At 43.6% G+C, this 71,280-nt stretch overlaps 2 protein-coding genes across 2 annotated transcripts; one reads left to right on the top strand and one right to left on the bottom strand.

The window, feature by feature from the left end:
- Nucleotides 1–1,002: 1,002 nt before the first annotated feature.
- On the top strand, nt 1,003–15,783 carry igfbp5b (insulin like growth factor binding protein 5b; the record flags this gene model as incomplete). Its single annotated transcript, NM_001124652.1, is given in 4 exon segments — nt 1,003–1,678; nt 13,521–13,744; nt 13,926–14,045; nt 14,224–15,783. Coding segments are annotated over 4 exon segments (813 nt in total).
- An 18,966-nt stretch (nt 15,784–34,749) lies between these two features.
- Nucleotides 34,750–62,363, bottom strand: LOC110502108 (insulin-like growth factor-binding protein 2-B). The gene is made up of 4 exons (XM_021579985.3): nt 61,889–62,363; nt 48,535–48,710; nt 41,212–41,352; nt 34,750–36,227 (listed from the first exon to the last, which is right to left on the bottom strand). The coding sequence occupies exons 1-4, from the start codon at nt 62,250–62,252 to the stop codon at nt 36,048–36,050; spliced, it is 861 nt and encodes a 286-aa protein (XP_021435660.3). The 5' UTR covers nt 62,253–62,363; the 3' UTR covers nt 34,750–36,047.
- Nucleotides 62,364–71,280: the final 8,917 nt, after the last annotated feature.

Raw genomic sequence — 71,280 nt, 5'->3', positions numbered from 1 at the left:
TACTGGGTCTAAGCATACATCTTTTTTTTTTTTACAACAGCATGATTTGACTGTGATTTAACACATTTATACAACCTATTTGGGAAATGTAATGTTGATTAACTATGACAATAAACACTGATTTCATTACCCCTCCACTCTCTAAAAAAGTACAGTGCATGTACTTTCATTGTAGTAAAGGCCTATTCACGTGCTTCGTTTATGCAGAATGTAGCATTCTTTTTTTAATATATGTTGTATTTAACCCTTATTTAACCCGGAAAATGACCCATTATGACACTTCATCTCTTTTGCAAGGGAGACCTGGCCACGAAAGAAGCTGCGGTCAATACACCATTACAAAATGTAAAACATACAGTACAAACAGCACAACATGTCACCAAGAGCTGATCCGGCCTATAAGCATCAACCACCGAGCAGAGTTTGGAGCCAGACTGACATTGATGGGTATGTGTCAGCTCATACTGGTTCTCACCCCAGACAAAATGTAGCCAAAGTACTGTAGTTGATGCAGCACAGTGTGCTATTCTGTCATGATCATGCATTTTACTAATTCCGTCTGTAATGCAACTATGATTGAAGAGAACTGGTTTTCCTTTCGTTTTGCTCGTAGCTTCGTGCGTAAGCTTATTTTCTTTAAGTCAATCGATGTGCACCGCTTGAGACTGGGTGGAAAACATTTAGGGGTAAGAAAGAAGTGTGTGCTCGATTAGCAAAAGCACGTATTCAGTAACCGTGGATTCCAATTATGCTTCCAGATGAAGTGTTTAAAAATATATATGTTTTGATTAAGGTTGCGTTTGTTTCTTGTGTTGCTCCTCGCACTTGGCATCACTTCAGCCTTCAGCGTGAAAGACTGATCCTATTGCTGTAAAAAGGTTGGCCACTTGCCAAGACCTGGAACAAGTGCGCCTCCCTTCCCTGCTGTTAGGCGTATTCATAGTTAGGGGTTTGGCTGATTTTAAAAAGGCAAGCCTGGCCTGAAGTTGATCAGTCTGCTCAAGAAACTTCTCTGGAGGGGAAAGTATTGGAATCGGTTTCAAAGGGGGAAAGGTCCAGGTTTTGTACAAAGAATTGCATTGCACGGCGAGAGGACATCAGTTCTGTCAATTAAGATAAACATTGCAACCAAGTGTAGTCTTTTCATGATATTTGACTTGTTCTGTGAATACTTTTTATTTGTAAATTCAAAGTCTTTTTTTCAGTTTATTTAAACTGGAGTGCTGAAAACACTATACATTTGGATGCGGACAATTTTTTTGCTTTATAAATCGGATAATTTAACCCACGGGCATTGTCGGTCAATTTGTTCCACATTTGAGGTTTAACAATCGCGAGACGAATATGTTTCTCAGTTTTTGTCTACTGGTGACATTTGTCCTGGGGCTATCTGGGTGCTTGGGCTCATATGTGCCCTGCGAGCCGTGCGACCAGAAGGCGCTCTCTATGTGCCCCCCAGTCCCCGTCGGTTGTCAACTCGTGAAGGAGCCGGGCTGCGGTTGCTGCCTAACCTGCGCCTTATCGGAAGGTCAGGCGTGTGGCGTTTACACCGGAACATGCACCCATGGCTTGCGCTGCTTGCCGCGAAATGGAGAAGAGAAGCCACTTCACGCGCTTCTCCATGGCAGAGGAGTGTGCACAAACGAGAAAGGATACAAACCCCTCCATCTACCCATAGGTAAGACGGCGCAATGAATGCGTGTGCTTAGGGGATCCAAGGGAGCTGTGTAAAATACAACATCATGATTATTGTGGCAGAGTTTAAATTCAGTTCCAGCTATACCGCATCATAGACGTTTTGGTTCGTTTTTAGCAGCACTTTTCATTTAGTGCTTCCATGACCCCGCACTAAAAACCTCGCAAACGAGCGTGCATGATGTTTCAGTTTTGTAAAGTAATGCTATTGTAAGCAATTCCATTAGCACACTGACGTTTTGGAATCCAAATTTGAAATAACTGCATAGCATGCATGAGTAGCTCCTATGAGCAAACGGTCCGATTTGTCAGAGATTGCGCCAGGTTTAATTGTGAATCTGGGTCGTTATTAAATTGCACACAGTCGGATTCATCACATGCCACAATAACAGCACATGCACAGAATACATGTGCTATAGCATACAGATGTAGGATCTTACTTTGATCACCCTGTTGCAGGAGAACTGTCCAGGAAATGTAAAGCTTGTAGTGTTTTTGAGGTTTAAAACGGCTTCTGAAGTTTGTAATTTCGTCTTTGAAATTTCAGAATTGATTTTCCCTTACGAAAAATGTATCAACCCCTACAAAAATGTCCATTCATTTGAATCCACATAATAATTCACATGTCCTGTTTCTGCAGGATTATTTACTTTGGGAAACCCTGAGTTAGAGAGCAGCACAGCCTTGACAGAGTTTGGGAATCCCTGCTCTAATTTGCAGTCGCTGTATGGAGTTTGTTATGAATACAGTATGGTAGACTGACTTAAAGCATTCCTCTGCATGCTTATCTACAGGGCTGTGTCCCTCCCTTGTCGCAATGCCTGCCTGGACATCCATTCTTGTGCTCTCTTTCTCACATGAGAACATATTGTATGTGGTAATACTAATTGCTGCTGTTCTTTTTTTCCACTGGAAATTAGTTATATCCCTTTTCACTGTGTCAGACACTTGCATTTCTCACAAACACAATTGCCACCCATGAAGAAAATATATATTTTCCAACATATAATATCCGGTTCTTCTTATTGTAGCCTAATTGACTGAAGAGGGCTTTGCTCTTGAGGCTACAGATCTTTTGAAAGCTGAATTTAGGTTTAGTCCCTGTGGGTGGTGTTGAGAGTCGGATTACTGCTCAAATATTACATCTGATGATGTGTGTGTGTGTGTATTTTTTTGTTCACGCCTGTGTGTGTGTGTGCGTAGTCTGTGCTCACTTCTAATTCTTAAATGTGTGTGTGCACGGGCAAGAGAAGTTAGGTATAAATGAACCACACATCAACATTTAGAGGTCAGAGATAGACACATGTTATTAGATGATTCAAGATTTAGGCTACATACAAGTTTTGGTGACAAGCTAAATTTGATGAATGCTATTGGTTTATTCTTCGGTTGACCAGGTGGAAAGACTCAGGCTATTTGGGCTTTTGATACACCCTGCATGTAACTCCCTAGGAGGACATACATCAAACAACATTAGAATGGAATTCAGCCCATTCAAGAGGTCACCATTGTCTGTAGTAATGGCAGCAAGGCTATACATAACATCCAACGAATACTTGCAGCTCTAACTGAAATAAACCCTAGTACTTTTGTATAGCTATAAGTGTCACTCTGATCTAGGAGATTGAATTCCAACACGCACTCTGTGTCAAGCCTGTGGGTGGGTGGGTGTGTGTGTGTGTGTGAACACTGACTTCTCCTTTGGCACTGGGTGGTAACCGGAGTGCGTCCGTTTTCCTGCCCCTGGTTAGGCAGTGTGGGTGCTCAAGCACAGCACAGTGATTCAGCAGAATGCCTCCGGCTGCTCTTCTCTGAAGGGCTGTCTGTCAAGGGCTACGATTGGAATTAGACACAAGCCTTTGGTTTCCTGCTGGGTAGGGTTTCAACCTGCTCTGACCAGCTGAGCAAGGCAGACAGAAAGAGGGCAGGTCAAGTGTCCAAAGACAGATCCTCAGGGGACCCAATAGCTTCTATCTCTCGGCTGCATTCATGCAATTCTACAGCATTCTAGCAAGAAAAGTGGACCCACTTTTAACAATCCACATATTACAAAGGCTATATATAGCACATGTAAGGTCTTCATACGTTGTAGTTTGTTTAAAGCGGCACTGCCAGATCAGGATATGTTTCTTGAAGAGAGAGAATGACATTGAATCATCTATGTATTTCTCTCTAACAAATGTATTGACATGATATGGGTATAACATTGTAATACAATGTTGCCAAACTACACACGACTCTGTTGTCGCTTTCTCATCTCTGCATAAGTCTGGTGTCACCCTCTTTTGTTGACTGTTGAGTTGTGTTCCAAGGAAATGGTGCTTAGCTCTGATGGCTAGGCATAGGAGGCTGGTTTGTGTTGCTGGCCTCTCAGTGCACTGTGCTAGCCCAGAAGAATAGGATCCTGGAACTCCTGCCAACAGATATGACTCCATGGCAGAAGGCCCCTTGCTCTCTGAGCTTGTGAAAGAGCCTTATGTTTGAACAGATTGCTCTTTGCCAAGAAACAAGAAGATGATTAAAGAGAGCGTACAAATCTAGAAAGCTTGACTTGCACATGAACAAGCACGTTGTGCTTTATAAGCACAGCATCAACACAAATGCAGCTTCTGCCAAAGCCCAAAAGAACAGAAAATGTTGAGTTTGGGGTTTGTGTTTGTGCTCCAAGATTTTTTGGTTGGCTTGGTGGTACATTTACACGTTTTAGTGCAATCACAAGCCCATGCGAAGAAGCCAGTTGTTGGTCACCTGTCCTTGTTAAGACAATTTACAATGACTATCGCACTAAACAAATGCTCGTACCCCAACTGTGGTGTTAGGGTAGGATTGAAATTCACACAACGGTTACCTGGAGGAAAATGGGGGAGGGTCATGGTTTTAACATTTCTGTCATGGGGAGGTTTTAGCTTTTTTTCAATCTAGTCCAAGGGAGGGTCATGTCATTTGTAATGGATGAAATGTAAATATTTCTCAGTGTTTTAGAAGTAGTTGTTTATTAGGCTATATATCGTTGTGTGTCCGAATTCCGGACCTCATCTCTGATTCTCCGCTGGGCGCGCAATATCAAGTGTGCCTATAGGATATTTAGTGTAGTCTCAATCAAATGATCCATAGCCTATAGGCTATAAGCTACGAAGTGCATGCTCGGAGAAGCACATAGCAAAGTTATATGTCGAAGATAGCGGGACGGTGTAAATTAAACTAGGGTACGTGACACACTGCAGTGGATAGTCCAACCCTGAGCCCCAGCCTGCTCTGCTCTGGCTGATCAAATACGTTTTTGTGTGCTACCGAACACATGGCTGTGCTGTGTAGGCCTATGTGGCAGTTCAGGAGGAGAGTCAAGCTTCCTCAGATTATACTTGTTTTTTTTTATTAGGCCTACTCTAAAAAATGCACTATCTTGTACACAGACTAGCCTATAGACTATGTTCGGTTCAGTTTGAGAAGGAGAGCACGAAGGTGAGGAGGACCGGAGTGCAACTTTGATAGCTTGCTACTACTATAATAGATTTTAATAACAACAACATGTTTGTTGCCATGATGTCTTTATCAGAGTTATTGACCTCACAATAAGCCAGATTCTAGTAATACATATTGTGGTGCTGAAACTCGAAACATCAGCTGTGACACAAGCAATCGGAAATGGACAGCTCATGGTACTGAAAGTAGGCACATTAGAGTAGGCATAATTCAGTTAAACGGTCTTCATTTTAATTAGACTACTAACAACAAGAGGGCTTTGTGTTGGAGCCTATTTCTTCCTATTTTAGAAAATGTTGCTATAGGCTGCTATATCCATAGATTTGTTGGTCAATTCCTCTGACCACCATGCACTCTTTAAATAGCCTACGTCCGTGTCAGTGAAGGACTGTCAAGTTAAAACCAAAAATTGAATTAAGGGGGTATGATAGTGTATGCCATAGTTCTACCTTTAATTAAAGAAAATGGCAAAAAGCAAAGGCCTACCCCTTGTTAGCTTACGATTCTGAAGAAAATAAAACAGATTTGATTATATAACGTGATCTATAACAGCGCTTTGGTCCTTGATCCTTTAGGCTAGAAACAAGCTGTAAAATCTGTGGGAAAGAGGTGACTCTCATTGTCCAATTCTGTCACTATCTATTGAAGTACCATGCTCAGATTCCTAATAATGTCTAAGATTTATTTATTTGCAAACAGGGACAGTTTCATTGCAAACAAGACACACTGATGGCATTGGAGTAATATGATTAGATGGGCCCATCTCTCTGTATGTTCTTAGCCTGTCATTTCTGTCATTTGTGTGGTATTCTGCTAATATGTAAAATTATGTAGAATTGCATGACATTTTGATGAAATGCTATTTTTTCTCGGACCTGCAAATAAGATCATAGATTCATGCATTGCTTTGTTATAAAGGAGATCTTTCCACCCCTACTCTTGTCCAGGGTAAACAGTAGACATGTTCCCTGCTATTTTAATTATTATTTTGGGTATAGGGGAGGGTTACCTGATTTTTTTGTTCAAGCGTTAAGGGAGGGTTTAGGTCAAATATATTTTGCTCAAGGGAGGGTAATCCATTTTCATTTCAGAGAAGTCCCATTTTCTCCATGTAACCTTTATTATAAATAAAATGTACTCCCTTAGCTTGACAACTTAATCCATGTGTCAAGTGATTTGTGGCTCTGTTGTTTAAAGGCTACAACTAGGGGGACGATTCAATTTTCTTTATCCCTGGTCTTTTACAGATAAAATACAGCCCCAGCCATGTAAAGAAAATATTTTACGGGAGCAGGGTCAACTTCATGTATTTCCACACCAATTCTCCTCGTCTGAACTGATCAGACAGACCAGCAGAATGCCAGTATGGGCTAGTTGACGTTGCACATCCCTACTGCCTTGTTATATTCCCTAATCGAGAAAACATCCTTTCATTTTTTATTTTACATCAGACAAGCCAGTCTCCTTCAACAGAGTCCACTGACAATACACATTTGTGTTAGGCATCTTGGTTGGCCTATCTACTATAAATGGTCTACTTGAACACGTACTGTAGTGTAGACATTGCACACAAATGGCTCTATCCGTTGTGGACAGTTCAGTTGACTCAGAGATGGCCCTAACTGTTTCATTGTTACATTGCTAGGTCATAGGGAGAAGACCATTGCTGACAGGGATTTTACAACTCACTCACCATGAACCCCCCCCCCTCACAGAACTGGATGTTGTTGAATGCTAAATATAACCAACCTCATCAGATGTGAAACAGTTTATCAATGACATGCCGCCCTCGGCGTACAATATGTAGTCTTCTTTGGTGTAGGTTCTGGTTTTCTAGAATGCTGTGCCATCGCAAGTGTTAATCGTGGGAAACCAATTGCTAATGTAAGGTCTCCAAAAGAACACTGCAAACATGCTCTACGGTCAAGCTATGGCATTGTTTCCATGCACAGTATTGAAGCTAGAGAACCTACTTTGGATTTGGCACGCTTGAATGAGTTCTTCCAATAAAGTTTTATAGCAATCAGTCTAGCATTTGTCACTTACACCTGGAAGGCTAGTGGGTAACAGCTGTAGAGAGAATCAGCTCACGCAGTAGTCTCCTCTATCAGAAACATGTGACTCCAAAGGTAGTGACATCCACATGCTGGCTTTAAAACCTGCGTGATCTGACCTAAACTGCGTAGGCACCAACGCTGCCACCATTTACCGCTCCAACCCCAGGGTCGTGCTCAGTAGAGAACACCAAAAGATTTGCAACAAACAACGAAAATTATTGTTTAGTACTTTTCTTTTCACTCTGTTTCAAAAATTTTCTCCCTACTGGACACAATACCAGGACAGCATAAGGATGTTATTGGGCTCAAAATCAACTAATCAATTCCCACAGAAGAACCTAACTTGTTGAAAGTCACTGTAATGAGCTCAACAAAGAAGCCTGCCTCAAGTTTCTTTGCAGAACGGGAACAATAGAGGTCCTTATCTTTTGTCTGCAACTTTGGTGCCAGTTTCAGCTCCAAAATGTGGATCTTGTCATTTTCATCTTCGTCTCTGGCCTCAGTGTCTGAAGTTGAGCTTTGGACAGTGGACAGAGAACGTTCATGGCGAGCCAAAATAGTGGCCTCTGCCCCCAGGGATTATGTCACACCCAGCAATTGTGTGGTGGTGAAGGTTGACCCAGAAAAAGGCAGCGTCTGTCCATGTGGCTTGTCAAAAAAACAAAACTCAGATGTGTAATGAGACCTCAGACCAAAATTAGGCTTGCACAGGAGAGCAGCTGCATGTAGCATCGCGATAGTGTGCTTTCAACTGCTGTCAAACATTTATTTTACCTCAAAGGAGAAATGTCTTTGGTGCAGCAGTTGCGAGAGGGGGAGTGGGGTCAGTATACCTATGCCCTACTTGGAAGGGACTCTCATCCCTACTGAACAAGTGTTCCTTTAATTTTCAATCCCTGAATTGTTCCTGCTGCTATTTGCTTCTATTTTAAACTCTTGTTTTTTTTGTTGCACTATACATATTTGTTGCACATTGTACCTTAGAAAAAGTTATTTCCTGTAAGTTGCTGATTGAGTTTGAATTCAGTGCCAGATGGAGACCGCAATTGTACGGCCCAGATACAAGGTTCAAAACAGGAACCAACAATACATACTGAACAAAGCAGTAGCATGGTCTCCTTGTCCAACCAAAGTTGTAATTTATCAGTACAAAAGAGTGTGTTAAAAATGATACCACCTGAATATGATTACACTATTTATAATGAGGTCCAGCATTTTCATTTAAGCAGAAAGAAAAGCACCCTGCTAAATTTCCCCTCTGAATCCTTTGTTTTGAAGATGTAATGAAGACATCTCCTATTAATGGTGGAATCAAAATCTGCTTTGACTGGTAGTAGCCATCTAAAAGTGTCAATAAAGTGTATGGAAATAATGTCATTCTAGATACATTGTACATGACTATGATTTGACTATCCACCAGCACTTACAGTGCATTCGGAAAGTATTCAGACCCCTTGACTTTTTCCGCATTTTGTTACGTTACAGCCTTATTAAAAAATGGATTAAAATCAATCTTCACACAATACCCGATAATGACAAAGCAAAAACAGATTTTTAGAAATGTTTGCAAATGTAAAAAAATATATATAAAATAAGTATTCAGACCCTTTACTCAGTACTTGGTTGAAGCAGCATTGGCTGCGATTACAGCATCAAGTCTTCTTGGATATGACGCTACAAGTTCGGCACACCTGTATTTGGGGAGTTTCTCCCATTCTTCTCTGCAGATCCTCTCAAGCTCTGTCATGTTGGGTGGGGAGCGTCACTGCACAGCTATTTTCAGGCCTCTCCAGAGATGTTCGATCGGGTTCAAGTCCGGGCTCTGGCTGGGCCATTCCAGGACTTTCAGAAACTTGTCCCGAAGCCACTCCTGTGTTGTCTTGACTGTGTGCTTCGGGTCGTTGTCCTGTTGGAAGGTAACTTTCACCCCAGTCTGAGCGCTCTGGGGCAGGTTTTCATCAAGGATCTCTCTGTACTTTGCTCCGTTCATCTTTTCCTCGATCCTGAATAGTCTTCCAGTCCCTGCTGCTGAAAAACATACCCACAGCATGATGCTGCCTCCAACATGCTTCACTGTAGGGATGGTGCCAGCATTCCTCCAGACGTGATGCTTGGCATTCAGGCCAAAGAGTTCTATCTTGGTTTCATCAGACCAGAGAATCTTGTCTCTCATGGTCTAAAAGTCCTTTAGGTGCCTTTTGGTAAACTCCAAGCGGGCTATCGTGTGCCTTTTACTGAGAAGAGGCTTGCGTCTGGCCACTCTACCATAATGTCCTGATTGGTGGAGTGCTGCAGAGATGGTTGTCCTTCTGGAAGGTTCTCACATCTCCACAGAGGAACTCTGGAGCTCTGTCAGAGTGACCTTTGGGTTCTTGGTCACCTCCCTGATCAAGGCTTTTCTCCCCCGATTGCTCAGTTTGTCCGGGTGGCCAGCTCTAGGAAGAGTCTTGGTGGTTCCAAACTTCTTCCATTTAAGAATGATGGAGGCCACTGTGTTCTTGGGGACCTTCAATTCTGCAGAAATGTTTTGGTACTGTACCCCGACACAGTCCTGTCTCGGAGCTCTACGGACAATTCCTTCGACCTCATGACTTGGTTTTTGCTCTAACATGCACTGTGGGACCTTATATAGACAGATGTGTGCCTTTCCAAATCATGTCCAATCAATTGAATTTATCACAGGTGTACTCCAGTTAAGTTGTAGAAACATCTCAAGGATGATCAATGGAGACAGGATGCAGCTGATCTCAATATCAAGTCTCACAGCAAAGGGTCTAAAAACCTGTTTTCGCTTTGTCATTATGGGGTATTGTGTGTAGATTGATGAGGATTAACATTTATTTGATACATTTTAGGATAAGGCTGTAACGTAACAAAATGTGGAAAATGGGAAGGGGTCTGAATACTTTCTGAATGCGCTGTATAGTGGCACTATCTCCACATACATTTTAGTTGAGGTTGTTACAGGACTACTGATAACAAATCAACATGTTCTTCTTACACTGCATTGCCCTCCAGCTGTGTTGGAGGGCAATTCAGTGTTTGAGTTGTGCCCCAATGTGCAAGCATTTTGTAAGGCCAGTCGATGTGGAATTCAATGTGCTCCAATGACTGTACATTTTGTTTAGATCTCTACAGGCTCTTGGTCTGGATCATGTATTCCTACCTGTAATATAATTACTCAAGTGCAATGTTCCATTTATTTTATTTGTATTTTATTTACCCTATATTTTACCAGCATCAGACCCATGGTTGGCCAGTATCATGGCTAAAAGATGACAGAGGACTTCCTGCTCCGTTATCACTATGCTATCGCATACCCCCTGACCCCCGGATTAGCAGCACCTTTACTCAACACCTAGGATCTTGTAAAGGTGTAATTTCAGAGGGTGTTCTGTGCTAGTTCATGGACTGTGAGTCAATGAGAATTTGAGCAGCTCATTGTTCTGGTGCATTTTCCACCCCAAGTTGCATGACTGTAAACTCAAAAAGACCAGCCGAGAGAGAGAAAAAGAACTGAAAGAAGAGTGGCTTATCGTTCACGCTTAGGCTTCCTGGCTGAAAGAAACTTCCCACTGGGCACAGACGTCAATTCAATGTCAATTCAACATCTATTCCACGTTCTTTCAATGTAATTTCATTGAAATTATGTGGAAACAATGTTGATTCAACCCGTGTGTGCCCAGTGGGTTGGGATATCCATGAAGCATAATTGCCCCGCACACATGTACATTTTTAAACAGAGGCGTATCGGTTGCACCTCCTTTGCCTGTTCCGTTCCTCTTGTCTTAATGAAAACTTTAGTGAGAACAAGGGGAGAGATACCAATACCTTGTCAGCCTGGGCTTAATGGAGGGGGCTGCATGTGACCGTGCAGTCTTGGCTGGAGGCCAGCGTCCTGGCAGTGTTTCAGTACTTAAACACAGGCCTACTAAGCCTCCTTTACAAGCTGGGGACCCTAAGCATGGAAAAACTGAGTTTTTGCCGCTGCAGTGAAGAGCCCACTTCAGAAAGTACAAATTTGGTGGTTTAGAAACAGAGAGGGCGAGAGAGAAAAAGAGAGCGGGAGAGAGAGAGACTCCATTGTCTGCAAACAGGCTACACTCTGGGTATTGTTGGCTAAAGATGGGTACATTCTGTCTCCATGTCTTTGAATTGCAGGGACAGATTGTGAATTGGAAGCACAACAGCACTTCATTTACTCTGGGCAAGGAGTATGATGTACTAAAATAAACACTACATTTTGTTATAATAATAATATACATTTAAACGGTTGATGGATTTTCATTTTCGCCATCGAATATGAAGCAAACGTCTGCCATCCCATATTTCAATAGAACATCCAAAGTAACGTCCAATATTTCCTCACAAGCTTATACACACAAGTAACACCAAACTCTCATCCCTCACTTGAGCTAATGAGCCTGTTCACAAATCCTACTGCTAATGTAATTGGAGTGCAATGATGTCAGTGTGCTGACATTTCTCAATCTAATATTTCTCCACCCAAATCATATTAGGCTGAATGTGAATACATGTCATGGATCATGTCTTTCTGGAAGATACTCAAATGTTTTGGATCTCACATGTAAAGTAGGTCATTGATGTAGTGTGTGTTGCATTTGTAAAATGGAAGGGGGATTACATTCTCCGGTTTGTTTGTAACCCTGAAAATGGCTTGCAAAATCACAGAATCATTCATGAAGGCTTGAAACACACATGCAGCATTGTCATCAGTGGTACTTTGAATAGTGATCAAATGAAGGATTCTTCCCACAGCATCCAGGCATCGAGCACGTAGGAAAGCTCATTTGACATACTTATTTATAGCGTTTTATAGCCCTGGCGGTCTGAGCAGGGAGAGTCGAGGACGTATCCAAACACAGAGACGCCTGCCAAGTCATGAGTTGTGAGATTACTTTCAAAGCGAGGACGGCAGTTCAGAAGCCAGGGTCCCAATTCCGGTAATCACCCTCCTCCCTTCATCCCCCAACTCACCTCCTCCCAGACACCCCTGCTGTGTCCCGACTCTTCAGACATCAATTCTCTGGAATATACCGCTCAGTGGTCACATACCTCTATTTTTTTCCCCAAGGTGGCCATGTACAAAGTCCAGACCACTAGTCTATACTTAATTAAGATAACACGAAAACATGGTTATGTTTCAATTCTTTTTTTATGGTCCCACTCTTCAAATGTCTGTCGATATATTGCGGTTGTCTCTCCCCAACAATACTATGCACATTCAACCACTACTCCGGTTGGGCCAGCCCTCCTCATTGCCACCAATGACCTGTGGGTTTCTTTGCTAGATAAATATATCCCCGGTCATCTACTGGCACTGCGGCCGCCTACCAGTTGGGGCCTGGCAAAGTCCCATAACAGTGCCTTGTGTGCTTATGATAGACTAAGCAAAGACAGGAGAGGAGCACTCATCTCTTTGGCCTCAGAGAGCCTCATGCAGGCTAGGGCTCTTGGCTTATGGGGGCTGAGCCCATAGGAGGGACTGGAGGAGAGGGGATAAGGGATCAGGACCCCAAATCGCTAGCCTGGTGGGAACTTCAAATGTACCTCTAGGACTGTAGTGCCCCCTGGGGAGTGGGATGGGGTAGGGTAGGGGGAGAGCACTGGTCTTTCTGCCTGGCTTCAGGCTATTTTACATTATTATGTTATGTTTCTTAATATGAAGTTATACTTTACATTCAGCCTACGATGTGTCCACCTCTGCCATAGGCTTCAGTTGCCATGGATCCTCAGTTACCATGACATCAACATCTGATCTGTGAGAGATGTGAAAGTCTGCAAGAATTGCCAGAGAAGTATTTTATTGCCAAAATGGCTTATGATCAACCAAATAAGCCATTGTTTCGCTCAAAATGCCACACACTTTGTTGTAGAGATGTCTTAGAGACAAGGTCAAGAATGTAGCCAGCATGATACAGAAGTTTTAAGCTTTTGTCATTTTTGGTCAGTGTTCAGACATGTTTACTTTCTTTCCTTTGACCTCCATTAGTTGATGATGGCTGTTTGTATGGTGGAGAAGGGGTTAGGTGGTGGAGGAGGTACAGTAGTTTATCAGCTGTTGATCCTTGATCCTGACCCCCTCCTTTGTAAACCATGCAAAAGCAACATTTCTGGGAACAAACTCTGGGAAAAAGCATCTGGGAGTACATATCTTCCTTTGTGCAGGAAAAGCTTTTAGGTGGGGGTAATGTGACAAGTATGCACTGTTTTAGTTCATGTTGATGACACACCCATTGATACAAATATTTTTTCTGTGTGTAGATCATGAGTCTCGGGAACACGAGGACACCCTGACAACCGAAATAATGGAGGACCAACTGCACCCTGCTAAAGTGCCGCTCCTCCCCAAGCAGGACGTCATCAACAGCAAGAAGATCCAGGCCATGCGCAAGGACAAGGACCGCAAGCGGGCGCAGGCCAAACTGCGCTCCATTGGGCCCATGGACTACTCCCCACTCCCCATTGACAAGCATGAGCCAGAGTTTGTAAGTATAAGAGTGGAGAGTAGGAAAGATGGGGTCTAACGCTAATATTGTGCTAATGCTGATGCTTGCTAGTGTGCATCTTCAACTCTGGTCCTAGGAGAGAGAACTGACTGTGCAAGAATTTGTTCCACCCATGGCGCTAACACTGGGAACTAACGTTAGTTGTATCGTTCCTCCACAGGGTCCTTGCAGGAGGAAGCTGGATGGGATCATCCAGGGAATGAAGGACACATCCCGTGTCATGGCCCTGTCCTTGTACCTCCCCAACTGTGACAGAAAGGGCTTCTTCAAACGCAAACAGGTGAGAACTATCCCTCCGTCATCATCCTTATTCATGGTTTAACATAGACCAGTTGTATACTGATGTGCCTCTTCAGATCCACATTGGCGCCAAAATAATATTTGTTCTTACAATGTCTTTCTCTCGCTCATTCTCTCTTTCCCTCCCTTGTGCTGCTGCACATTGATCGCTCCCACAGTGCAAACCCTCTCGCGGCAGGAAGCGGGGCATCTGCTGGTGCGTGGACAAGTACGGCGTGCAGCTGCCCGGTACAGACTACAGCGGGGGAGACATCCAATGCAAGGACCTAGAGAGCAGCAGCAACAACGAGTGAATAGGCTGCTCCAACCCCGTCCCGATCACCTGACCCAGGGCCCCGCCTCCTCCTTTCCCTCCTGCCTGTCTGCTCCGCCCTCCAGTCACTTTTTGAGATTTTCAAAACAAAAAAAATATATAAACATCAAATGAACGAAAGGACAGGCTTGAAAAAAGGACACCTGAAATCTCTTTTTTTTGTGTGACTGTGTGCTCATCTCTTAGTAGACGGAACCCAGGAGGTTTTAAGCCCTTGTTTGACCCTCGGGCCCCTCCCCCACTAAGAGCTGGGAACCACACTAATGATTCATGAAAATATATACTTGTGTTGATATATTTTTATAGAAGCTGGGGTGTAAGCACCAAACTTTGTATCATGTAAAGCTAACATAAAAGCGATGAAAAAACGAAAATAAGGCATGCTGATTATAAACGGGACTGTTTTGATCTTTCACATCTATTGCTATTGAGGTGTCAGAGGAGATAGCTGGACCTTCTATTGGCAGAGGTATTTGTTTTTTTGTTTGGTTGCTTTCCAAAAAAGAAAATAGGGAGCATGTGATAGGGTCTTTCTGAGACAGTTGACTCTATTTGGGTATTTGGTTCTGTCACAGCACTTATGAATAGGGGAACCTGCTTGGATATGTGTAACTTCACTAAGTTTGTGTGGGCGTGCATGTATGTGTGTTTGAGTGTGTGTGTGTGTGAGAGAGAGAGAGAGAGGGAGTGAGCCTTTAACACAAGAATGTCATTTTTCTTTCTCTTTTCGTCTTGTCACAACAACATAACAAGCATTATTGCTGGTGCTTGAAGTAGTCTTGAGGATGGATTTCTCCCACTATTCTATGAAACCTATGTATCTGGGAAAATGGAGAGTGTTTGACATAATAAGCAGCTCATTACAGACGAACCTATGTAAGTGACTCTTTGACTCTGTAGCTAGCCTGATATGCCAACTGTGCCTATTGTTAACAGACACTGCCATGCAGGGTAACACAGAACTTAATGGAGAACACTGCCCCTACTGGTGAAGGGAATACTGCCTCAAAGTGCCCATTCTCTCATCTGATCAGACCTGTGCTCAGCAAGACTCCATTGGTCCCAACTACCTGGACTTAAAGAATATTGAATGTGGCTGAACAATCATGCAGTCCCCCCCAATAACTAACAGCAGTAATGCATTTTATTGCTAAAGTCTGGACAAAAATTGGGAGAACAAGGGGAAAAAAGCATGCTGTAGACTTGCATTCACCAGTGAGGCTAGATGTTTACTCTTTGTGTCTCAGTTGCTCGAGGGTGTAGTCTTGTATGGTTTTGTTTGTGCTGTTTTCTTTGCCTTCAGTGAAGTAACAACCGCCCACTTTTGAGCCATGTTCCTTAACCAAGTGGTCCCCTAACAATGCTACGGTGTAACCTTGGTGTATTACTTTTACCTACAGATTAATGAATGTTATTTTTTTTTAAACAAACAACTACAATGTACTGGTGCTTGGAAAAGGACGTGTGTATTTTAGCCTGTAAACAATTTGAATAGTTCCATGACATCATCCTTATTTGAATATGAGACAGTCAAAAAAAAGCTATACCCCATCTATATCCTTCCCTCTTTGCTTTGCATGCCGCACCCCAAAATTGTTCCCTCTTTCTCACACAACTTGTTTTTCAGCACAACACAACATTACTTGCATCGGAAATGGTGAGCAGTTTTCCTTCCGCTGAAGGGAGGCATCATTGAACACTACCTACAGGGTCAGTTGAAAGAGTAGTTTATGTCCGTCTGTGTGCAAGTCGCAGTGCCTTCCTACATGCAAATCCACGTTTGAATAGTGATGCAAATGCAACGTGGTAGCTGTCTAAGTTACAGAGACCCTGCTCATGCTGAGAGGCCCCAGAGTAGTTGTTCTTGGTGTAGTCCAGACAAAGGGTAACTCTATAGGATGTGACATAGCCCTTGTAATCGTGTCACAGTCACATTATGAATCCGTTGCTAATCCCTCTCTGTGGGCAAGGCGGACCAGAATACCCCTTCTGTCTCTTATTTTCAAACACACTGATAAGCTAGAACATTGCTTTCAAAGTTGACTGCCAATGTATTCGATTGCCAGAAAATATAAGCCAAGTGATATTACAATTCCGAGTTAGCACTAGCAAACTGCTGCTGCTTCTCTCTCCCAGTAGTCAGAGAAGAGATGTACAAGGCATTACTAGCCATCAGATCCTATTCTACAGCGTAAGTGGTCATAGTTACTCTAGCCACGGAGTGGGAGGCAGGGGGAAAGGCCATCAGCAGACAACAAATTAAAGAGCTTTTACTCCAGCCTCAGTTGAGTCTGTGAACCAACCATTACGTAATATTATCCGTTTGGACATACAGATGTGATGGATAGGATACTCTTGATTTTTATGGCTCATAATGGCAACGAGATGCTGTAACACTAACAATGGGGTCAATGCGTTCAGGCCTATAGCTTTATACCCACATTTACTATGAGACAGAATTAGTGGGGAAAAAGTCACTATATCCTGCTACCCTTCACATCCAAAATGCCTTCTTATATGGAGGTGAACTATTCAGCCCCTGTGGCAAATCACTAGATCCTCCTATACCCAATGCAGCTTGGCACCCTTCCCCACCACCCCAGTCCACTTTGAAAGAAAGCAGCTTGCACTTACTGTATAGAAGTTAAAACAACTACAATATTAATACCGACAGACAATGTCCTGTAATAGTGTTGCTTGTGTATAAAAACAAACAAGCTAAACATTTACTGTGATTCAGAATCAGGCCTCTGCAAGGCCTTCTGGGTAATCGTTGACAGGGGCTTATATGGCCCATGCCTGGGACCTCCATCACCAACGTCCAATAAGGAAAAGGAGATCATAACACACAGTACCATACATTAGCAACCACACAACTGTCCCGCTTTGATCTAACTGTTCTCATGGACTCTAGCACACAGAGAGTGAGAGAGAAAGAATGACAGAGTGAGAGAGCGAAAGCAAGAGACAGAGCACCATGGACAGGGGTCATGTTCAGGGCCTAGCCACACACCACCCCATCACGGAGGGGTCACCAATCGCATGACAGTAGATACAGTTAGGAAAAGAGACAAGGAGACCTGGGAATCTGAGGAACAGGAATGCAGCTAGCGACTGATGTTTAGATGTTGACTCCCTCTCCAGCTTCAATGTTCACCTTCCATTTTAAGAGCAGTCCATCAGAAGCCTATTGAACTTGGCCATCCATAATGATGCAGTCTAACTGGGCATTTTCAAAATTAAGATTTGCCAAGGCTATCTTGGTTCAAAGAAAATGTGGATAAGGGCATTGAATAATTTGAGGTCTAATCAACAAATTGACACAATTCAACCAAGCTGCGAATTGTGCAAATTCTCAATACATTTTCTTTGTGGTATGGCGTTAGATTGAGGTGTTGGAGAGGTTGAGTTTTAAAGTGTCTTCAGATTCCTAGTCTTCAGCCTGGTTATAGACTCATACAGTTCATACTACAATAGTAACTACAGCTTTTTTTTTCTGAATGCATAACGTTTTTATGGATGAAACGAGACAAAATCAATTGGTTATCTTAATAACATATGGTGTTAACTGGCTTGTGAAAAAAGACCCATTGGTGCCGGAGGATTGTTACAAGAAATGGTCAGCATTTGGAACTCTTCATGAAACAAATATCAAAAAAGACAAAAAAATCTCAAATTATTAAAGTGAATATCACTGTGTAATATTTATTCAACATGTAATTTATGTACTCTTTTAACCTTTGTCTTTTTTGTTATGATAAAGCATTTATTTAAATAAAGTTATGTATTCATTTAAAGACTTAGTAGTGATGTGTTTTTGTGATGTGCAGTGTGGCCTCAAGACCTCAAAACCTACTTCTAAAAATGGTTTATCTCAAAACTATTTTCATGCTATTCCAAGGCACTAACATATAGTCGTATACCAAAAATACAGTACAGCCATACAAGGGGGACATATAGGGAGTATACTGTATGTGGGTTAGTGGAGGTTTGAAAAACCTGACCACAACAACTTAGGTTCTCAGAGTAATCCTAGCTATTCAAATGAGCCCATACAAATAGTTCACTCCTTGTGCCGACGCCCCCAGATTAAGCTGGCTAGAACCAATGAAAATACTTCCATGTTGTTACCAGGAGCAGTGTGAATGGGGCCTAAGGGTGTGGTGATCAGATATGACATGATGAGGACATGCTGTATCTACAGACACTGGCCGTGATATCTGCTGCACGATTGTGGTCTTGCTTTTGTATACTGCAATGGGGATATCACTTTTGACTGAGGACTGATCACACTTGCCCTGGTCATGGAAATGACTCAAAGCACAATACTCCATCCCATAACATACATATACCCAATGTTGATGAATATAATCTATATTTAAAGGGGAAATCCACAGTTGAAACAATAAGAAAAAGTTATCCCCACCAATGTTTTGATAAAAAGCTGAGGGATGGAGAAATGTACAGACAGAGCTACAGTACGGATGCAAGGACTGACCATCCACGACATGAAATAGCTTTAACCATGTTTTGAGGCTTTACAGTATATGTTTACAAATATGTTGTTGACAAACATTGGAATAAAACAAACTTATATTTTGGATTCTGATGGGACAGTTATAAGCTCTGCTTATATTTTTCAAGAATCAATGGTTATGTATCATTAAGTCCAACAAAGGATGTAGCATCTGAAGATTTCTGCTTTAAGGACTGGAAATAATACAGGGTTTGTAAAGACTAAATTACTGGTTACCCATAATATAAACGGTACAAGTTAATACTGGCTGACTGAATAAATCCATCCAGTCGATGCAAATTTAATCAGATGCCATAAACTTAACTGTATGCAAACTATTAAAATCCAGTGTAAAGACTTGGGAGACGATTCTAGACCCGAATTAAGCGAGTGTAAACTTTTCACACTTTTCCCTCTGTGTATTCTGACCTTGAACTTTAATAAAGCATGAGAATTGCATGCTATTCACTCGCTATTCTTTCGAGGTGGAGATCAAATAAATGAAGGTGAGTCTACAATTGCGGCGTATTCTGACCTTGATTAAAAAAAATATATAATTCCACACATTTTACGCGTGAGGAAACCCTTGAATACGGTCTAGCGCAGGGTTTCCAGTACTCAGTCTGATTCCGTTGATTCAAATCATCAAAACTCAGTCTGATTCCGTTGATTCAAATCATCAAAGCTTGATGATGAGTTGGTTATTTGAATCACCTGTGTAGTGCTAGGGCAAAAACCAAAACCGAGATTGGGAAACCGTAGTCTAGTGAACCTACCGTTTGCAATTGTTTTGTTTGTTGTTGATATAACACCATTCTCCATCATTTAAATTGTATAGCCTTTTAGGGAAACGGGATACCTAGTCAGGTGCACAACTGAATGCATTCAACTGAAATGTGTGTTCCACATTTAACCTAAACCCTCTGAATCAGAGAGCTGCAGGGGTTGCCTTAATCAGTGCATGGGAAGCAGTTGTTGGGGTGTTAATTGCCTTGCTTAAGGAAAGAACAGCAGATTTTTCCAACTTGCCAGTTCAAATATTCAAACCAGCAACCTTTCAATTACTAACCCAATGCTCTTAATAACTAGGGTACCTGCCACCCTTTTAACTTGCAAGGGCACTCTTGAATGTCTTAATTATAACATACCCCTACTTTCTCAGTTTTCTATTTCTATCATGTTAAATATTAGCCACTATGAGTATCGACCGTCAGTAGCCCTAATAACCACACCTATTCAACTGCCATTTTACTGTTCCCTTCAGTTGGTATAGCTTACATTATCATTCCATTTAATTACATTGCTTAGTTTACCTAACTTCCTCTGTAAAAGCTGTCATGGCTGTGTGGTTGTTGCTGAGGATCATTAGTTTTATTTTATTTTTTATTTATTCTTTATTTTCCATTTACAAAGAACAAAAACAACAACATAGTGACAACAAACATCCAAACATGACAATAAACAATAGATGGGGGAGGTCGAGGGTAGGTAGCCTGGGTCCAACCAGGAAACACAGGATACCCAGCGAGCCCTACCCCAGCAAGCCAGGCACCCTGTGTGACCTGGCAGTAGTCAGTGTCATATGTATTGTTCGTTTGACTGATAGGAAGGCCAGTGCAATTATGTGTTGCATGGTTCTAGGTTGGATATTGTCCACCCTACTTCCTAGCAAGCACACTACAGGACATATTGAGATATATAGATTTAAAATTCCAGACAACATATCAACTACCTCAGTCCAAAATCTTTTGACGGCTGGACATTTCCAGAACATACTCATTAGTGTACCAACCTCACCACAGCCACGCCAAGACAAATCTGAAAGGCTTTGATCCCTTTTTTTCAACCTGTGCTGTAATATAAGCCCTATGTAATATAATATATAATATAAGCCCTATGTAAGATCTTCATTTGATTAATTTTATACCTTACACAATTAGACATTGCTGTTGTGTTTTTCCATAATGCATTCCACGGTAGTGCGGTGAGACAAATCCTGTTCCCAACGTAACTGAGTAGAGATGTTGCTGTTTGGGGAGGAGAAGAGAACAAGCTTATAAGGCGGAAACCATGCTTTTTCCATTAGCAGCACTCCTCAGTTTGTTGTCCATCACACTTTTAGATCTCACATCAATACCAGTTGAGGAAATACATTTTATTATTGATGAGGATCATTAGTAACAAGTAGGCTAATTAAATTGTTATGGAGCAGAGCACAGACCAAGCCATAACAGTTTGAACCCGACGCATGGTTCATTACTTGACTGTGTCATCACACAATTCCATGGTTAGTGCAGGCAATAGACGAGTGTATTGTCCACTATTGTACACTATACGCCCAATTGTAATTCTATGTACACACATTTTCCATCATTACCATGGGTTGAACAACAGCTCAGGCTTTGGGCTCCCGAGTGGTGCAGGGGTCTAAGGCACTGCATCTCAGTGCTAGAGGGTTCACTACAGACACTGTGGTTCGAATCCAGGCTGTATCCCAACCGGCTGGGATTGGGAGTCCCATAGGGGGGCGCAGAGTTGGCCGGTGTAGGCCATCATCGTAAATAAGAATTTGGTCTTAAATGACTTGGCTAATTATATAAAAAAACTGAATGTGGCATTTTTCTGAAATAATCACAACACTGTTTCCTTTCTTACATGCGTAAAGGCTCTCCAAACTTGTTTTTTATGATTCATGACTACTTTCCTAAACCTAAATGATCTGTCAAATCAGAGTATTTTACAATCTACCAATTGGTGCTGAAACAGAGATGAAAATGCATATATTTAAATGGCTTTCATTCACTGATCCCTAAAATTCTGAACCCGTTCTCTCAATATATTCAATATAGTCTGTTGACAAAATCCTAACTAAAGGGTACACCTTATTTACAGGGATGGCTTAACCCAATGAGTCCTACTCTAACACTGGGACTCATCTTACCCCTTTTAAACATTGTGTGTTTGAACTACATACTTCTGGGTTGCACCATTGATTAATGGGGGCTGAGCTAGAGTGGTGTTTGTGAGACAAGGACGGATCCCGAAGAGGCCTGAGGGAGGGTCTTTTATACAAAAATTCATGTGGAGTCTGAATGGTTTGAGCTACAACCTATTAAAAGCTATCTATGAAAAGGTGAGCGAAAACAGGGTTTTAGATATTTTTACAACTGCATAAAGTCAAAAATGCAATACCTTGTTTACATAAGTATTCAGAACATTTGCTATGAGACTTAAAATTGAGCTCAGGTGCATCCTGTTTCCATTGATCATCCTTAAGATGTTTCTACAACTTGATTGGAATCCATCTGTGGTAAATTCAATTGATTGAACATGATTTGGAAGGGCACCTGTCTATATAAGGTCCCATTGCAAGTCAGAGGAAAAACCAAGCCAAGAGGTCGAAGGAATTGTCCGTAGAGCTCCGAGACAGGATTGTATCGAGGCACAGATCTGAGGAATGGTACCAAAAACTGTTTGCAACATTGAATGTCCCCAAGAACACAGTGGCCTCCATCATTCTTAAATGGAAGAAGTTTGGAACTACCAAGACTCTTCCTAGAGCTGGCCGGCCGGCCCAACGTGGGCAATCATGGAAGAAGGGCATTGGTCAGGGAGGTGACCAAGAACCAGATCGTCACTCTGACAGAGCTCCTGAAGGACAAACATCTCTGCAGCAGTCCACCAATCAGGCATTTATGGTAGAGGGGCCAGATGGAAGCCACTCCTCAGTAAAAGGCAAATGACAACCTGCTTGGAGTTTGCCAAAAGGCACCTGAAGGAGAAACAAAATTCTCTGGTCTGATGAAATTCAGATTGAACGCTTTGGCCTGACTGCCAAACGTCACACCCGGGGGAATCCTGGCGCCATCCTTACGGTGAAGCATGGTGATAAAAGCATCATCCTAAAGAGATGTTTTTCAGCAGCAGGGACTGGGAGACTAGTCAGGATCGAGGGAAAGATGAACAGAGCAAAGTACAGAGAGATCATTGAATGAAAACCTGCTCAGGACCTCAGACTAGGGTGAAGGTTCACTTTCCAACAGGACATCGACCCTAAGCACACAGCGAAGACAACACAGGAGTGGCTTCGGGACAAGTCTGAATTTCCTTGAGTGGCCCAGCCAGAGCCCGGACTTGAACACGATCAACAGTCTCTGGAGAGACCTGAAAATAGCTGTGCAGTGACGCTCCTCCTCCAACCTGACAGAGTTTGAGAGGATCTGCAGAGAAAAATGACAGAAACTCCCCAAATACAGGTCTGCCAAACTTGTAGCGTCATACCCAAGAATAACCAAGGCTCTAATCACTGCCAAAGGTGCTTCAACAAACTACTGAGAAAAGGGTCTGAAAACTTATGTAAATGCAATATTTCCAATATTTTTTCATAACTTTGCTAAAATGTCTAAAAAGCAGTCTTTCCTTTAACATTATGGCGTATTGAGTGTAGATTGATGAGGGGAAAAAACTATTTAATCCATTTTAGAATAAGGCTGTAAAGTAACAAAATGTGGGAAAAGTAAAAGTACTTTGCAAATGCACTCTATAAATGAAAAGCCCATTTTTGCTAGAATCCGGACTGATGGGGTTATTAAGATACATGTACTGAAAACCCTATTCTATGAAAACTCTGAAACCCTATTCACGAGAAAATCTGTTGGCCAGTGATTTAATTACAGTGGCTTGCGAAAGTATTCAAAAATCCCCCTTGGGATTTTCCCTATTTTGTTGCCTTACAACCTAGAATTAAAATGGCTTTTGGGGGGTTTGTATCATTTGATTTACACAACATGCCTACCACTTTGAAGATGCTAAATGTTTTTTATTGTGAAACAAACATGAAATAAGAACAAAAAAATTAAAACTTGAGTGTGCATAACTTTTCATCCCCCCCAAAGTCAATACTTTGTAAAGCCAACTTTTGCAGCAATTACAGCTGCAAGTCTCTTGGGGTATGTCTCTATAAGCTTAGCACATCTAGCCACTGGAATTTTTGCCCATTATTCAAGGCAAAACTGCTCCAGCTCCTTTAAGTTGGATGGGTTCCGCTGGTGTCCCATCAATATTTAAGTCATACCACAGATTCTCAATTGGATTGATGAGAGGTGTTGGGTTTGCACCAAACATAGCGTTTTCCTTGATGGCCAAAAAGCTCAATTTTAGTCTCATCTGACCAGAGTACCTTCTTCCATATGTCTGAGGAGTCTCCCACATGCCTTTTGGTGAACATCAAACATGTTTGATAAAGCCAAGCTCTGTGGAGTGTACGGCTTGAATTGGTCCTATGGACAGATACTCCAATCTCCGCTGTGGGGCATTGCAGCTCTTTCAGGGTTATCTTTGTCTCTTTGTTGCCTCTCTGATTAATGCCTCCTTGACTGGTCCGTGAGCTTTGGTGGGCTGCCCTGTCTTGGCAGGTTTGTTGTGGTGCCATATTCTTTTCATTTTTTAATAATGGATTTAATGGTGCTCCGTGGGATTTCAAAGTTCCTGATATTTTTTTATAAACCAAACCTGATCTGTACTTCTCCACAAATTTGTCCCTGACCTGTTTGGAGAGCTCCTTGGTCTTCATGGTGCTGCTTGCTTGGTGGTGCCCCCTGCTTAGTGGTGTTGCAGACTCTGGGGCCTTTCAGAACAGGTGTATATATACTGAGATCATGTGACACTTAGATTGCACACTGGTGTACTTTATTTAACTAATTATGTTACTTCTGAAGGTAATTGGTTGCACCAGATCTCATGTGGGGGCTTCATAGCAAACTGGGTGAATACTTATACACTCATCAATTTTAAGTTTTGAATTTTTTTGAATTTTTTGAAACAAGTTATTTTTTTCATTTCACTTCACCAATTTGAACTATTTTGTGTATGTCCATTACATGAAATCCAAATAAAAATTACAGGTTGTAATGTAACAGAATTGGAAAAAACGAAGGGGGATTGTAACGGTTGCCGTCTTCCTCTTCTGAGGAGGAGTAGGAAATATCGGACCAATATGCAGCGTGGTACGTGTTCGTCATATTTATTACGGTGAACACAGAAAACAAACGAACAAGAGAATAAAGGAAAACCGAAACAGTCCCGTATGGTGAAAACACTGAAACTGAAAATAACCACCCACAAACAAAAGTGGGAAACCAGGCTACCTAAGTATGGTTCTCAATCAGAGACAACGATTGACAGCTGCCTCTGATTGGGAACCATACCAGGCCAAACACCTAGAAATATAAACACAAGAAAAAAAACATAGAATGCCCACCCCAACTCACGCCCTGACCAACCTAAAATAGAGACATACAAAAGGAACTAAGGTCAGGACGTGACAGGGATGAATTATTTTGCAAAGCATTGTAAGGTCGCCACACCTGCAGAGCTTGTTACATGACTGAATAAGGTAAATCTGAATAACAAATACTGAGAAGTGTGTAGGAAGGTTGTGTGTAACAAAATACATACATTCCTAAATCTGAATCGGCCCCTTGAAGTATACCAGTAGTAAAAGAAAGGTGGATTATTTAGGATGATAGCATTTGGTCTTGAACAAAAATTATTGGTTGGACCAATATGATCAGCGTGTTACTAATAAAGCTTGCAGACTAAGATGAAGACGAGGTCCCACAGGATGAGAATAGAATACAGGATATTACTTTATTAAAGGCCTGCCCGGGGGTGAGTCACCTGGTTTTCAACACAAATCAAAGAGATTGCCCAGGAACTAGGAAGTCATTTAACATGGGGTTTGAACTAACTTCAAGGGGGCAGAACTCTGGCGGCACTATCTTTGCTATTCAAATGGGGAAAGGGTAGCCTAAGGAGCCCCATCATGTTTTGGAAAATTAACCTTTATATGACTCGCAGACACACACACACCCACACCCACACACACACACACACACACACACACTGAAACGAAGGTCCACACACATGGGCGCACACACAGACGCCCACGCCAAATAATGTGAATGTTTGTTATTTAGCAGATGCGCTTATCCAGAGCGACCTACAGTAAGTGCATTCATCTGAAGATAGCTAGGTGAGACATCACAGTCATAAACCAGGTGTTATGAAATTTGGTGGTATTCTTCTGGGACCAGGACCGACTTTGGGAAACCCTTAGTCACAGCCCCCAATTGAGGGGATGTTTGAGTGGCAGAGCTTGTTAAGGGGTAAACAGTATTGAGGTTGTCCTTAGAAATGTACAGTCAGTGCATTCAGGGTTGATAAATCAGAGATACTAAACGTTTTCTGTAACCATTACAGAAAATGTTGTTGTAGTTCGGTATGCATTGGTTTTCAAAACAACTTATTTTTTGATATACACTACCAGTTACAAGTTTGGACACACCTACTCATTCAAGGGTTTTTCTTTATTTTTACTATTTTCTACACTGTAGAATAATAGGGAAGACATCAAAACGATGAAATAGTACATATGGAATCATGTAGTAACCAAAAAATGGTTAAACAAATCAAAATATATTTGAGATTCTTCAAAGTAGCCACCCTTTGCCTTGATAACAGCTTTGCACACTCTTGGCATTCTCTCAACCAGCTTCATGAGGTAGTCACCTGGAATGCATTTCATTTAACAGGTGTGCCTTGTTAAAAGTTAATTTGTGGAATTTCTTTCATTCTTAATGTATTTGAGCCAATCAGTGATGTTGTGACAAGGTAGGGCTGGTAAACAGAAGATAGCCCTATTTGGTAAAAGACCAAGTCCATATTATGGCAAGAATTACTTTAAGACATGAAGGTCAGTCAACTTTGAAGACATCAAAACGATGAAAGTTTGAAAGTTTCTTCAAGTGCAGTCACAAAAACCATCAAGAGATATGATGAAACTGGCTGTCATGAGGACCGCCACAAGAAAGGTTACCTCTGCTGCAGATGATTAGATCATTAGAGTTAACCTGATATGGTATAGGGGACGCTTGCGTCCCACTTGGCCAAAAGCCAGGGAAAATGCAGCGTGGCAAATTCAAATAAAATTATATAAAAATCAAAATTTCATTAAATCACACATGTAAGATACTACATTAAAGCTACACTCGTTGTGAATCCAGCCACCATGTCAGATTTTAAAAAGGCTTTTCGGCGAAAGCATAAGAAGCTATTATCTGATGATAGCACAACAGTAAACAAAGAGAGTAGCATATTTCAACCCTGCAGGCGCTAAACAAAACGCAGAAATAAAATATAAAACATGCCTTAAATTTGACGAGCTTCTTTTGTTGGCACTCCAATATGTCCCATAAACATCACAATTGGTCCTTTTTTTCGATTAATTCCGTCCATATATATCCAAAATGTAAATTTATTTGGCGCGTTTGATCCAGAAAAAAACAGCTTCCAAATTGTGCTACGTCACTACGAAATATCTCAAAAGTTGCCTGTAAACTTTGCCAAAACATTTCATACTACTTTTGTAATACAACTTCAGGCATTTTTAAACCTTAATAATCGATCAAATTGAAGACGGGTCTATCTGTGTTCAATACAGGAAGACAAAATACCAACGCTACTTTTCAAGTCTTGCACAACTCTCAACAGTGTTACCTACCTGGCCGTACTTCTTTAGGAATAACCTCAACCAAATTCCAAAGACTGGTGACATCCAGTGGAAGCGGTAGGAACTGAAAACAAGTGCCTAAGAAATGAGAACTCACTGAACAGACAGAGACCTAAAAAAAAAAATTGGTTAGTCCTCGGGGTTTTGCCTGCTACATAAGTTTTGTTATACTCACATACATGATTCAAACAGTTTTATAAACGTCAGAGTGTTTTCTATCCACATCTACTAATAATATGCATATTTTATATTCTTGGCATGAGTAGCAGGAAGTTGAAATTGGGCACGCTATTTATCCAAAAGTGAAAATGCTGCCCCCTATACCTTAAGAAGTTAACTGCAACTCAGATTCCAGCCCAGTTAAATGATTCACAGTGTCGTGTCTTTGGCTATGCCGGATTCAGTGATATGCCATGCTATTCTATAAAATAATTTCTCCGTAATTAATATTACCTGATTGAGCTAATCATGTAAATGTAATTAACTAGAGAGTCGGGCACCAAAAAATTATATTTATAGAACTGTTATCTTTCCGAAAAAACTCTTAAAGACCTAGTAATATTTTACATCTGTAACGCTCAATGAGTGAATGGGTGTGGAGTCAGGCGCAGAGAGCAAAGGATGCAGGAAAAACACGCTTTAATGTCCAAAATCAAAAAGAACAAAATAGTTATACCCAACAGGCGTAACTATTACTACAATAAGTACCCTTAGGTAAAAATGCCAGGACAGCGAGAAAACCCAACAAAACACTAACGCCTCTCACAAATACAGAAGAACAAGCACGCACAAACAGAAGCGGGCTAAACAAACTTAAATAACACCACCCTAACAACCAAACAATGAACAGGTGAAAACAATTAGACAAAACCAAACGAACACGGAACAAAGGATCGGTGGCAGCTAGTAGACCGGCGACGACGACCGCCGTGTGCCACCCGAACAAGAAGGGGAGCCACCTTCGGTAATATTCGTGACAACATCAATAGCAGTCAATATTAATCGTCATCTTAATTCAGTCTCATCTGAAAGTTGTAAATTCTTAGTTATCTGCACGAACCCTGGCTAACAAGTTGAATCAGCGACACAAAATTGGGTTTAATTATTTATTTACTAAATACCTAACTAATCACACAGAATTACACATACACATAATTAAATCATAACTTGATTACAAATGACGTCATAAAGGAAAACGTCCCTAGCGGGCGGAACAGATATGACAGCTTGTTACACAAAAGAAAAGGGGCTGGGTGAAAGTGAAAGAGCGGGTTGACTGAGGAACAAAGGGCGAAGCTGTGCTATCGTAAATACAGTATCTTGTGCATTCTAAATTACCGCCCGTTTGGAAAAGGAAAATGCAATAAATATTTACTCTGAGCTGCGCTTCGGTAGGTTGGTGGTAGATGGAAGGCCGTTTTGCCCAACCGAGTCCTGTGTCCTTTGAAGATTGTCTCTGCTCGTAAATTGAATACGTTGTAGTAACGTCGTTGTGTGGTAGACGGGATACTCTGTCTGTTCCTTCCTAACCCTCATTTGCAGCGGCTGTTGCTAACTCAACGGCTAGGAGGTATCACTTTTGTAGTGAATAAGAGTTTAAAGTTCATACCATTCGCAACCAAAGCTCACGCTGATGTTGGCTTTGTTCTGTAGTTATTATCTGAACCATTCTGACATCGGACTGTGGTCCTCACGTCCGCGGAACAGGAGGTTACATTGTCGTCAAGGGCTTATATAGGAAGGGAGAGGAGGGTGTGTTTGACAAGTTTATAGCCCATGTCCCATCACAGGGGCGGGCCACTGATTGAGCTGATGAAAACCCAAATCTCACATTTTAGAAGCTAAAATCACATTTCATCCCATCACAAATCATTTCATATTCAAACATTTAAATTGAACAACAATTCCATGTGAATCCGATAACTCTGATGTGTAGACTTTCCACTGTAGAGTTTATGTCATCTTATCATTGATGCGAATGTCTCAGATGACAACCGAACTGACATCATATTCATTAAGTACCACCGCATATGTTCCATTGGTCGGATTACCAGAATATAGTTAATTTCCCCCCAACTTCTGATGTTCCCAGAATCTCTATGTTAACCAAGGATTTTGCAAATGTAACATCAGTAGGGTAGAGAGAGGAAAAAGGGGGAAAGAGATATTTATGACGGTCATAAACCTACCCCCAGGCCAACGTCATGACAACAGAGTTCAAGTAACAGACACATCTCAACATTAATGAGCAAGAGACTCTATCCCACTGACAACTTTTCCCCAAAATGCACTATGGAAATTACAGAAAGATCTTAGTTTGCTGTAAAACAAATAAACAGTATTTTACTGTGCATTCTACGGTAATCTACTGTATTCAGTTTATACAGTATCATAGTGTTGATTAAAATGGTAAGTTACTGATTAAATATAAACGGCTAACAGTATATGGAAGAAATGGCAGTTATGCCAAGTCAAAGTTTTCGAAGGACAAAGTTATTGAGCTGTGTTATAAGTCGTTGCTCTCTGTCTCTCTCGCTCTCTCACACACAGAGAGAGAGAGAGAGAGAGAGAGAGAGAGAGAGAGAGAGAGAACGAGAACATTTTTGGGCTCAATAACGAAAAAGAGGAGGGTACTATCAGCTCATCTATCACACACCTTCCTCTGAAGGTTGTCTGGCTTTTTGGGTTTTGGGGGAGAAGGAGAGGGTGTAAGGGGAATTGTTTGCCGACGACTTCCAGGAAACTACATGACGAGACAGGGATGTTGGGGACACGAGGACTTGACCAACTTCAGATGTGTGTGATTGACGCAGCGTCGGCACACAGACACTGAGGGAGGAGGACTTGGTAACTTTGTTCCCCTGTGTAGTCGGATCAAGGCATCAGTAATGTAAGAGGGAAGCCGGGTAGACTCTGTGGAGAAGGAACATGTGTAGAGGATTTGATTTGTGAGATAGTGAACATGACAATTACTATTGCCTTCAAAGAAACTGACAAGTGCACTTAGGGCTTCAAAGCATTCATGCCCCTTTTATTACAGTATTAGGCCAACAATTATGGATGGCTACATATAATCGCAACAAGGGCCTCGCTACACCAAACCTGTCCTAGAACAAGGTGATTCATGCCAAGTATTTGAGGTTTCAAAGGTTTATCGGCCCACAAAGTCGCACAGGGGGTTTTGTGAAACGTTTAATAATGTCGGTCTGCTAAAATGTGCTTAGCAATATTGAATAACGTTCTAATAACTGATGGAATTAATAAACAGATTTCATCTCAATTCCTCAGTACTACTCAATCCGAAACCAGCCTCAATTTCGGAGAACTTCCCAAGTTCAGGACATCGTGATATGCGTAGTTAAGAGAGTCAAAAACATAATTAATAACGGCAAGACAAATGAAACACAGACCTTGGAGGTAATATGCTTTTAATCACCCCAATATTTTACTACAAGACCTACAAATACCAAATGACTGCTTGTGTTCTCCTACATGTACTACTCTCTCCATCTCTCAAAAGGTAATAGGAGTTCTTCTCCATTTGGAATAAAGATGAAAGGCGATTTGAGGAATGCGCAGCATGGAAGTTTTATTTTTACAACCAAATCTCGATTGTTGAGGTAAATTACATGTTATAGAAGGGTCCAGACCCTTTTTTTGCAATTTTACTTGTTTTTGAGAATCTTACCACAACCAGCGATTAACTTCCTTATCCTTCTTGTGCTGTATGTGGGCTCCAAAAAAACCCATTAACAAATGCCCCAAAAACACATGAATTTGTGCCATTCAGAACTTTATATGCAACGCGATATTTCATTTTGTGCGACTCGAGACAGTCGATGTGTAACCCGCAGTCGCAACAAAATGGAATACAACGTTGCAGATAAAGTTCTGAATGACACAATTTCAAGACCTGCATCACTATACTGAGAGTTTGGGCTTATTTCGGCTTTTCTAGAGCCTGTGTTCATGTTTTCGGAGCCCCCGTACTGTACAACGAGGATGAGGAAATAAATTGTTGGTTGGGGAAATTTTCTCTAACACAAGTGAAATTGCAAAAAAGTGCCTGGACCCTTCTATAACACCCCATTTGCATTAAAAAAAATAGATTTAGTTGAAAAAAGCAAAACACTCCTTTAAAGCGCTCTATCCCCCAAAGCTGGTCCTGTATAACTAACATCTGTGAATCCCAGAACATCTGATCAAATCTCATCCTAGAGTAAAACAGTCAGAGTTGGGTTAATGTTTTGTTGTGAGATGTTACAGTGAAAATGTTAACAACCCCCCCCCCCCCCCCCAAAAAAAAATGTAACCATTTTTCGTGGTATCCAATTGGTAGTTACAGTCTTGTCCCATTGCAACTCCCATAAGGACTTGGGAGAGGCCAAGGTCGATAGCTGTACATCCTCCGAAACACGACCCAGCCGAGCTGCACTGCCCGCTTACCCCGGAAGCCAGCCGCACCAATGTTTTGGAAGAAACACCGTACACTTGGCGACCATGTCAGCGTGCATGCGCCCCGCCTGCCACAGGAGTCGCTAGAGCGCGGTGGGACAAGGACATGCCAACCGGCCAAACCCTCCCCTAACCCGGACGATGCTGGGCCAATTGTGCGCCGCAGATCGCTGCGCCACTCGGGTGGTCAACCAAAATTTATTTTGACACATTCAGTGAAGCATGATGTTCCACATCTTTCAATATTCCACATCAACAGTTTATAAAATACTACATATATACTGAACAAAAATATAAACGTAACATGTAAAGTGTTAGTTCCATGTTTCATGAGCTGAAATAAAAGGTCCAAGACATTTTCCATACGCACAAAAAAATGTATTTCTCTCAAATTTCGTGCACAAATGCCAAGATAATCCATACACCTGACAGGTGTCACATATCAAGAAGCTGATTAAATGGCATGATCATTACACAGGTGCACCTTGTGCTGGGGACAATAAAAGGGCACTCTTAAATGTTCCGTTTTGTCATACAAGACAATGCTAGATATGTCTCAAGTTTTAAGGGAGCGTAGAATTGGCATGCTGACTGCAGGTATTTCCACCAGAGCCGTTGCCAGAGAACTGAATGTTCATTTGTCTACCATAAGCCGCCTCCAATGTCGTTTTAGAGAATATGGCAGTACGTCCAACCGGCCTCACAACCACAGACTACGTGTAACCGTACCAGCCCAGGACCTCCACATCCGGCTTCTTCTCCTGCGACATTGTCTGAGAACAGCCACCCGGACAGCTGATGAAACTGTGGAGCGATTTCTGTCTGCAATAAAGACTTTTTGTGGGGGAAAACTCATCTGATTGGCTGAGCCTGACTTCCCAGTGGGTGTGCCTGGCTCCTAAGTGGGTGGGCCGATGCTCTCCCAGGGGTACCCATGGCTGCGCTCCGTCCCAGTCATGTGAAATCCGTAGATTAAGGCCTAATGAATGTATTTCAAATGACTGATTTCCTTATATGAAATTAGTTCATGTTGCGTTTCTATTTTTGTTCAGTATATCTTACGCAAATCAGAAAGAATGCTAGAAGGTGCTACCTTAAAATTAAACATGAAGTAAAAACAAGGAAGGAGAACACCCGGTGAATGTTCTTGGCAGTGCACATGGTGCTTTGCTTTGCTTCAGAGAATTCCCTCTGTCACCCAGAGTGAGCTTCTCCAAACCCAAGGACCTGCTCTGCAGCATATGGTAAACACTCACTCCACTCTGTGCTAAACCACTCCCCCCCAGGAACGCATACATATGCACACTCTTAGCCAAACCTACCCCTTCTTCACACACCGGCACACACACTCCATCAACACACACACCACCCACTTTAGCCCACTCTGACATATCAATATACCCAAAAACCACAGGGATTGGTTTCTCTTTGTTTTCAAAGTAGGCCAGCCTCAAACTACCGTTAAATTTAGTGCACTACCAGAGGGCACAGAGGGATCTATACAGGAAACGAACTGCCAACATCCTCAAAGCACTGAAATCATACTAAGCACAACTAATTTACTACAAGAAAACAGTAACAAAAAGGAAATATGAAAATACTAGCTCCAGTTCCACATGGAGAGTGCCATGGTTGATGATGCATTGTGACTGGATTAGCACCTTGCTGGCAGACTGGTAACACATAAGGTCATAAGGTCAAAGCCCAGTCACATGTGGGCTTACAGAAAAAACACATGACTTCACATGTGGAAATGTGTTTTTGGAACACTTCACTTGTGATCACATGTTTTCACATGTAGTTTCATGTTATCGCATGTTGCTTTACATGTCACATGTTATCACATTTACTTTAAATAAGATCATGTGGTCATATGAAAACGTGTTTTTTGATTTCAAGTGATCAGCAAAAATGTAGTTTTTTCCATAACGACAGTCTCACACATTAGTTTGTCCTTTCTTTTAATGTTTGAGTTGTAAATCTTTGATACGTTGATATGGTATGACATGCTTGCATGTTTGTATTCATATCTTCATTCGGTCAGTGGGCCATCTAAGACAGTCAGTGGTTGGCTCTCAGCATTGTGGAAAGAGCCCAAAGAAAAGTATGGGAAATCCAGATCCAGGGTTGGATAGGACACACAAGTGCAAGACCCTCGTCCTCCTCGTCCTCCTCCTCCCACCAACCCTCACCTCCCTTCTCTCTGTTCGCCCTCTGCCTAGCAGTGTGTGGACTGTAGGTGTAGCAGCCAGGCCTCAGCGTTGGCATAGCGGACATACATTTGGGAACCTATGTTTATTTATAGACACTTTAACCCACTTAGTATCACATTTGTCAATGTCAGCCCTGGGTTCTAATCTCTCACCACTGTCAACACTTCATTAGTAACCCGCAACACCCCCCCCCACACCCTCTTTTTCAAACCACCCGCCGACCCGACCCCCATTCACCCTTTCCTCCAACACCCCCCCTCTACAAACCACCACTGATCCCCATATACCTTTCCCTTTGACCACCCACACCACCCTTTGCCAGGGACATCACCACATGGGCAGGATGCATGACAGTACCAGAGGGCAAAGAGACACACACAAACCACCACACCAATTCCACTGCAGACTGGTGTAATCATGGAACAACATTGGTAGAGAGGTGGGAGGAGTGGACGAAGAGAGTGCAGAAGATGGATAGATTGGAGAAAGGGAGAGAGGAGGGGGTCAGAATTCTGGAGGATCAACAAGAGGGAGAGGACACACGAGGTGAAGGATAAAGAAGAAGGCAGAGTAGAAAGTAGTAGAAGAGAGAGAGAGAGAGAGAGAGCTTGTTTGGGTACATTTTATTCAGACATTTTATTCAACAAGAGATGTACCTACATTTGATGAACTAATCAAGGAATACTCAAAAGATGAAAGTTATTTGAACATAAATTACTTAACCTTGTTGATGTGAGGGACCAACAGGATACATTCATGCACAGGCTATTTCTCGGAATATCTTTAAAGGACAGAGCTATATCATTAACAAAAACATGAGACTGTTTATCAGAACGAGGAGAGGACAGAAGAATGTGTATTGAAGAAGACAAATCATTATCATTACAGATACCCTGCAGAAAAATCTGGAACACTTCGATTAACACGAAACAATTTGGTAGCAGAGTACGTTAAGTTGCTTCTGTAGCCTACCTATGTAACTACACAGTAGTAACTGTAGTAACAACATAGTAGTTACATAGGAACTGCTGTGTAATAGCTTTGGTAATAGAGTGTGGCGGTACAGGTTATTAAGGTAAAGTGTTTCCAACCATTCAAACTAGCATTAGCATGTAAGTACATCATCATCATTGGAATGATGCACTAACAACAGATTAGTGTGCATTGTATGTAGACACCAAAATGAAGTGTCACCCATGGTTCGTTAGTTTGGTACGGATCTTCTATATGTCAAGGGCTTAATGTGAGGCTTTGTTAGTCCACCACACATATTGACTAGTGTGATGAGAGAAAGGTTGAATAAATAGATATGGAACGTGGCATGGAAGGCAAGCAGCTGCATAAATGGGAGGTTATATGCCGCCTGATACACCAATTGAACCAGATGCTGTGACAGCCCCGTGATTAGCATAGTGTTAGCTCCGGCATCCATGCTACTCGCAGCACCTAGCCCTATGAATAGCAGGGGAAACAGCCAGTCAAACACACAAACACATATACAGACACACACACGCACGCACACGAGCAATCAAGCAGGCAGGCACACACGCACATACAGTGCGTATGCCCACACAGTAAATACATCTTCATGAAACCTGCTTTGAATTGTAGCATGGATAATGCCCTTGCCTTGCTCTCACACCCCTTTTATCAAACATCTTGATTTGCGCAAATCTTTTCCACACGGGAGACCTGTCCTAATACAAGAGAAGTACTCGTTATCTGTCCCTCTCACGCACACATAAACATATAAAGACAACACCCCCCCCCCCCCCCCCCCCTGCCCCTATACACACACTGAAACAAAAACATGTAGGCTACATAGAAAGAAACCCATGCACATGACAACAATATCAGCTGTCAGTCAAGTTGGACCTTTCCACCGTTGGGGATATCTGGATGTGGGTGAAGCTCTGCTATGTCTCTGCCATATGGAGGACAACAGTGGGCAGTGTCCCAGTCGCCATCTCCTGCTCCTCCACATACTGGCTGCATTTGGGGTCCCCCCGCACCTTCGTGGACTGGGTGATCTGGACACCCGTGAAGGGGTTAACGCACCAGCACTCGCCCCGCTGACCGTAGGTGGACATGTGGCACTGGAACACATGAGGGGGAAATGAGCGAGAAGGGTGGGGGGTGAGGGGGGAGAGGTGGGGGTTTAATGAGGCACTGGATACAGTCAGAGATGGGGCGTTTGGGGGGGGCGTAGGCCGCATAACAAGAGGGCGTTTGCATTTGGATTGGCTGAGATGAGGTGGATGGGTAGGGCTCCCGCCCGCAATAACAGCCCATCCTCGGGACATTCCCACCTCCCCATCCTCCCATCCCCCCTCTGTCCCCTCCAGCATGCTAGCTGGCCTCGGACCCCCCATTGAGACCCTTCCCCCCTATCCCGAGAATGAGGTTATAATTGAACTGATTTAACTGGACACTTCTTAGGCCACGCAAGAAAGGACCACGGGGACAGGGCCTTAGGGGAGGAGAGAGAAAAAAAACACACTTTCCATTTTTTCCTTCAATGAGAAAGAACAAAAAGTGACAGTTACAGTAATTGCGAGAGGAACAAAATGATTACCGAACGATTAAGTGCTGTTGGAGGTGCAGTGTTTTTTGAGCCCTGGGAACCAAAGAGTTTTGTCATCAAAACAATGCCCTCATTTGCCTCCCTCTCTCTCTATCTCTCTCTCTCACTCTCTTTCTCCCCTGTCCTCATTTTACCTCACACAGATGCCTAGATGAAGTATTTTCAGGATGCAGATATGTCATATCATTGTTTTGACCACATTCTAAAAATAAGTGGGTCCTTCCAGCAGCAAAGACAAGCTTGCAGAGGAAACTGGGAAAAGCTTCATTGGGAAACATTGTTTCGACTTAGTGTGGAAATCTTCCCAAGGTCTGCCTGAAAACAGTTTTATTACCTTGTAACTCTGGATACAGACGCTGTCGCCCCCATGTTGACAAAAATCGCCCCATTCTCGGGCATGGGGCGGGTGAGAGTGTGTGTGAGGGATGGTGGTGGATAAAGGGGGCATACTTTCCTGCTGGGCCTCTACCCACTGACTCTGCCTTTCAAGGCATATTTGAAAATAAATGTGTGTGCGTGCGTGTGTGTGTGCTTGTGTACAGTGTGTGTGCGTGCAGATTATACTACCCCTTTTAACAGTATGAGTTGAGTTAATGGTCCTGCACAGTCATCTTATTTCCCAAGTAAAAATAGCCTTTAAATTACCAAAACATCACCCATAATATTTTTATGCTATTTAAATGCTCAGAATTGAAGAAATTGTACCTTTTCTCTTATCTGTAACTATCAGGGAGCCTGAACGAACAGGCTGAGTGGGCAGGGAGCTTATAATCATGAGCTCGCCTTGACTGACAGCTCTTTGAAACACCCTTGTTGTTGCCAGGTAACAAGGTAAACAATGGGCCACATGTCATTGATGATAAGGTAAACAATGGGCCACATGTCATGCCAAGCCTAAATATCAGTGTTGTAGTACCCGAGTCTGGTCTAAAGACCACATATTGAATGTCTTGATTTTGTCTCTGTGTCACATACATTTTTACTTGGCCTTGACTCTGTCTCGGACAGTGAGAACTCATCATTTCTTTCCAAGACTAGCAGAGTAAAAGATTCATAATTATCAGCTTCCATTCAGTGAGTGCATAAAACTACTTCACCAGGCTGTATCATGAATCATTAAAGGGATACTTTGGGATGTCCAGTATGACAGAAGTTAGAGGTAGTTTCGAGAGCCAATGCTAACTAGCGTTAGCACAATGACTGGAAGTCTAGCATGCTAGCAGATACCCATAGACTTCCAGTAATTTTGCTAACTCTAGTTAGAATTGGCTAGTGAAACTAACTATAACTTCCTTCATACTGGGCACAGAGACAAAAAAAAGGGTATCCACAAGTTCATCTGACTCTGGGGAAGTAGATAAAGTGCCTTATTGCCAAAACCCAGAAGTATCCCTTTCATATATTATTGCTTATTAAAACTGGGCTTTCTACTTTACTCATAACATTACTGTCCATTCATTAAAGAAAATCCTCAAACTTTGTCGTGATTGTCAGAATTTCCTTGATTCATTGGATTGGAAGAGTAGGGAAATTGTTTGAAGGTTGAAAGCTCACTATTAATTAATAATGACCGTGAGAAGTTGTAACAGTCTTTATGTCTATTATAGACATGTTTGCGCAGTGGAGAACCACCACTACTGGAGAAAAAGAAATCTTCCAACACGTACCAAACTCAAATATGAAGAAGAATAGCAGAAAGGTAGCATAATTTAATGCGCCCAGCTGAATCAAACAGGCCTGAGGCTGAGCCAAGCTTCGGGCTGCCACTCACACAGAGACAGTACCTGCACGGATAATGCTACCAGCAACAACACTGCTTACACAACCTATGGTAGACTAACGCCATCACTATCACACTATCACCAAAAGTGACAACAGTGACACATCAAAGGTTGTGTGTGACAGGCTTGTGATGCAGGTGAGTGCACTTTTTGTAAAACACATAGCTGGGGCCAATAGAAAGACAGCACTCACACACAGCATGATGTTAAAGGATAAGCAGCCTATTCACTCAGACATAATAAGCCAGTACAGTAGGTCCCAATCATAACAATACAAAAACACAACCATTAGGCATAGGATTTCCCAATCAAAATGTACAACTCTTCCTTTCGCATTGCAAACATATTTTTTTATGTTCAGCACACAAATTAAGCGGTGATCCAAAGTTTAAACGCAGCAAGTTTAATGCAAGTGATTTTCAAAGAGATAGCTAACAACAGCAAGCAAGCTGCAATAAAAAACACAGTTCCACTCCACCAGGTGATGATAGTTTGAAAAGGTCAAACCTAAGCAATTAGCAACAATATCCTGGCCAAAGAAATAAAAGCTGAAATAAATCATTCTCTCTACTATTATTCTGACATTCCACATTCTGAAAATAAAGTGGTGATCCTAACTGACCTAAAACAGGGAATTCTTACTCAGATTAAATGTCAGGAATTGTGAAAAACTCTCTCCAACTTCAACTGTATATACTGTATTCTATTCTATTTTAGTCAATGCCGCTCCGACATTGCTCGTCCAGGTATTTATATATTCTTAATGTAATTGCTTTCCATTAGATTTGTGTGTATTGTTGTGAAATTGATAGATATTACTTCGCTGTTGGAGCTAGAAACCCAAGCATTGTCCAGTTCCCATTGGCTGTAGTGGCCATAACATCGTGGCAATAACAAGGAAAGTCAACGTGCCAAAGGTTGGGCCTAAAGCAATTTATAAGAGATCTTACAAAATGTTTTCTTAGGACTGTTTTGTTAAAATCATTTATGTTGACCTGATGTGTATGAGGAAGTGAATATGGATACAGCACTGGAGGTATTTATCAACGTATTTGTGCCCATTGTTGACAAGTATGCACCCGTTAAGAAAATAACTGTGAGAACTCTTAGAGCCCTCTGGATTGATGATGAATAAAAAAAATGGTATGGTTCAAAGAAATTATGGAAAAGAGGTGGCAAACAAGTCATGCTGCTCAGCTGATTGGTTAACAAACTGTAAATGGAGAAATGTTGTACCTAAACTTAACAAAATGAAAAATAAATTATATTACAAAACCAAGATACATGACATAAAACACAATCTAAAAATACTTTGGAGTACGTTGAATTATACCATGCGAGGAAAACCCAATTCATTTCCATCGTTCATTGAAATTGATGGGTCCTTTAGCTATTGCCAATCATTTCAATTACCATTTCATTGGTAAAGTGGTAAAGTCACAACATCGAACGATGAACCACCATATTTAGCTAAAAAACATCTAACAACGAAAGAGAAGGATTGCTGTTTTGAATTTGGTCAAGTTGGTGTGGGAGAGGTGAAAGACCCCATGACGAATAGCTGCAGCCTCTGCAAAAGCTAATGGGGAATCAAATAAACAAATAAATAAACAAATAAATAAACACGTAAATACACTTCTGATGATTGGCAGCCTGGTGAAGCAGCAGCTATGTTATTACTGAGCAACTGAGTTGTTCAGTGTTAGAATTCTGAGATTCGGGTTGAAAAATATATTAGTATTGTCAGAAATGCGTAGCACATCATTGCTTATCTATTTGGCACTTGAAACCGATAAATTATAAATTGAATCAAAACTGTTGCCCTTAAAATGTATTCAGTCCGAAAGGTGGCAAGTCTAATAGTCACTTTATGGATGCTGTAGTCTTGTTCTTATCCAATAGCGTGATATTGAGCTAGGTGTGTGGGGGGGGGATTCATCCTAATGCTGACAACCCTCATGAAAATCCGGTTCTCGGAAATGGCCAGATGGCTCATGACCAGGGGCAGGGAGTGCGTACCTACAATCAAGGTGATTTGCAAATTTCATCAACAATATTGGCGTAGTAAGTACATTTTAATTTAACATTGAGCTTCAACCAAAATCTACAGATGAATAATATCATAAAGCCTTACTTTGATGCCCATGTTTACCCCAATATAGGGTTGTTAGGAACCTACTGGTTTACAGGCCACATCAGGCCTGCAAGTCGCATTATTCTGACTTGCGAAGTGATATGTAATTCCTATTGGAATCCAGACAGAGTTATGACATCCAACAGTTGGAATTTTTATTAAACCAAAACCTGCATTCGTTAATGACACTCAAGGTTGAGAATATTGATAAAGGGGACTACTTAAACCATTTAAACTAGAACAACCATTTCAGTAACGGGTGCAATAAATCTACCTAACTGATAGTAGTTAGTTATTTATCTTTGTGTAGCATAAGATGAATGTATCAATGAATGTACATTCAAAAATCGAGCTGCAGTACAGCATGCTGGGGATAATGATAATGATGGCCATAGTTTTGATAGAAATGTTTTACTCTCCACAGAGTAAAACAGACACAATCACAATCTCACAGTCAACACTGGTTATTAACACCAACACTGTGGTTCTTTTAGAAATGTTACACTGAAAAATCAACACTGACCAATATGCTGTGAGGTGGCAGTATATTACATTAACCAAATCAATGATTAGAGGCTCACCTGTTTGAGATTGTATTGGCCCCTTCTGTCACAATTGGGGGAGTTGAGCTCGTACAGATCCTCCAGCGGTTCCCTGTTGTCATGGAAGGTCATCTTGGAGATCTCCTCCAGCACCTTGTCCATCTCCTGTTGACAATGGCTCTGAAAAGCACAGACAAAATGCTGACTGTTGAACTAATACACCTTCAACTCAGCACCATCCCGTACATAGCGTTGAGCCAGTAAGTGAAAGGCTGCTGGATCGAGTCCCCGAGCTGACAAGGTCAAAAATATGTTGTTCTGCCCCTGAGCAAGGCAGTTAACCCACTGTTCCCCGGGCGTCAAAGATGTGGATGTCGATTAAGGCAGCCCCCCGCACCTGCCTTAAGGGGTTGGGTTAAATGCGGAAGGCATTCAGAAGGCATTCAGAAGACATTCAGTTGTACAACTGACTAGGTATACCCCCCTTTCCTTTCCCTTAAATAAGTGATTGAAATGTATGACGGGTACACAGTGTGACAGAGCTGAGGGCTGTGTTTTGCTGGCCTATTTATACTATACAGTAGTGTATGACAGCCATCAAAGTGGATCAGTGTGTCCTCCAATGGTTTGGTCCGGGACAAGAGGGGGGCATGACCCGCCAGGGTGCTTATCTGGACCTTCAATAACATATGGATGCTAAGTTCCCACACATTCTATTGAGGGAAGGAGGATGTAGAAAAAGCGAGCTTTTAACTTAGCAAGACTTCTCATCTCTAGATGGAGTAAATAATGATCTCACTATATCTACCAAACTCCAAACACTCATGTTAACAGGAAACCTATCTTTAACACTCCATTTCACCAAACCCCAGGCTGGAACATTTTTGAATTGTCATTTTAGTTGTCCCTCCACAACCCACAACTTACCAACCCCCAGAACTGACTCCCCCATTTGCCTACCCCCATTTACTGCATTAGTATATCCATTGTTGTCTCTAATGGTCTCATCAATTGTGTTCCCCTCGCTTATTTTGTGTTTTGTGGCAATACATAGAGTTAAATGAGGGAGAAGATCTGGGCATGTATATGATTGTTTCCTAGGTCGGAACACTTATGGCTCTTCTCTGTGGGCCCCAGGGGCCACGCTTATTAGCATGCCACATATTTTTGCTTTAAACAAAGTTCACATGAACCGGAAGACAATGGGTTGTTTGGGAAATTAATGTAGGGCTAACTAGGGTTGTGTTAGTCAACTAATAACAAGGTTGTCCTTGTAAGCCACGTGATCTTGAATGAAGCACATACAGTAAACACTGTTGAATGAGTGCTGTTTGTTGGCAGTGTGCAAATTTAACACAATTCAACTTAGCTCTAATATTTCTACTGATTGACGGTGAAAATACTGCCAATATTTGATAGTATTTTGTAAACAGTTACCAATTGCAGTATTAAAATAAATGTATAAGAATATTGGCCTTCAGTGGTCTATGTAAACAAATGACAATCTGTCAACACATATAAATATATAAAGATTTTATTGACATACAAAGTAGCTGTGTCTTTGTGTGTGTATGGAAGAGGGCATTGCCGTACCAAATACCAACCAGGGTCATTAAGGCCAGTATTCAATCAATTGCATATAGTGGATTTACAGATACCACTTCCAGAACTGTGATCAATTTACACAACAGCGTGTTTAGAGAGGTTGGGAGGCTCTAGGATCAGTTGACCCTACCCAAATCTGTTACGGTGCGTGAATGAGGACCCAAAAGCGAATTAACTTAAACAGAGCTTCTTTAATTACCAAACATAGGTAGGCTCAGACGGACCGGCAGATTCCGACAGGACAAGACAAGGTTACAGCAAACATGACGACAGTCTGGTTCAGGCATGAAACACAACAAACAAGAATCCGACAAGGACAGGAACAAAAACAGAGAGAGATATAGGGACCTAATCAGAGGGAAAAAGGGAACAGGTGGGAGACGGGGTGAATGGGTAGTTAGGAGGAGACAAGGAACAGCTGGGGGGAAGCGGGGGAGAAAAGGTAACCTAAGACGACCAGCAGAGGGAGACAGGGTGAAAGGAAAGGACAGAGACAAGACACAACATGACAGTACATGACAGTACCCCCCCACTCACCGAGCGCCTCCTGGCGCACTCGAGGAGGAAACCTGGCGGCAACGGAGGAAATCCTCGATCAGCGCACGGTCCAGCACGTCCCGAGAGGGAACCCAACTCCTCTCCTCAGGACCGTACCCCTCCCAATCTACGAGGTACTGGTGACCACGGCCCCGAGGACGCATGTCCAAAATTCTACGGACCCAGTAGATGGGTGCGCCCTCGACAAGGATGGGGGGGGGGGGGGGGGAAGACGAGCGGGGGCGCGAAGGACGGGCTTGATGCAGGAGACATGGAAGACCGGGTGGACGCGACGAAGGTATCGCGGAAGAAGAAGTCGAACTGCGACAGGATTAATGACCCGAGAAATACGGAACGGACCAATGAACCGCGGGGTCAACTTGCGAGAAGCCGTCTTAAGGGGAAGATTCTGAGTGGAGAGCCAAACTCTCTGACCGCGACAATATCTAGGACTCTTAGTTCTACGCTTATTAGCAGCCCTCACAGTCTGCGTCCTATAACGGCAAAGTGCAGACCTGACCCTCTTCCAGGTGCGCTCGCAACGTTGGACAAAAGCCTGAGCGGAGGGGACGCTGGACTCGGCGAACTGAGATGAGAACAGCGGAGGCTGGTACCCGAGGCTACTCTGAAAAGGAGATAGCCCGGTCGCAGACGAAGGAAGCGAGTTGTGGGCGTATTCTGCCCAGGGGAGCTGTTCTGACCAAGACGCAGGGTTACGAAAAGAAAGACTGCGTAAGATGCGACCAATAGTCTGATTGGCCCGTTCTGCTTGACCGTTAGACTGGGGGTGAAAGCCGGAAGAGAGACTGACGGAAGCCCCAATCAAACGGCAAAACTCCCTCCAAAATTGAGACGTGAATTGCGGACCTCTGTCCGAAACGACGTCTGACGGAAGGCCATGAATTCTGAAAACATTCTCGATGATGATTTGTGCCGTCTCTTTAGCAGAAGGAAGCTTAGCAAGGGGAATGAAATGAGCCGCCTTAGAGAACCTATCGACAACCGTAAGAATAACAGTCTTCCCCGCTGACGAAGGCAGTCCGGTGACAAAATCTAAGGCGATATGAGACCACGGTCGAGAGGGAATAGGAAGCGGCCTGAGACGGCCGGCAGGAGGAGAGTTACCGGACTTAGTCTGCGCGCAGACCGAACAAGCAGCCACGAAACGACGCGTGTCATGCTCCCGGGTGGGCCACCAAAAACGCTGGCGAATGGAAGCAAGCGTACCCCGAACGCCAGGGTGGCCGGCTAACTTGGCAGAGTGAGCCCACTGAAGAACGGCCAGACGAGTAGGAACGGGAACGAAAAGAAGGTTCCTAGGACAAGCGCGCGGCGACGGAGTGTGAGTGAGCGCTTGTTTTACCTGCCTCTCAATTCCCCAGACAGTCAACCCGACAACACGCCCCTCAGGGAGAATCCCCTCGGGGTCAGTGGAGGCTACTGAAGAACTGAAGAGACGAGACAAAGCATCAGGCTTGGTGTTCTTAGAGCCCGGACGATAAGAAATCACGAACTCGAAACGAGCGAAAAACAGCGCCCAACGCGCCTGACGCGCATTAAGTCGTTTGGCAGAACGGATGTACTCAAGGTTCCTATGGTCAGTCCAAACGACAAAAGGAACGGTCGCCCCCTCCAACCACTGTCGCCATTCGCCTAGGGCTAACCGGATGGCGAGCAGTTCGCGGTTACCCACATCATAGTTACGTTCCGACGGTGACAGGCGATGAGAAAAATACGCGCATGGGTGGACCTTGTCGTCAGAGAGGGAGCGCTGAGAAAGGATGGCTCCCACGCCCACCTCTGACGCGTCAACCTCGACAACGAACTGTCTAGAGACGTCAGGTGTAACAAGGATAGGAGCGGATGTAAAACGATTCTTGAGGAGATCAAAAGCTCCCTGGGCGGAAACGGACCACTTAAAGCACGTCTTGACAGAAGTAAGGGCTGTGAGAGGAGCTGCCACCTGACCGAAATTACGGATGAAACGACGATAGAAGTTCGCGAAGCCGAGAAAGCGCTGCAGCTCGACGCGTGACTTAGGGACGGGCCAATCAATGACAGCTTGGACCTTAGCGGGATCCATCTTAATGCCTTCAGCGGAAATAACAGAACCGAGAAATGTGACGGAGGAGGCATGAAAAGTGCACTTCTCAGCCTTCACAAAAAGACAATTCTCTAAAAGGCGCTGGAGGACACGTCGAACGTGCTGAACATGAATCTGGAGTGACGGTGAAAAAATCAGGATATCGTCAAGGTAAACGAAAACAAAGATGTTCAGCATGTCTCTCAGGACATCATTGACTAATGCCTGAAAGACAGCTGGAGCGTTAGCGAGGCCGAAAGGAAGAACCCGGTATTCAAAGTGCCCTAACGGAGTGTTAAACGCTGTCTTCCACTCGTCCCCCTCCCTGATGCGCACGAGATGGTAAGCGTTACGAAGGTCCAACTTAGTGAAAAACCTGGCTCCCTGCAGGATCTCGAAGGCTGAAGACATAAGAGGAAGCGGATAACGATTCTTCACTGTTATGTCATTCAGCCCTCGATAATCTATGCAGGGGCGCAGAGACCCGTCCTTCTTCTTGACAAAAAAAAACCCAGCTCCGGCGGGAGAGGAGGAGGGGACTATGGTACCGGCGTCAAGAGCTACAGACAAATAATCTTCGAGAGCCTTACGTTCGGGAGCCGACAGAGAGTATAGTCTACCCCGGGGGGGGGGTGGTTCCCGGAAGGAGATCAATACTACAATCATACGACCGGTGTGGAGGAAGAGAGGTGGCCCTGGACCGACTGAACACCGTGCGCAGATCGTGATATTCCTCCGGCACCCCTGTCAAATCACCAGGCTCCTCCTGTGAAGAAGAGACAGAGGAAACAGGAGGGATAGCAGACATTAAACATTTCACATGACAAGAGACGTTCCAGGAGAGGATAGAATTACTAGACCAATTAATGGAAGGATTATGACAAACTAGCCAGGGATGGCCCAAAACAACAGGTGTAAAAGGTGAACGAAAAATAAAAAAATAAATGGTTTCACTATGATTACCAGAAACAGTGAGGGTTAAAGGTAGCGTCTCACGCTGAATCCTGGGGAGAGGACTACCATCCAGGGCGAACAAGGCCGTGGGCTCCTTTAACTGTCTGAGAGGAATGTCATGTTCCCGAGCCCAGGTCTCGTCCATAAAACAGCCCTCCGCCCCAGAGTCTATTAAGGCACTGCAGGAAGCTGACGAACCGGTCCAGCGTAGATGGACCGACAAGGTAGTGCAGGATCTTGAAGGAGAGACAGGAGTAGTAGCGCTCACCAGTAGCCCTCCGCTTACTGACGAGCTCTGGCCTTTTACTGGACATGAAGTGACAAAATGACCAGCGGAACCGCAATAGAGACAGAGGCGGTTGGTGATTCTCCGTTCCCTCTCCTTAGTCGAGATGCGGATACCTCCCAGCTGCATGGGCTCAGCACCCGAGCCGGCAGAGGAAGATGGTAGTGATGCGGAGAGGGAGGCGACGGAGAGCGCGAGCTCCTTTCCACGAGCTCGGTGACGAAGATCAACCCGTCGCTCAATGCGAATAGCGAGTTCAATCAAGGAATCCACGCTGGAAGGAACCTCCCGGGAGAGAATCTCATCCTTTACCTCTGCGCGGAAACCCTCCAGAAGACGAGCGAGCAAGGCCGGCTCGTTCCAGCCACTGGAGACAGCAAGAGTGCGAAACTCAATAGAGTAGTCTGTTATGGATCGATTGCCTTGACATAGGGAAGACAGGGCCCTGGAAGCCTCCTCCCCAAAAACAGATCGATCAAAAACCCGTATCATCTCCTCCTTAAAGTCCTGATACTGGTTAGTACACTCAGCCCTTGCCTCCCAGATTGCCGTGCCCCACTCACGAGCCCGTCCAATAAGGAGAGATATGACGTAGGCGACACGAGCAGTGCTCCTGGAGTAAGTGTTGGGCTGGAGAGAAAACACAATATCACACTGGGTGAGGAACGAGCGGCATTCAGTGGGCTCCCCAGAGTAACACGGCGGGTTATTGATTCTGGGCTCCGGAGATTCGAAAGCCCTGGAAGTGGCCGGTGGATCGAGGCGGAGATGGTGAACCTGTTCTGTGAGGTTGGAGACTTGGGTGGCCAGGGTCTCAACGGCATGTCGAGCAGCAGACACTTCCTGCTCGTGTCTGCCTAGCATCGCTCCCTGGATCCCGACGGCTGAGTGGAGAGGATCCGAAGTCGCTGGGTCCATAGAAGGTCGGATTCTTCTGTTACGGTGCGTGAATGAGGACCCAAAAGCGAATTAACTTAAACAGAGCTTCTTTAATTACCAAACATAGGTAGGCTCAGACGGACCGGCAGATTCCGACAGGACAAGACAAGGTTACAGCAAACATGACGACAGTCTGGTTCAGGCATGAAACACAACAAACAAGAATCCGACAAGGACAGGAACAAAAACAGAGAGAGATATAGGGACCTAATCAGAGGGAAAAAGGGAACAGGTGGGAGACGGGGTGAATGGGTAGTTAGGAGGAGACAAGGAACAGCTGGGGGGAAGCGGGGGAGAAAAGGTAACCTAAGACGACCAGCAGAGGGAGACAGGGTGAAAGGAAAGGACAGAGACAAGACACAACATGACAGTACATGACAAAATCCATGTTTTTCTCTCCAATTTCATGATATCCAATTGTTAGTTACAGTCCTGACCCATTTCTGCAACTCCCATACGAACGCGGGAGAGGCGAAGGTCAAGAGCCATGCATTCTCCGAAACACGACCCTGCCAAGCTGCACTGCTTCTTGACACACTGCTCGCTTAACCCGGCCGCACCAATGTTTCGGAGGAAACACGGTACAACTGGCGACCGTGCTAGCGTTCATGCTCCCGGCACGCCACAGTCGCTAGAGTGCGATGGGACAAGGACATCTCGGCCGGCCAAACCCTCCCCTAACCCAGATGATGCTGGGCCAATTGTGCGTCGCCTTATAGGTCTTCAGGTCAAGGCCGGCTGCGACAAAGTCCGGTATCAAACCCGGTTCTGTAGTGACGCCTCAAGCACTGCGAAGCAGTACCTTAGACCGCTGCACCACTCGGGAAGCCCTAAGTTTAGCCATTCTAAGCTATGTAGTGTCATAATACTAACTGCTCATCAAGTTTCTGAACTGTATCTCTCGCATAGCGGATGTGAACAAAGATTTTTATTTATTTTTGGAATGGTGTGTCCTGACCTGAGTGGCCCGCTGGGTCCTAGGTTCCTCAGGGTGGGTGTTCGTCTTCATCTTGGTCTTGAGCTCGTTCTGGGCCTGCCTCACAGCCTTCTGTTTGGACCACATCCAAGGGCTGGCATCTTTGGTCGGCTTCTTTTGAGGGGGACCCTCAGTGCCCTGCAGCTCCTCTATAGATCCTGCATGCACGCACACACACACACACACACACACACACACACACACACACACACACACACACACACACACACACACACACACACACACACACACACACACACACACACACACACACACACACACACACACACACACACACAAACACAAACAAAGACTTAGTGCACTTTTAGAAAAAAAGTGATACTGTATCTAGAACCAAAAAGGGTTCTTCGGCTGTCCCCATAGAAGAACCCTATGAAGAACACCTTTTGGTTCCAATGAGAACCCTTTTGGGTTCCTTGTAAAACTGTTTTCAAAGAGGGCTCTACATGGAACCAAGAATAGTTATCCTATTGGGACAGCCACAGAACCATTTTGGAACCTTTTATTCTAAGAGTGTACATGCCCCGAATACAAACAAGGATATCTGCACATAAAAAGTTTTAATGCACCGGAAACTCGTTCCAAACAAAGAGAAAATGATTGCTGAAGAAAATGTTCCCTTTATAGACTCTCAGGGTTGACAGAACACATACACCCACACCCATAGATACACACACAATTGTTTGCTCTCCTTTAATTAATCCCAAAGGAGCTTTCAAAGCACTATGTTTCTAATGACAGGTTTCTGTAAACAATGTGTTATCTTTGGAAGACAAAGATTCACATTGGCTTCCTCAAGGCACCATCCTGCTGGTACGGTATGTGTCTCACACCCTGATGTCACTTCTCCTGCTGGGCATTGAGTCTCAGAAGTGGTCGGGACTATAATCTTATTGCTGACAGTTTGTATGTACTACAGGCTGTAAATAATGATGAGAGATGGTGCCTAAGATTGGTTGTATGGTTAAAATCAAAGCCCTCAGCACATACAGTGCCTTCAGAAAGTATTCACACCCCTTGACTTTTTCCACAGAAAATTGTGTTACAGCCTGAATTTAAAATGGATTGCATTTATATATGTTTTTGCCACTGGCCTACACATAATGCCAAAGGGGAATTTGGTGTTTAAAATCTATACAAATTATTTTGAAATTAAAAACTGAAATATCTTGAGTCGAAAAGTATTTTCATTGCCTTTGTTGTGGCAAGCCTAAATAAGTTCCGGAGTAAAACTATGCTTTAACAAGTCACATAATAGGTTACAGGGACTCTTCTTGCAATAATATAGTTTAGAACGACTACTCATCTCTGTACCCCGCATATACATATCCGGGTTCAATCCCGGGCTGTGTCGATGCCGGCTCCCACCGGGAGACCTATGAGGCGACGCACAATTGGCCCAGCGTCGTCTGGGTTAGGCGAGGGTTTGGCCGGCTGGGGTGTCCTTGTCCCATCGCGTTCTAGCAACTCTGTGGTGGGCCGGGCGCAGTGCACGCTGACATGGTCGGCAGTTGTACAGTGTTTCCTCCGACACATTGGTGCGGCTGGGTAGGCCGTCATTGTAAATAAGAATTTGTTCTTAACTGACTTGCTTAGTTAAATAAAGGTTAAATAAAACATTTTAAAATAATCTATAAGGTCCCTCAGTCGAGCAGTAAATTTGAAACACAGACTAAACCACAAAACTAGGGAAGTTTTCCAATGCCTCGCAAAGGAGGGCTCCTATTGGTAGATGGGTAAACAATAAAAAGCAGACATTGAATATCCCTTAGAGCATTGGGAAGTTATTAATTATACTTTGGATGGTGTATCAATACACTCAGGCACGACAAGGATACAGGTGTCCTTCCTAACTCAGTTGCTAGAGAGGAAGGAACTGCTCAGGGATTTCACCATTAAACCAATGGTGACTTTAAAACATGGCTGTGATAGGAGAAAACTGAGGATAGATGTTTGCAATAACGCACTTATGTAAAACTGCAAAACATTTGGCAAAGAAATGAACTTTATGTCCTGAATACAAAGTTATATTTTTGGGGCACATTCAACTCCACTCATAACCGAGTACCATTCTTCATATTTCAAGCACGGTCGTGGCTGTATCATGCTATGGGTATGTTTGTCACCGACAAGGACTCTGGAGTTTTTTTATTTATAAAAATACACGGAATAGAGCTAAGCGCAGGCAAAATCCTTCAGTCTGCTTTCCAACAGACAATGGGAGACAAATGTACTTTTCAGCAGAAACATTAGACTGAAACACAAAGCCAAATATACACTGGAGTTCAAATCAAATTGTATTTGTCACATGCGCCGAATACAACAGACCTTACAGTGAAATGCTTACTTACAAGCCCTAAACAACAATGCACTTTATTTATTTTTAAAATAAAAAAATGTTTAAAAAAAATAATAAGACATAAAAGTTTCAAATAATTGAAGAGCATTAGTAAAATAACAATAGCGAGGCTATATACAGGGGGTACCAGTACAGAGTCAATGTGAAGAGGCACCGGTTAGTCGAGGTAATTTAGGTAATATGTACATGTAGGTAGAGTTATTAAAGTGACTATGCATAGATAATAACAGTGAGTAGCAGCAGTGTAAAAAGGGGGAGCAATGCAAATAGTCTGGGTAGCCATTTGATTAGATGTTCAGGGTAGACTTGGATCTCCGGTACTGCTTGCCGTGCAGTAGCAGAGAGAACAGTCTATGACTTGGGTGACTGGAGTCATTGACAATTTTTGGGGCTTTCCTTTGACACCGCCTAGTATATAGGTCCTGGGTGTCAGGAAGCTTGGCCCCATTGATGTACTGGGCCGTACGCACTACCCTCTGTAGCACTTTACGGTCAGATGCAGAGCAGTTTCCATACCAGACGGTGATGCAACCGGTCAGGATGCTCTTGATAGTGCAGCTGTATAACTTTTTGAGGATCTGGGGACACATTAAACATCTTTTCAGTCTCCTGAGAGGGAAAAGGTGTTGCCGTGCTCTCTTCACAACTGTCTTGGTGTGTTTGGACCATGTTAGTTCGTTGGTGGAACTTGAAACTCTCGACACGCTCCACTTCAGCCCCATCAATGTTAATGGGGGCCTGAATGATGGTGTTGGAGTCGTGCTTGGCCACGCAGTCATGGGAGAACAGGGAGTACAGGAGGGGACTAAGCACGCACCCCTAAGGGGCCCCAGTGTTGAGGATCAGCGTGGCAGATGTGTTGTTGCCTACCCTTACCACCTGGGGGTGGCCTGTCAGGAAGTCCAGGATCCAGTTGCAGAGGGAGGTGTTTAGTCCCAGGGTCCTTAGCTCAGGGAAGCACTTTGTGGGTACTATGGTGGTGAACGCTGAGCTCTAGTCAATGAACAGCATTCTCACATAGGGGTTCCTTTTATCTAGGTGGGAAAGGGCAGTGTGGAGTGCGATTGAGAATTGGAGTGGGTCTAGGGTTTCCAGCATGATGGTGTTGATGTGAGCCATGACCAGCCTTTCAAAGCACTTCATGGTTACCAACGTGAGTGCTACGGGGTGGTAATCATTTAGGCAGGTGGTCTGTTTGAAACATGTAGGTATTACAGACTCAGTCAGGGAGAGGTTGAAAATGGAAGTGAAGAGCCTTGCTAGTTGGTCCGTGCATGCTTTGAGTACACGTCCTGGTAATCATTCTGGCCACGCAGCTTTGTGAATGTTGACCTGTTTAAAGGTCTTGCTCATATCGGCTACGGAGAGCGTGATCACACAGTCGTCCGGAACAGCTGGTACTCTCATGCAATCTTCAGTGAAGCGAGCATAAAGGGCATTTTGCTCGTCTGGTAGGCTCGCGTCACTGGGCTGCTCATGGCTGGGTTTCCCTTTGTAGTCCATAATAGTTTTCAAGCCCTGCCATATCCGACGAGCATCAGAGCAGGTGTCTGTTTGATGGTTCACTTTGCAAGTTTGATGGTTCGTCTGATGGCATAGCAGGAATTCTTATAAATGTCCGGATTAGTGTCCCGCTCCTTGAAAGTGCCTTTAGCTCGGTGTGGATGTTGCCTGTAATCCATAGCTTCTGGTTGGGTTGGAATATGTACGTACGGTCACTGTGAGGATGAAGTCGTCAATGCACTTATTGATGAAGCCGGTGACTGAGGTGGTATACTCCTCAATGCCATTGGATGAATCCCAGAACATATTCCAGTCTGTGCTAGCAAAACCGTCCTGTAGCATAGCGTCCGCGTCATCTGACCACTTCTGTATTGAGCGAGTCACTGGTACTTCCTGCTTTAGTTATTGCTTGTAAACAGGAATCAGGAGGATATAATTATGGTCAGATTGGCCAAATGGAGGGAGAGGGAGAGCTTTGTATGCGTCTCTGTGTGTGGAGTAAAGGTGGTCTAGAGTTTTTCCTCTGGTTGCACATGTGACATTCTGGTAGAAATGAGGTAAAAACATATTTAAGTTTGCCTGCATTAAAGCTTATCATGAGGTATTCTACCTCAGGCGAGCAATACCTCGAGACTTCTTTAATATTTCATATTGCGCACCAGCAGTTATTGACAAATAGACACACAACCCTGCCCCTCATCTTACCAGACATAGCTGCTCTGTCCTGCCGATGCAAGGGGAAGCCAGCCAGCTCTATATTATCCGTGTTCTTGTTTAGCCACGTCTCGGTGAAACAAAATATATTATAGTTTTTAATGTCCCTTTGGCAGGATAGTCTTAATCGTAGATCGTTCAGTTTGTTTTCCAATGATTGCAAGTTGGCCAATAATACGGAGGGTAGTGGTGGTTTACCTACTCGTCGCCAAATTCTTACAAGGCACCACGGCCTCCTCCCCCTTTTTCTCTGTATTTTCTTCACGCGGATGATGGGGATTTGGGCCTTGTCTCGACAATGCAGTACATCCTTTGCGTCGGACTCATTAAAGAAAAAATCGTAGTCTAGTTCGAAGTAAGTAATCGCTGTTCTGATGTCCAAAAGCTTTTTTTGGTCGTGAGAGACGGTAGCAGCAACATTATGTACCAAAAGAGTGACATTTTGACATTACAAACAATGTGAAAAATCAAACAAAATAGCACAGTTGGTTAGGAGCCCATAAAAGACGACATTGAATGTTCCTAAGTGGCCTAGTTACAGTTTTGACTTAAATTCATTGAAAATCTATGGCAAGACTAAAAAATGGCTGTCTAGCAATGATCAACAACCAACTTGACAGAGCTTGAATAATTTTAAAGAGTTATGTGCAATATAGTATAATCCAGGTGTGCAAAGCTCTTAGAGACTTAGATTCTAAAGATTCTAACATGTATTGAGTCAGGGGTGTGAATACTTATGTAAATTAGAAACGTCTTTATTTTATTTTCACAAAATTCACAAAATCATTTCTAAACATTTGTTTTCACTTTGTCATTATGTGGTACTGAGAGTAGATGGGTGAGAAAAAGCATACCTTTGATCAATTTTGAATTCAGTCTGTAACAAAACAAAATGTGGACTAAGTCAAGAGGTATGCAAACTTTATGAAGGCACTGTATATGAGCCTCTAGCTGAGAGAGATCGATTCCCAGTCCCATCTGTCTTTTACACTGTTTCTCTTCTATATGTAAAAATATATATAATTATAAAAAATAAAACAATTGTGGTGGTGGATAAAGTTGTACCCAACTGTTAATCTTTGTTTGGTCCACCTGAACTTTTATCATCTTTGGCAAAGCGCTATCTGTATTACAACAGAAGCTGCTCCCAGTTACTGTCTTTCACACTACCCTTTTGTAGCATCGCTCGGTTAACTAAAATCAGGCTGAATTGGCCCAACAATGGATGTGGGGTATTTTTCAGGAGGGCTCAGAATTACAAAACGTCTACATTCTGATATAGTTACACTCATTTCCTAATCACCTAGTTTTGAAAACCCAAAACGCTGTTTATAATTTAGCTGAATTTTTCTATTCTTATAGAGAACACTGGTGCAGAATTGTTGACTACAGATCAGAACATTACTCCCTATCATGGGACGCGAGCACGGAATAGTATGGAAGCACTTTTAGCCTGGTTGTCTTGCTGAGTAAGGACTTTCTGCCTGCCTTCTCAGTGGAGGTGAACTACCTCCTGGGGGCACTGTGTGAGCGTGTGTGTGTTTGTGGGTGTGTCTCTGTGTGTGTGTGTGTGTGTGTGTGTGTGTGTGTGTTTGTGCGTGTGTCTCTGTGTGTGTGTGTGTGTGTGTCTCACTCCACTAACTCTTATCTGTAATTATGGAGACACAAACAGAGGAATGCAGCTCTAAGACAGTAAACCACTCCCAGGAGGGAGAGCAACCCATTGACTTGACAAAGGTATTCAAACAGTGTACAGTCACTGTGCCAGAGTGTCTGAGAGAGAGAGAGAGAGAGAGAGAGAGAGAGAGAGAAAGAGAGAGAGAGAGAGAGAGAGAGAGAGAGAGAGAGAGAGAGAGAGAGAGAGAGAGAGAGAGAGAGAGAGATTTTCACTTTTGTTTATTATCTAGTTCACCTGCTTTGGCAATGTTAACATATGTTTAACATGCCAATAAAGCCCTTAAATTGAATTGAGAGAAAGAGAGCCATAGAGGATGAGAGAATGAGAGAGGGGGTATTCAAATCTATTTTTGTGTGTATTTATATACCATATTTTATTACTTTACTTAGTATGCTTAGTACACTCTGGTTAAAATGTCTACAGCAGTAGAGAGTATAGCGTTCAGAGTTCTGGACAGATTGAATGCTTTGTGGCAGGAGCTATTGAAATTCCCAATTTCAGAAAATTATAGAAGTTTCAGCCAACAACCGTCAGCTTGTTAGTTTCACTTTGAAACATTAGTGTTGATCCCATCTTGGCAGCATAGCAACTGCATGTTAGAAAGCTATGTGAACCTTGGCTTTGAGAATGCTACTGAACATGCTTTCACAGCTGTCTGAATTAGCTGTCTGAATTGTGCTCAAAATGTGGTAAATAGGTTGCAAATCACACCTTTTTTCTTCTGCCAAGATAATGGCCGTACCTTGTGATGGTTCCTTCCACTTGCCTCTTCAAACAAGTTCAGTTGGCAAACAATCAAATTATTGTGTAGGTTTTGTCGAAGCAGGGAGCCCAAAAATATGATGGTTTGCTTCTTCTTCCAACTCAAGTTCTCTGCTCCCAAAGGACATGAGGTCTAGTCTTGTATTTGATGACTTAGCACTTATTCCAAAAGGAATTACAGTCAAAAGTGTCATATTAGTCAACCTCCATAGATTTTGTGTCAATTGCAATGTGTCTAATTTATGCTAAAAAGCTAGCAACAACTCACAAGTAGAGATACAAAGGGAATAGTAATGATGGAATAGTAATGATGTGCCTAATATCGTCCCCAGGCTAATTACGCATTTAAACACTGACAGGGGTCTGAACTGATTTCACCTGGGTTTTTCTCCTCAAGAAAAACTAGATTTGAATCTTGAGGGTGTGGTTTGATATGTATGTGTATGTGTTATGATCAATATATGGCAGTTATTGTTGTTTGTTCCTCTTCACTTACCGTAGTTGAGTTATCCCAAGCCCCAAACATCCTGCACCAACGTGTTATCTACGAAATTGTCTAAAGGAAGGACAGTTGTGTTTGTGATGCTAATGTTGACTCACAAAATGTGTGGATGTTTGAGTTGGGGGAAAAAACAAGCCTTTGATAATGAACATTTCTTGTTCTTTCAACATAACATTGGCGATGATGTATTGTAGCTATGTCTTGTTCATTGTCTCATTGGGTAGTTCTATGTCTGTAAAGGAATGGATGTGTTATAGGTTGATTCTGCTGCTACAACTGAATAGTGTGCAGCTGTGCTCAGATGATTTGGGTGCCAACAGGCAGTGGTCCCACATTTAGTGGGAATGTGGGCAGGACTGAAATCTAAACCCAACACGAGAAAAACATTTACATCCTTTTCCATAAATCTCACAAAAATCAATTTTGGAAAATACTGACATTATAAATTATTAAACTTTACACTTTTTTTTTGTCAATTTTGGGACTACAATTGATGTTTGCGACTACTATCAATTCCACATGGAACATTTTTAACCAGAGTAGTAGTTTTGTTTTTGGTTCAGCTCCTCCAAATATTTGTCATTATTTGATCTAAGCGAATTACATGACTGTGAGGCCTGGTTCTGAATCAGAAACGTGTTGTGTGCTAGCAAAAACATTCCCCCAATCTTGAGAGTAGCTAGCTAGCTGTAGCTACTTTTTTTTTTTTAACCTTTTATCTCTAGCTAACTTAACCCAATGAGTGCCACCGTAACACGTGCAGGTTTTGGACTTCTAAACCCTTTTCAACATTGTGTGTTGGAGCTACACAATTGGATTAGTCTATTTCATCTGCATCCATAGATACCAAGCAGTAATCTGTGTGATTAACAGGAAGTGAGCGAGAGCGGTGTTTGTGAGACAAGGGCAGATCCCGTTAAAACAAAAAAAAGTATGTGGAGTCCAATGGTTTGAGCTAAGCTGAGGTCAATGAATAGCATTCTCACATATGTGTTCCTTTTGTCCAAGTAGGTAAGGACAGTGTTGAGTACAATAGAGATTGCATCATATGTGGATCTGTTGGGGCGGTATGCAAAATGGAGTGGGTCTAGGGTGTCTGGGATAATGGTGTTGATGTGAGCCATGACCAGCCTTTCAAAGCACGTCATGGCTACAGACGTGAGTGCTACGGGTCGGTAATCATTTTGGCAGGTTACCTTAGTGTTAATTTCGGCACAGGGACTATGGTGGTCTGCTTGAAACATGTTGGTATTACAGACTTTTTTTATTTTACCTTTATTTAACTTTATTTAACTAGGCAACTAAGAACAAATTCTTATTTTCAATGACGGCCTAGGAACAGTGGGTTAACTGCCTGTTCAGGGGCAGAACGACAGATTTGTACCTTGTCAGCTCAGGGGTTTAAACTTGCAACCTTCCGGTTACTAGTCCAACGCTCTAACCACTAGGCTACCCTGCCGCCCCCTGACTCAGGGACAGGTTGAAAACGTCAGTAAAGACACTTGCCAGTTGGTCAGCGCATGCTCGGAGTACACGTCCTGGTAATCCGTCTTGCCCTGCAGCCTTGTGAATGTTGACCTGTTTAAAGGTCTTACTCACATCGGCTAGGGAGAGCTTGATCACACAGTCGCCCGGAACGGTAATTTAGCTTGTCTGGAAGGTTCATGTCACTGGGCAGCTCGTGGCTGTGCTTCCCTTTGTAGTCTGTAATAGTTTGCAAGCCCTGCCACAAGAGTCGGAGCTGGTGTAGTATGATTCAGTCTTAGTCCTGTATTGACACTTTGTCTGTTTGATGGTTCCTCTGGGGGCATAGCGGGATTTCTTAACCTGTTGAACCTATAGGGGCGCTGTGTCATTATTGGATAAAAAGACGTGCCCGTTTTAAGCGCAATATTTTGTCACGAAAAGATGCTCAACTATGCATAGAATTGACAGCCTTGGAAAGACACAACTTCGACGTCTCCAAAACTGCAAAGATATTATCTGTGCGTGCCCCAGAACTAATGCAACAGGCGAAACCAAGATGAAGTTTCATAAAGGAAATGCCCCGGATTCTGAAGGCGCTGTGTTCCAATGTCTCCTTATATGGCTGTGAATGCGCCAGGAATGAGCCTGCGCTTTCTGTCTATTCCCCGAGATGTCTGCAGCATTGTGACGTGTTTGTAGGCATATCATTGGAAGATTGACCATAAGAGACTACATTTACCCGGTGTCCCGCCCGGTGTCCTGTGTGCGTAATCTGTAGGTCCATGCGCGTTCCATTTCTTCAGAATTGAAAGTAAACTGCCACGATGGATTTTATCGTCGATAGATATGTGAAAAACACCTTGAGGATTGATTCTAAACATCGTTTGTCATGTTTCTGTCGATATTATGGAGTTAATTTGGAAAAAAGTTCGCGTTTTAATGATTTTTTTCTTTTTTTCTTACCCAAACGTGATGAACAAAACGGAGCGATTAGTCGACACAAATAATATTTTTTGTAAAAACGGAACATTTGCTATCTAACAGAGTCTCCTCATTGAAAACATCTGAAGTTCTTCAAAGGTAAATGATTTTATTTGAATGCTTTTATGGTTTTTGTGGAAAATGTTGCATGCTAAATGCTAGGCTTAATGCAATGCTAGGCTATCAATACTCTTACACAAATGCTTGTTTAGCTATGGTTCAAAAGCATATTTTGAAAATCTGAGATGACAGTGTTGTTAACAAAAGGCTAAGCTTGAGAGCAAATAGATTAATTTCATTTCATTTGCCATTTTCATGAATAGTTAACGTTGTGTTATGCTAATGAGCTTGCTGATAGATTTACACAATCCTGGATACAGGGTTTTTTTCGTAGCTAAACGTGACGCAGAAAAGGGAGCGATTTGTCCTAAACAAATAATCTTTCAGGAAAAACTGAACATTTGCTATCTGAGAGTCTCCTCATTGAAAACATCTGAAGTTCTTCAAAGGTAAATGATTTTATTTGAATGCTTTTCTATTTTTTTGTGTAAATGTTGCCTGCTGAATGCTACGTTAGCCATCAATACTGTTACACAAATGCTTGTTTTGCAATGGTTGAGAAGCATATTTTGAAAATCTGAGATGACAGTGTTGTTAACAAAAGGCTAAGCTTGAGAGCAAATAGATTAATTTCATTTCATTAGCGATTTTCATGAATAGTTAACGTTGCGTTATGGTAATGAGCTTGAGTCTGTATTCACGATCCCGGATCCGGGATGGGGAGATCAGAGAGGTTAAAGGCTTCCAGGTTGGAGTCCCGCTCCTTGAAAGCAGAAGCTCTACCCTTTAAAGCTCAGTGCGGATTTTTCCTGTAATCCATGGCTTCTGGTTGGGGTATGTACGGTCACTGTAGTATGCACGGTCACTGTGGTGGTGATGTCATCGATGCACTTATTGATGAAGCCAGTGACTGCTGTGGTGTACTGATCAAAGCCATCAGAAGAGTCCCGGAACATTCCAGTCTGTGCTAGCAAAACAGTCCTGTAGCTTAGCAGGACTAAATTGTGCATCATCAGTATTCATTATACATCACCAGTAATACCTGGTTTGCATACCTATTCTTGCCTTAGCATTTACTGGTAGATATCATAACTTGGAACATCTTTCCTATTGCTTTCCTCCATGCAACAACCAGCTGTTTGAGAGCTGCATGCTGTCTCTGCCCAACAAATTATCTATAGTGTGCAGAAAGCATGTGATAAATAATCAACTTAACAAATGAACAGCTTTGGGGTCCATCTGTTTTTTTAAATAAATTATATAGCCTCGATAAAAAATGACATTATTACATTATACTGTATTTATTGGCGCAAGCGGGCCACTGACGGGGATGATCGACTGCCTTGGAGGGTTTCCAAAACCTTCCCTGTATGTTGGTTTAGCGCTGACACACACAGACAGGTTCATTCCCGTGCCTTTGTTTCCTATTCAGAAAGTTGGTTTACTTTTGGTCAATTGCAAATTAATGTTCAAATAAATCATGATGATAAAAAAAAGCAACTTTTTGACCAAAAACTAATGTGACCAGATAAAAAATTGGTAGCTTGGTAAACTATATTTTCAGAGTTGCTTCCCCACACTGTTAATGGAAATGCATTTGGACTTTCTCCCTGACTTTTTCCGGAACTTGCCACTGGGCTAATGAAGGCTGTGTTTGAAGCTTTGGTCTACCAGACATTCTGAGCATTGGGAGAAAGTCTGGTGAACAAGATTATGATGTGCATAACTTGGCTAACTAATGCTAACAAGTTGCTACAGTGTACAGCTACTATTGCGAGCTCTGCCTTCATAACATATTTGATTCGTTTGGAAATTACCTTTTCAACTCGTCTCCATCCCGTTTTGACCTCTAAAAGGCTCAGAATTCTCAGAGTTCTCCAGGCACGTAACTTTTCCTTTCGGAACAGGTTAAATCTAATGCTAATGGGGTTCAATAAAGGTACTAACATGCAGTTGCCACCCAGAGTGCACCCTCTCTATCCTTACAGATGAGATCTTAATGTGATCACCCTATTGTTACAGGAAATGTCCTGCACAGCTAGAAATGCAAACCTTTAGTGTTTTGAGGTTTAACAAGGCTTCTAAAGTTTGTAATTTCCACTGTATATTGTCTGATTTAATTAGAATCCACACAATAATTTACATGATTTTCCTTTTCTCTCTCTCTCTCTCTCCTCTCTCTCTCTCTCTCTCTCTCTCTCTCTCTCTCTCTCTCTCTCTCTCTCTCTCTCTCTCTCTCTCTCTCTCTCTCTCTCTCTGTGTGTAATTAACAACCTGCAGGGGTGTGAGCACACCGTTACCTGCGGGGCTACAAAGGCAATCCCAGTTCACAGACAGTGCATAGAGAAGGAGGAGAAAGAGAGTAAGAAAGTACGAGACAATAAAGAGGCAAAAAGTTGTAACAGACCTATGGTCTGTTGATTGCAAATATGTAGTTGTTTGCAATCAACATGCAAAGACAGAATCCCTTGAAAATGATGAGTTCATCCTGAGTGTACTGTATGTACTCTGAAGTTTTGTGCGTGTATTTTGGTACGAAAGCACATGAGTTCGTACAGCATTTCCCATTGCTGCAAAATGTGATGTCATGTCAATAACACTAACAGTTATCAAACAAACACATGATGGAGGGAGGGAGATGGATGGAGGGTGGAGCTATGTGTAGGAATATGACATGCTACCTAATTAAAGATAATTTAGAGAGCCCCAAGCTTACAAGACACCTGGCACCTGATAGTGCCTCTTTTACACTTGACTGGCTCATGAAATGGAAATCTCATGTGAAGGGGATGCTGTATGTGAGATGGCACTAAGTTACTGCCGGCAGCATTAATCTTTGACCTGTGCTTTGGGCATTAAAAAAAGGGGGAAAATTGTCATGCACTTACTTTGTTTAAAAAAACAGAGAAATAGGGTCAGACAAACATGGTTAGCAGTTTGACAAAAATAGATGAATAGCATCTGGATCTACCTGTTAGTCCAAACACACCACGGATGTCAGCATTCATTCCCAGAAATCAATGATGATCCATTGAACAAATCCATGTTATTTCTAAATACATGTTTTGTCATTTACACCTAATAAGGGGACTACTTGGGGTATTGATTTCTAATGGAAACATATAGAGAAGCAGTAGATCTCCATTATACCAGCCTATGGCATTCAGCAGATATCATGCACTTCAATATTGTGAACTCCTTTGTGGCCGATTAAAGACATGTATAACACAGAATACTTGTAACCCTACAATAATGATAACCTTCTCTTAGCGACAGTCTAGTTACTTACCACTCTTGTCCTGATGCTCTTGAGTGAGGTTGGGTACCGGGTCTACTTTGTGTGAGCATCGTCCTGACCCCTGAACCAGCTGCTCTAAAGGCAATTCTGAATCTGCAGTGGGATAACAATGCAGCCCTGTGGAACACCGCGGTGTGTAGATGCCACAGAATTCGCCTTCTAACCGGGAACACACTGGGCAGCAGCCACAGCCGGGCTCCCTGACTATATCAGTGCAGGTTGTAGCAAGCTTAGCACATGCAGATTGGCGCTCCGCAGCACAGATCTGACAATGGAATACCATGCCCCCGAGCAATAGAACCGGCAGAGCAAGAAATGTAAGAAGCAGCAAACTGCAGCCATAATATAGCACCATTCTACCTCGAGCTGTACCGTCTAATAAAGAGTAACATGAATAGATAAGGATGTAAACTTTGGGTCCAAAAGTGGAACCTTCAACTGTGTTAGCATAGTAAACAAGTGGGAGACCCAGTGGTGCAATCTGCAGGGCCTATCAACTGTCATGTTTCTGATATTTTATGTCTTGAAGGCAAGTAATTAACGATATGTAGCTTGCAGTGAGTTGTTTCTTGCATAACCTTAGTGTGCAGTAGATAACGAATTATTGAAGGAACAAATGATCAAATGTCAATATCTGAATAAATATGTTTGAATAGCCATGCTTCGACTATAGCAAGAGCTTGCTTTGTGCTTTCTGTTAGTGTTTAAATACTGGAGAGTTGAGACCAAATCACGGACGCTGGACAGAGTGGATTTCAGTTGTAACAAAAGACAGTTTTAATGAGTCAAAGATATCCTGTCCCGCAGTTTTACGTGCACGGATCTAGTTCATATAACTCGGCAAGGAGTTATAGCAAGGACTCGGCAACTCGGCAAGGAGGTGAAAAAGAGACCTTATACAAAGGTTACATTCATTTTTCTACATAGAATAAAGTAGGTGGAGTCTTGTCGTTTCGGTCTTCTGACTGGTCGGAGGGTTGGAGGCGGGCCTTGCTCTAGCCAGAGCGGGCGCCATTGGTGCACAGCAAAAGTCCTTTGCTCTTGGGACCGGCCAGTAGAGGGGGTCGTGAAAGAAGAGAACAGAGGGGGTCAGTCTTATGGCTGGGTGTCTGTGTTCTTGCGATGGAATGTCTTTGTTTATATGAGCTATGTGTATGAATATTTATATAACATTTCAAATGATATTATCTTTACTTAGAACATTTTAAATATTATCTTAGGCTGCACTGCTGTCCCGAGTGAATGTCAAGATAATTTTTGCTCTTTATGAGAGTATGTTTAAACAACAACAAGCAGCAGAGCAGAGAAACAGAACTTTCTAAGGGAATATTACAGCGTGTGCTGGGTGTCTCTGACATGACCACTCCTTTTCTTTGCATTTCCATTTACACTCAATTAAAGCTGTCCCAAGGACCGAAATGGATCTCCCTCCCCCATATGTCCCATTGATTTATTGGTCGTGAGTAGGGGTTGTTGTGCTTATCCAGCAAGCAGGCTTCTGTAAACTCATACAGGGTATCTGTGTCTCTTGGCCACCGTGGAGAGCGATGTTTGTTGACTCAAGGGGTCCAAAGATAGCACAACCACTGTAGGAGCCTATCCTGCAGGGGCCTACGTTAGCAGATATTAATGAAGCTTATTTGTCTTAGTGGGTGCCTTCTTACTTTATAGCATGTACAGTTGAAGTCAGAAGATTACATACACGTTAGCTAAGTACATTTAAACTCAGATTTCACAATTCCTGATATTTAATCTGAGTAAAACTTCCCTGTCTTAGATCAGTTAGGATCACCACTTTATTTTAAGAATGTGAAATGTCAGAATAATATAATTATTTATTTCAGCATGTATTTCTTTCATCACATTCCCAGTGGGTCAGAAGTGTACATACACTCAATTGGTATTTGGTAGCATTGCCTTTAAACTGTTTAACTTGGGTCAAACAGTTTGGGTAGCATTCCACAAGCTTCCCACAATAAGTTGGGTGAATTTTGGCCCATTGCTCCAGAAAGCTGGTGTAACTGAGTCAGGTTTGTAGGCCTCCTTACTCGCACGCACTTTTTCAGTTCTGCCGACAAATTTTCTATGGGATTGAGGTCAGGGCTTTGTGATGAACACTCCATCAGGGCTTTGTGATGGACACTTCAATACTCTGACTTTGTTGTCCTTAAGCAATTTTGACACAACTTTGGAAGTATGCTTGCGGTCATTGTCCAATTGGAAGACCCATTTGTGACCAAGCTTTAACTGATGACTTGAGATGCTGCTTCAATATATCCACATAATTTTACTTCCTCATGAAGCCATCTATTTTGTGAAGTGCACCAGTCATTTTACTGTGGATATAGATACTTTTGTACCTGTTTCCTCCAGCATCTTCACAAGGTCCTTTGCTGTTGTCCTGGGATTGATTTGCACTTTTCGCACCAAAGTACGTTCATCTCTAGGAGACAGAACGCGTCTCCTTCCTAAGCGGTATGACGGCTGCGTGGTCCCATGGTGTTTATACTTGCGTACTATTGTTTGGAGGTCTACAATTTATTTCTGAGGTCTTGGCTGATTTCTTTTGATTTTCCCATGATGTCAAGCAAAGAAGCACTCAGTTTGAATGTAGGCCTTGAAATACATCCACAGGTACACCTCCAATTGACTCAAATTATGTCAATTAGCCTATCAGAAGCTTCTAAAGCCATGACATATTTTTCTGGAATTTTCCAAGCTGTTTAAAGGCACTGTCAACTTAGTGTATGTACACTTCTGAAACACTGGAATTGTGATACAGTGAATTATAAGTGAATTAGTCTGTAAACAATTTTTGGAAAAATTACTTATGTCATGCACAAAGTAGATGTCCTAACCGACTAGCCAAAACTATAGTTTGTTAACAAGACATTTGTGGAGTGATTGAAAAATGAGTTTTAATGACTCCAACCTAAGTGTATGTAAACCTCCAACTTCAACTGTACAGTATATGGTCAGCGGGTTGCCTACCCAGAATGAATCGTAGAGGACAGAGGAGGAAGCTGAAAGGCTAGTTTGGATAGTCCATTAATTACATTTGATGACTACCTTACCATGGGATTCATAATATGAGATATATATGAGATCTCTCAAACACCTATGAAACTAAATGTAATTTACCCATGTAAACGTTAGCTTTCACATGACAAGCAAGGGAATTCTAGCTGGGAGCCAATGATACATTATAATTTGAGGGCTCAAATAATAATTTGAGGGCTGGCTTTACACCATTTGTTATAATTAAGTAATTGACCGTATCTTTGAAGACAGGTATGACTCTATGGTTAAATTATGATCACGCTTGAGGATAGCCACAAAAATTTTGCAGGATGGCACACTGGGCAACCGGGTGAGAGGGAGAACACTAGTGTACCTTTTCCAGTTGACATACTTTTCCACACTTAAACACCCTTCCTGCGTCTGACCTGGAGTGAGAACTGGAATTTCCGGCTTACAGAATAGCCTTACCTGTCATGCCTCTGTGGGCCGCGACATGTGACCACCAGCCTGGGAGGACTCCTCTGGGCCCGGCATGTGAGGTAATGTATGTCTGTCCATCCATTCTCTTGTCACCATGTCTGTCGTTCCCTCCCCTACCACCCAGCGGCCACTGTGGATCAGACCTGGGTTCAAATAGCATTTGTTTTCTTTCAAATACTTGCGTCTGATTGAGTCTCCCTAGAGCGCAGATGTGCAGGATCTACACTTTTGGGACTATACCGTGCATTGGTTCCACTGTGCCAGGCAAGCTCCATAGTATTTCAAAAGAAAGTAAAGTATTTCAAAAGAAAACATCATTTGAACCCAGGTCTGTCTTGGATGTACTGTCTTGGCTGTGTTTACTCTTTCGGCGCATTCACACTACAATTTAGCCCAGGGCTAAGAGCCACCTTAGCCCTGTGTTAAGGGATATGGTTAGCACCGACTTTTCGCGGTTAGCCCCAGAAACATGGTGCCAAAATAGCCTGTGTAAAACAAGAACAACGCCTTGAGTTCTCACTGTCCAATCACAAAATTAGCACTTTCACTTAATTTACATATGCTCGTGATGCCAGTAACACGTTCTGCATGAATTTATTTGTCAAAATAATACAATTTAATCCTTCCATCTGAGGACAAAAAACAGAGCACATTAAGAACAATGGAGTGTGAAAAGGCCTTTTATAGAAACAGATAGGAATGCACATGACAGAAGAGACGTCTAGGAGGTTCTACAGTAATAACCTCAGTGTTGAGGCACAGGTATAGAGTAAGCTTATAACCTCCCGAATAGCTTACCCTAACCATTAGACAGGGAAACAAACAACTAGGGGTCATTTCATATACTCAGACAGAGTGCAGTCCAAGTACAGGCTATGGAGCTTTGGAGCCCCTGTGGATATCCAATGACTTTGTCTGTACTCACTGTCAGGGTCATTTTGTCATTACCACATTCTTTCCACCCCCGAGTCATCTAATTAAGCATGACAAGCCATAAAATGCACAGGCAAGTTCAATGACAGGGGTGCGGATCTCTCTCCCCAGCATGAGGAGGGCAGGCGTGCAGGAGGTGGAGTCTTGGACAGTGGAGCGGCATGCCATGAGGACCATAGGCAGGTGCTTGTCCCAGTCAAGCTGATGTTTGGCTGCTGTCCAAGTGTTTTGTTGAAGCACTCCACAAGGCCATAACTTTGATGATGGAGAGGAGTAGTGAGGGTCTTGTGCATACCCAGCTTCTCACACACAGTGACGAACACACAGGACTCACAATTATGCCTTGGTTGCTCCAAACTTGCTGAACATTCCTGCTGTCAGGGCGTCGACTATGGTCTCTGCCTCCTGGTCAGGCAGAGCAAAGGCCTCGGGTAATTTTATTAAATAGTCCATGGCCTTGAGCACCCAGCGGTTTCCACTGTCTGTGGTGGGGAACAGTTCAACTACATTCACTCCCCCCCTCGCCATGGGAGCCCCCACTGGGAACTGATGGAGCTGAGCATGAGAGCGGTCTGGAGGGCCCTTTCTCGCTGTGCAGTTGTCACAGCGGCGGTAAAAGTCCTCCACATCCCTCTTGTGCTTCCCCCATTAAAAGCCATGACAGAGGCGGTGGAGTGTTTTTGTGACCCCAAAGTATCCAGTCCCCACCACCCCATGAGTGCTCTGGAGCACAGCCTCCCGCAGTGCTTTTGGGACCATCACCTGCAACGTCTCCTCTCCCGTAGCTGACTCCTTCCATGCCCGCTGTAGCACGCCATCAGCCAGACGCAGTCTCTCAAACTTTGACCACAACCCTTTGGTCACGAGTGAGAGCACTGCCACCTCTTCCCACGGTGGCTTCAGCTGCGCCTCTACTCACTGTAGCCCTGGCTGTAGGTCTGTGTCCCGTCCCTGCTGCTGCCCCCATTCAGCCACGTTGACAGTCTGCAGCTCACAGCAGACAGGCCCGCTTGCCCGACACACTGTGGTACAGACCCCCTCCTCCACGCACAGCTCTCTCTCACGGCACTCTCTCCACTCACAGTGGCGGCAGCCACCTGCAGTACAGTGCCGACGGGACATGGCGTCGGTGTTGGAGTGGTGTGCCCCTGCCCTGTATGGCTGAAGCTCCTCCAACCAGCATGCAACCTGGTCCCTCTGAGCCACTGGAAAGCAGAGTGGTCAGTCCTTACATTAAATGGCAGGCCACCCAGGTAGTACTTGAAGTGTTTGATGGAAGCCACAACAGGGGCTCCCGCCGGGTGACACAGTACCAGCACTACTGTGTCACTCTCTCCCCCTCTGGCCCCACATGGGACAGCACCCCAACCATGCCCACATTGCTCGCATCTGTGTCCAGGATAAAGGGCAAGGTAAGGTCAGGGGGGCAAGCACAGGGGCCTCGATCAGTGCACATTTAAGGGTCATGAAGGCCTCCTCGCACCCCACTGTCCAAGTGAAGGCATTGTCCTTCGGCAGCAGGCGGTTCAGGAAGAGCAGCGACGCCAGGCCCTGGAAGCTCTTCAGCTGATGTTGGCCAGTCTTGGACAGCCCCGACCTTATCCTCCATGGTGCTGATACCCTCCTTCCCCACTCGGTGGCCCAAGAAGGACACCTCAGTCCTCAGGAAGTGGCACTCATCGGGGTGGAGCTTCAGGCCTGCGGCAGCCACCATTTCCAGCACATGCCGTAGCGCCCCCAGGGCTGACTGGAAGGAGCTGCCATGGGCCAGGATGTTGTTGAGGTATATCAGACACTCCTGTTGGGGGATGCCATCCAGCACCCTGTCCATCAAATGCTCAAAAGTAGTTGGGGCGTTGCACAGGCCGAAGCACAGGACCTTGATCTGCCAGTGTCAACAGTTAGTGGAGAACACAGTTTTGGCTCTGGCCTCTGGGGAGAGGGGTACCTGCCAGTAGCCACTGCGGATGTCTAGTGAGGAGAACTAGGAGGACCCCCTAACCACGTCCAGCAACTCACCAATACGTGGTATGAGGTATGAGTCCTTCCTGGTTACCTCATTCAGCCGCCTGTAGTCCTCCCAGAACCTCAGCTTGCCCCCCTTCTTAGGAACCATGATAACTGGCGCCGCCCAGGGGCTGTCTGAGGGCTCGATGAAGTTTGCCCGCTGCATCTCCAACACAGCTTGTCTGCCGCCTAATGCGTGCCAGCAGGATATGGCGGGGACACCCAGGGGCTCATCTGTGTCGATCTCATGCTGCACCAGATGAGTCTGACCCATCTCTTCCTCATTCAGCCCAAAGCGGCCTCTGAGTTCAAACAGCATCTGCCACAACTGTTCCTGCTGCTCGGGGTCAAGACCAACACAGTTCCTCCCCCATATCTCCTTCACTGCAGACAGTGTCTTCTCCTCTCCCATCTGGGGTAGCTGGGCTGGGGGGGCATGGGCAAGGCTCAAGGAGGGATGTGTCGTGGAGGTATCTGGGGGAATATAACACACAGCCGTAGGTGACAGAGGGGCTGGGGAAAAGTCACACACAGATGTGGAGGAGGGGGGGGCAGCCATGAGTCTCTGCTGCTTTAACTGTTGGAGTAATGGGTTTGTTGGGTTGTGTGAATGTGACATTAGGGGGGACCATGGTGACTGCAGGCCCTTCCTGGAAGCTCAGTGTGCCCCCATTTAGGTCTAACTGGCAGCCTGTGCTCCTAAGAAAGTCCAACCCCAGGATACAAGGGACCTGCACAGCCGCCACCCACACAGAATGACGCACAGTCCTGCCCCCTACTGTCAGAGTCATTATTCCCTGCCCTTTCAGCTCACCTGTGACTATGCGGAGCTGCACAGTTGTGGGCTCAATCTGAGTCCAACCTGGCACAATATCCGGGCCTCACCAGGGTTACTGTGGACCCAGTGTCCACCAGTGAAGTGCAGCACACCCCCTCCACAGTGACTGGAACATAACAAAAAAAACAACACAGGTCCAGCCCACCACCCTCCGTTTGCCCTCTTGGGGGACGTTGCTCCACCGTGCGTGTCGGTGGGCTCCTCCTGAAGATGGTGGTTGGGAAAGAGAGCCAGGTGTCCGCACTGCCCCATCTATGCGGACCCCGAACTCTGGGGGATGGTCTGACTGGCCACACCCCCAGCAGACCCTGGGACTAGGGCATGTGTTTCGTGCCACCTGTAGCGACACAGCACAAATAAGTTCAGTCATTTCAGCCACCCATGCAGGCTTTTCCGGCTCTGGGCTGCTCTGCCCCCCATCCCACACAGTGGGTCTGTCTCCCTGCACCCCCACTGAAGCCCCAGCTGAAGCCCCAGCTCCCTCTCCAAAGCCATCTCCAAGGCTATCTGCAATGACTCGGCTGGGTCTGTATGCGCAGCTCCGTAGGAGAGAGCGCCTGGATGAACTGGTCCCGTGCTAGCTCGCTCAGCACGGAGGGGTGCATGTGAGCATATGCCCGCCGAGAGAGGCTCTCAATGTCATTAGCTAGCACCCGTAGCGGCTCTCCAGGCTGCCTGCGTCTATTACTCATTTCTGAGTGCAGCAGCCCAGGCTGTACACACTGTGCAAGTGCTTCCTCAGTGCTTCTTATCAGATACGGAATCGGGAACTGAGCGCCGCATGTTTGTTTACAACCTGAGCCCCAGATTCCTTGTCCCGCAGGATCGACGTCACGCCTTCGGTCTGCCCACCAGAATCCACTCGAAGCACAGTCGACAGAGCACTCATACCCGCTTCAGCCGCCATCATTCTAGCGGTCTCCCTCAAGCGGCCTCTGTGCTCCGATGCCCTGGCGATCTCCTCAGCCAGATCCTCCGATGTCCATGCACACGCACCTCCTTGGCAATAATCGTCCCTTACCTCCACCTTCATTTTCGGATTTCCCTCTAAGCATTTTCAACCCCCGTTCTCACGTACGTTAGCTAGCCACGGTAGTCAGCTAGCTATCTGGCTAACTTTTATCTACGTTTTAATGACCTGGCTATATCATAAAGGAACAATTGTCCAGACAGAGGCTTGAGTTTACGAATTCACGGTTTATTAACCCAACTCCACACAGGCTACTGTTTGGTCGTAGCCCACACCAAATAAATGAAAGATACCGGTATAAAACAACTGTGATCTTCTCTGGTGAAGCCCAGACATAGGAGAGAGAACAATGGCTAAACATGGCCTTAAACGTCCAATGCTCCATCCCCCTGCCAAACCCCCCACCCTCCCCGCCACTCCACCAACCACCAGGATGCCCAGCATTAGAACATTCCAGGCATTCCCGTGATTGGCAGATAGCAGGTTGGTTGGCATGTCGGACCCCACGAACACTGGGTACTGGTAAGTACAACACAACCAACTAACCGCATAACACATAACACACAGCTGTCTGTGCGGGTCGCTACAATATATATATATATATATATATATATATATGAAATGATATAATAATGCATTTTGATCATTTTGATCATGTTGCGATATGATTATCAAAAGAATAGCCTAATATATTAAACATTCTGTAATTGATTGTCTTTTATAAACAGTTTCACTTTTTCATCCCTCATCACCCTACTTACTATGACACACCCCTCATTATGGTGATTGGTGTCCCATGTGGCTCAGTTGGTAAAGCATGGTGCATACACCCCTAGGGTTGTGGCTTCGTTTCCCACAGGGGACCACTTTGTAAAAAGTATAAACATTTATGCACTCACTAGTGTAAGTTGCTCTGGATAAGAGTGTCTGCTCAAATAAAAATGTATTACACTCTTTGTCTACATAACCTGGTTCAAGCATTCATGATTTTACCCTGAAGAAGGCACAGGGATGCTGAAACTTTGGTGTTTTACCCAATAAATTACTGGGAGCTCGGAGTGTGCGACTCTAATTTTTATAGCCTATATTTTACTCACCATTAGTCAGCACCTCAACTAACTTTTTAGGTGTGCG

This window comes from Oncorhynchus mykiss, chromosome 22, assembly GCF_057628025.1.
Source record: "Oncorhynchus mykiss isolate SJ-2025 chromosome 22, ASM5762802v1, whole genome shotgun sequence".
Lineage (NCBI taxonomy): Eukaryota > Metazoa > Chordata > Actinopteri > Salmoniformes > Salmonidae > Oncorhynchus > Oncorhynchus mykiss.
Note: the sequence above shows the minus strand (reverse complement) of the source record. Positions and strands in the feature narration are given on the sequence as shown.

Coding starts and splice junctions, on each gene's coding strand:
- LOC110502108 (XM_021579985.3), bottom strand. CDS start 62,252: ATGGTGCTATATTATGGCTGCAGTTTGCTGCTTCTTACATTTCTTGCT. Junction 48,711..61,888: donor AGAGCATCAGGACAAGAGTG/GTAAGTAACTAG, acceptor GCGTGCATGCAG/GATCTATAGAGGAGCTGCAG. Junction 41,353..48,534: donor GGACCCAGCGGGCCACTCAG/GTCAGGACACAC, acceptor TGTGCTTTTCAG/AGCCATTGTCAACAGGAGAT.